We start from the raw sequence: 72,089 nt of genomic DNA, 5'->3' as shown, positions 1-72,089 counted from the left end.
GCTCAGACCTGTAATCTCACTACTCATTCCCTGCTCAGACCTGTAATCTCACTACTCATTCCCTGCTCAGACCTGTAATCTCACTACTCATTCCCTGCTCTGACCTTTAATATCATAACTCATTCCCTGCTCAGACCTGCAATCTCACTACTCATTCCCTCCTCAGACCTGTAATATCGTAATTCAATCCCTGCTCAGACCTGTAATCTCACTACTCATTCCCTGCTCAGACCTGTAATCTCACTACTCATTCCCTGTTCAGACCTGTAATATCATAACTCATTCCCTGCTCAGACCTGTAATCTCACTACTCATTCCTTGCTCAGACCTGTAATATCATAACTCAATCCTTGCTCAGACCTGTAATATCATTAATCATTCCCTGCTCAGACCTGTAATCTCACTACTCATCCCTGCTCAGACCTGTAATCTCACTACTCATTCCCTGCTCAGACCTGTAATCTCACTACTCATTCCCTGCTCAGACCTGTAATCTCATTACTCATTCCCTCCTCAGACCTGTAATATCATAACTCATTCCCTGCTCACACCTGTAATATCATAACTCAATCCCTGCTCAGACTTGTAATCTCACTACTCATTCCCTGCACGGACCTGTAATCTCACTACTCATTCACTGCTCAGACCTGTAATATCACTACTCATTCCCTGCTCAGACCTCTAATCTCACTACTCATTCCCTGCTCAGACCTGTAATCTCACTCCTCATTCCCTGCTCAGACCTGTAATATCATAGCTCATTCCCTGCTCTTACCTGTAATCTCACTACTCATTCGCTGCTCAGACCTGTAATCTCACTACTCATTCCCTGCTCAGACCTTTAATATCATAACTCATTCCCTGCTCAGACCTCTAATCTCACTAATCATTCCCTGCTCAGACCTGTAATATCATAACTCATTCGCTGCTCAGACCTGTAATCTCACTACTCATTCCCTGCTCAGACCTGTAATCTCACTACTCATTCCCTGCTCATACCTGTAATCTCACTACTCATTCCCTGCTCAGACCTGTAATGTCATAACTCATTCCCTGCTCAGACCTGTAATATCATAACTCATTCCCTGCTCAGACCTGTAATCTCACTACTCATTCCCTGCTCAGACCTGTAATCTCACTACTCATTCCCTGCTCAGACCTGTTTTATCATAACTCATTCCCTGCTCAGACCTGTAATCTCACTACTCATTCCCTGCTCAGACCTGTAATCACACTACTCAATCCCTGCTCAGACCAGTAATCTCACGAGTCATTCCCTGCTCAGACCTGTAATCTCACTACTCATTCCCTGCTCAGACCTGTAATCTCACTACTCATTCCCTGCTCAGACCTGTAATCTCACTACTCATTCCCTGCTCTGACCTTTAATATCATAACTCATTCCCTGCTCAGACCTGCAATCTCACTACTCATTCCCTCCTCAGACCTGTAATATCGTAATTCAATCCCTGCTCAGACCTGTAATCTCACTACTCATTCCCTGCTCAGACCTGTAATCTCACTACTCATTCCCTGTTCAGACCTGTAATATCATAACTCATTCCCTGCTCAGACCTGTAATCTCACTACTCATTCCTTGCTCAGACCTGTAATATCATAACTCAATCCTTGCTCAGACCTGTAATATCATTAATCATTCCCTGCTCAGACCTGTAATCTCACTACTCATCCCTGCTCAGACCTGTAATCTCACTACTCATTCCCTGCTCACACCTGTAATCTCACTACTCATTCCCTGCTCAGACCTGTAATCTCATTACTCATTCCCTCCTCAGACCTGTAATATCATAACTCATTCCCTGCTCACACCTGTAATATCATAACTCAATCCCTGCTCAGACTTGTAATCTCACTACTCATTCCCTGCACGGACCTGTAATCTCACTACTCATTCACTGCTCAGACCTGTAATATCACTACTCATTCCCTGCTCAGACCTCTAATCTCACTACTCATTCCCTGCTCAGACCTGTAATCTCACTCCTCATTCCCTGCTCAGACCTGTAATATCATAGCTCATTCCCTGCTCTTACCTGTAATCTCACTACTCATTCGCTGCTCAGACCTGTAATCCCACTACTCATTCCCTGCTCAGACCTTTAATATCATAACTCATTCCCTTCTCAGACCTCTAATCTCACTAATCATTCCCTGCTCAGACCTGTAATATCATAACTCATTCCCTGCTCAGACCTGTAATCTCACTACTCATTCCCTGCTCAGACCTGTAATCTCACTACTCATTCCCTGCTCATACCTGTAATCTCACTACTCATTCCCTGCTCAGACCTGTAATGTCATAACTCATTCCCTGCTCAGACCTGTAATATCATAACTCATTCCCTGCTCAGACCTGTAATCTCACTACTCATTCCCTGCTCAGACCTGTAATCTCACTACTCATTCCCTGCTCAGACCTGTAATATCATAACTCATTCCCTGCTCAGACCTGTAATCTCACTACTCATTCCCTGCTCAGACCTGTAATCACACTACTCATTCCCTGCTCAGACCAGTAATCTCACGAGTCATTCCCTGCTCAGACCTGTAATCTCACTACTCATTCCCTGCTCAGACCTGTAATCTCACTACTCATTCCCTGCTCAGACCTGTAATCTCACTACTCATTCCCTGCTCTGACCTTTAATATCATAACTCATTCCCTGCTCAGACCTGCAATCTCACTACTCATTCCCTCCTCAGACCTGTAATATCGTAACTCAATCCCTGCTCAGACCTGTAATCTCACTACTCATTCCCTGCTCAGACCTGTAATCTCACTACTCATTCCCTGCTCAGACCTGTAATATCATAACTCATTCCCTGCTCAGACCTGTAATCTCACTACTCATTCCTGCTCAGACCTGTACTATCATAACTCAATCCCTGCTCAGACCTGTAATAAAACCAATCATTCCCTGCTCCGACCTGGAATCTCACTAATCATTCCCTGCTCAGACCTGTAATCTCACTACTCATTCCCTGCTCAGACCTGTAATCTCACTACTCATTCCCTGCTCAGACCTGTAATCTCATTACTCATTCCCTCCTCAGACCTGTAATATCATAACTCATTCCCTGCTCACACCTGTAATATCATAACTCAATCCCTGCTCAGACTTGTAATCTCACTACTCATTCCCTGCACGGACCTGTAATCTCACTACTCATTCACTGCTCAGACCTGTAATATCACTACTCATTCCCTGCTCAGACCTCTAATCTCACTACTCATTCCCTGCTCAGACCTGTAATCTCACTCCTCATTCCCTGCTCAGACCTGTAATATCATAGCTCATTCCCTGCTCTTACCTGTAATCTCACTACTCATTCGCTGCTCAGACCTGTAATCCCACTACTCATTCCCTGCTCAGACCTGTAATATCATAACTCATTCCCTGCTCAGACCTCTAATCTCACTAATCATTCCCTGCTCAGACCTGTAATATCATAACTCATTCGCTGCTCAGACCTGTAATCTCACTACTCATTCCCTGCTCAGACCTGTAATCTCACTACTCATTCCCTGCTCATACCTGTAATCTCACTACTCATTCCCTGCTCAGACCTGTAATGTCATAACTCATTCCCTGCTCAGACCTGTAATATCATAACTCATTCCCTGCTCAGACCTGTAATCTCACTACTCATTCCCTGCTCAGACCTGTAATCTCACTACTCATTCCCTGCTCAGACCTGTTTTATCATAACTCATTCCCTGCTCAGACCTGTAATCTCACTACTCATTCCCTGCTCAGACCTGTAATATCATAACTCAATCCCTGCTCAGACCTGTAATCTCACTACTCATTTCCTGCTCAGACCTGTAATCTCACTACTCATTCCCTGCTCAGACCTCTAATATCATAACTAATTCCCTGCTCATACCTGTAATCTCGCTACTCATTCCCTGCTCAGACCTGTAATATCATAACTCATTCCCTGCTCAGACCTGTAATCTCACTACTCATTCCGTGCTCAGACCTGTAATATCATAACTCATTCCCTGCTCAGACCTGTAATCTCACTACTCATTCCCTCCTCAGACCTGTTATCTCACTACTCATTCCCTGCTCAGACCTGTAATATCATAGCTCATTCCCTGCTCAGACCTGTAATCTCACTACTCATTCCCTGCTCAGACCTGTAATCTCACTACTCATTCCCTGCTCAGACCTGTAATCTCACTACTCATTCCCTGCTCAGACCTGTAATCTCACTACTCATTCCCTGCTCAGACCTGTAATATCTTAACTCAATCCCTGCTCAGACCTGTAATCCCACTACTCATTCCCTGCTCAGACCTGTAATCTCACTTCTCATTCCCTGCTCAGACCTGTAATATCTTAATCATTCCCTGCTCAGACCTGTAATCTCACTACTCATTCCCTGCTCAGACCTGTAATATCATAACTCAATCCTTGCTCAGACCTGTAATATCATAACTCATTCCCTGCTCAGACCTGTAATCTCACTACTCATTCCCTGCTCAGACCTGTAATCTCACTACTCATTCCCTCTCAGACCTTTAATCTCCCTACTCATTTCCTGCTCAGACCTGTAATCTCACTACTCATTCCCTGCTCAGACCTGTAATCTCACTGCTCATAAGTCTCCCCTCCTCACATTCTTCCAATTCCTGCATTATATTTTACCATATCGCCTTTTGTTGACACTTATCTGCTACTTTCAACACTATTTCCATCCCTCCCTTCCCCACAATGCTTGCACACTACATAAATACTCTTCAACCATGACATAGACATCCCACAAGACATGTCACAAACACACCCATTCTTGTATGAGAGACATAGTGGTCACCAAACCCCAAAACAGCACCCCCCACCTCAAGGCTAGAGAGACAGACAGTGCTCACCCACCCTTATCCCACAGGCTAAAATTACAGAAAGTGATCCCACCTATATATACTTAAATGACATAAAATATTTACATCTTCGGCAAGATGAGCACAGCTGGAATATTGTGAGTAGTTGTTGGGAGGTAGCACTGGGCTAGGAACAAAGAGGCTTGTATTAATGATCTGGAAACATGGTTGAAATCCCACCATAGCATCTTGGGAATACGAATTCAATTAAATAAATCTGAAAGTTAAAAAAAATCTGTAATGGTGACCATGAAACTACTGGATTTTTGCAAAAACCCTTCTGATTCACTGATATTCTGATTTACTGATGTTCTGATTCACTGGTGTTCTGATTCACTGGTGTTCTGATTCACTGATGTTCTGATTCACTGGTGTTCTGATTCACTGGTGTTCTGATTCACTGATGTTCTTTATGGAAGGAAATCTGGTGTCTTTACCCAGATTGGGTAAAGAATAGATTGGGCATAGATTGGGAAGAAGAATGAAAGTGCAAAAGTGGGGTAAGGAATTTGATGGCAAGGGAAACAGACAGATGTTTGTTCAGCCTCAGGCATGGTTCCAGGATAGTACGTTGCCTCTCTGGTGCCAGGGTCAAGAATGTCAGTGAGCAGCTACAGGACAATGAGGGAGGGAGGAACAGCCAGAGATTGTGGTCCATATCAGCACCAATGACATGGGCAGAAAGAGGGATGAGGTCCTGCAGGGAGTTTAGGGAGATAGGAGAGTATTTGAAAAGCAAGATCTCAAAGATAATAATCTATGAATTACTGTTGGTGCCAAATGCTAGTGTGTATAGAAATAGGAGGATCGAGTTTGGCTGGGCAGATGGTGCAGTATGTAGGGTTTTAGATTCCTCATGCATTGGGACTGCTTCTGGGGACCTGTACAAACTGGACAGGTTAGATCTCAACAAGACTGGGACCAATATCCTTACTAGTGTTATTGGGGAGGGTTTAAATTAGTTTGACTGGGGGATAGAAACCTGAGAATAGATTCAGCAGGGAATGAAAAAAAATTGGAAATGGAAGGCAGAAACTTAGTAAGCATATTCAGAAGGCAGAGGAAGCAAAGGCTAGAAAATGGACAACAAGGGAGCTTGGCATTGCTAAATGGTATATACTTCAATGCAAGAAGTTTAGGGAATAAGACAGATGAGTTGAGAGCATATTGACATATGGGAGTATGATATTATCGCTATTACTCAGACATGGTTGAAAGGAGGGTAGGGATGGCAGCTCAACATTCCTGGTTACAGGATTTTCAGGTGAAATTAACATAGTGAGAGAGGAAGTATTAAGGGGTTGAACATCTTTGAAGTGGATAAATCCACATGCCCAGATGAAAAGCATCCTAGGCTGTTAAGGTAAGCAAGACAAGAAATAGTGGAGGCTCTGACCATCATTTTCCATTCCTCTCTGGCTACCGGTGTGGTGCCGGAGGGCTAGAGGACATCGAATGTTGTACCATTGGTTATAAAGGGATTACAGGAGGTGATGATGGGAAAATCATTGGAAAAAATTCTGAGGGACAAGATTAAATTTCATTTAGAAAGAGGCAGATTAAACAAGGGTGGTTAACATGAATAGTTAAGAGGTGGTTGTGTCTGATTAACATGATTGAGGTTTTTGAAGAGGTAACAAGGAGTGCTGGTGATGGTGGTTTGTTTGATGTAGTCTATATTGATTTTATCAAGACTTTTGGTAAGGTCCCAAATGACCTCAGAGTGTAGGCACTCCTAGGTAGCAGCTACCACTATATGGTTGAATTTTACAACCAGATTGAAGGGGAGAAGAGTGGGTCTAAGATTAGCATTTTAAACTTAAATAAGAGCAACTATGTGGGAATGAAAGCTGAGCTAGCTGAAGTGAACTGGGATACTAGATCAATAGAGAAGCAGTGGCAGTCATTTAAGGGGATATTTCAAAATACTCAGAATAAGTATATTCCTACTATAAAGAGAAATTTTAAAGGGACGACCCACCATCCATGGTTAACTAAGGAAGTTACAGAAAGCATCAAATTTAAGGAAAAAGCATATAACTACGTAAAGATGAATGGCAGGTCAGAATATAAAGAATGGCAGAGAATGACTAAAAGGTTAATCAGGAGTAAGAAATTAGAGTATGAGAGGAAGCTAGCTAGAAATGGAAAAATGGATAGGAGTTTCTGCAGGTATTTAAAAAGGAAACTAGTAAGTAAAGTGAGTTAAAAACAAAAAAACTGCGGATGCTGGAAATCCAAAACAAAAACAAAAACAAAATTACCTGGAAAAACTCAGCAGGTCTGGCAGCATCGGCGGAGAAGAAAAGAGTTGACGTTTCGAGTCCTCATGACCCTTCGACAGAACTTGAGTTCGAGTCCAAGAAAGAGTTGAAATATAAGCTGGTTTAAGGTGTGTGTGTGGGGGGCGGAGAGATAGAGAGAGAGAGAGAGGTGGAGGGGGTTGGTGTGGTTGTAGGGACAAACAAGCAGTGATAGAAGCAGATCATCAAAAGATGTCAACAACAATAGTACAATAGAACACATAGGTGTTAAAGTTAAAGTTGGTGATATTATCTAAACGAATGTGCTAATTAAGAATGGATGGTAGGGCACTCAAGGTATAGCTCTAGTGGGGGTGTTTTTTTAAAAAAATAATGGAAATAGGTGGGAAAAGGAAAATCTTTATAATTTATTGGTTAAAAAAAAGGAAGGGGGAAACAGAAAGGGGGTGGGGATGGGGGAGGGAGCTCACGACCTAAAGTTGTTGAATTCAATATTCAGTCCAGAAGGCTGTAAAGTGCCTAGTTGGAAGATGAGGTGCTGTTCCTCCAATTTGCGTTGGGCTTCACTGGAACAATGCAGCAAGCCAAGGACAGACATGTGGGCAAGAGAGCAGGATGGAGTGTTAAAATGGCAAGCGACAGGGAGGTTTGGGTCATTCTTGCGGACAGACCGCAGGTGTTCTGCAAAGCGGTCGCCCAGTTTACTTTTGGTCTCTCCAATGTAGAGGAGACCACATTGGGAGCAACGAATGCAGTAGACTAAGTTGGGGGAAATGCAAGTGAAATGCTGCTTCACTTGAAAGGAGTGTTTGGATCCTTGGACGGTGAGGAGAGAGGAAGTGAAGGGGCAGGTGTTGCATCTTTTGCGTGGACATGGGGTGGTGCCATAGGAGGGGGTTGAGGAGTAGGGGGTGATGGAGGAGTGGACCAGGGTGTCCCGGAGGGAGCGATCCCTACGGAATACCGACAGCGGGGGGTGAAGGGAAGATGTGTTTGGTGGTGACATCATGCTGGAGTTGGCGGAAATGGTGGAGGATGATCCTTGCAAAGTGAGTGTTCGTCTTCTAGAGAGTTACAATGGGGAGTTAATTGTAGATAATAAGGAAATGGCGGATGAAGTGAACAAATATTTTGCTTCTGTCTTCACTCTAGAGGATACAAAAAACATTCCAGTAATAGCTGTAAATCAGGAGGTGACAGGGAGAGGGGAACTTGGTGAAATTACAATCACTAGGGAAGCAGCACTGAGCAAACTGATGGAGCTGTGGGCTGACAAGTCTCTGAGTCCTGATGGACTTCATCCTAGGGCCTTAAAAGAGGTGGCTGGTGAGGTAGCACATGCGTTGGTGTTAATTTTCCAAAATTCCCTGGATTCTTGAAAGGTTCCATCAGACTGGAAAGTAGCAAATATAACTCTTCTATTCAAGAAGGGAGGGAGGCAGAAAACAGGAAAATACAGGCCAGTTGGCTTGACGTCTGTCATGGGGAATGATGTTAGAATTGGTCATTAAGGAGGTTATAGCTGGGCACTTAGAGAAACTCAAGGTAATCAGGAAGAGTCAGCATGGTTTGTGAAAGGGAAATCATGTTTAACCAATTCATTGGAGTTCTTTGAAGGAGTAACATGAACAGTGGATGAATGGGAACCTGTAGATGTGCTGTACTTGGATTTCTGGAAGGCATTTAATAAGGTGCCACATCAAAGGTTATTGCATAAAATAAAAGTTCATGGTGTAGGGGGTAATGTATTAGCCTGGATAGAAGATTGGCTGGTTGGCAGAAAACAGAGTATGCATGAATGGGTCTTTGTCTGATTGGCAGGATGTGACGAGTAGAGTCCCAGTGGGATCTGTGCTGGGCCTCAACTTTTTACAATTTATATCAATGACTTGGATGAGGAGAGTGAAGACATGGTAGCTCAATTTGCAGATGACACAAAGATAGGTAGGAAAGTATGTTGTGAAGAGGATACAAAAAGGTTGCAGATGGATATAGATGGGTTGAGTGACTGGGCAAAAATCTGTCAAATGGAGTATAATGTGAGAAAATGTGAAGTTGTTCACTTTGGCAGGAAGAATAAAAAAGTAGAGTATTACTTAAATGGAGAACGGCTGCAGAATTCCAAGCTGCAGAGGGATCTAGGTGTTCTAGTGCATGAATCACAAGAAGTTAGTATGCAGGTACAGCAAGTGATGAAGAAGGCTAATGGAATGTTACTGTTTATTATAAGAGGAATTGAACATAAAATTAAGGATGTTATGCTTCAGTTATACAGGGCTTGGTGAGACCACATCTTGAATATTGTGTGCAGTTTTGGGCTCCTTATTTAAGGATGTAAATGCATTGGAGGCGGTTCAGAGGTGGTTTACTAGATTGATACCTGGAATGAGCAGGTTGTCTTATGAACAAAGGTTAGACAGACTGAAATATAGGCTTATTTCCACTGAGTTTAGAAGAGTGAGCGGTGACTTGATTGAAGTATACGATACTGAAGGATATTGACAAGGTGGACATGGAAAGGATGTTTCCTCTTGTGGATGAGTCAATGTCTGGGGGGCAATGTTTCAGAATTAGGGGTCGCTCTTTTAGAACAGATGAGGGGAATTTTTTTCTCTCAGAGGGTTGTGCGACTTTGGAACTTTTCTAGGCAGTAGAGGCGGGGTAACTTGATATTATTAAGGGGGGGGCAGTTAATTCCTTTTAGGCAAGGGAATCAAAGGTTGTTGGGGTTAGATGGGAATGTGTAATTCGAAACACAAATCGGGCAGCCATGATCTTAATGAGTGGCAGAGCAGGCTCGAGGGGCCGAATGGCCTACTTCTGTTCCTATTTTGTGTGTTCGTATGTTCATACGACATACTGGTTATGAAAACAAACTCACATGGGATTCAAGGCAAGGTGGCAATTTGGATCCAAAATTGGCTCAGAGACAGGAAGCAAAGGGTAATGGTCAATGAGTGTTTTTGTGACTGGAAGACTGTTTCCTGTGGGATTCCACAGGGTTCAGTACTGGGTCCCTTGCATTTTGTGGATTTGAATGTAGGGGATATTAAGAAGTTTGCAGATGATGCACAAATTAACCATGTGGTTGATAGTGAAGAAGGAAGTTGTGGACTGCAGGAAGATATCAATGGACTAGTCAGGTGTGTGGAACAATGGCAAATGGAGTTCAGACTAGAGAAATGAGAGGTAGTGCACCCAGGAAAGAAAATACACAATAAATGGTGGGATCCAGAGAAGTGCAGAGGAACAGAAGGACCTTGGAACTCATGTCCATAAATACTTGTCGTTTTGGCCAAGGCAAGGATTTTGAAGAGCAGGGAGGTTATGCTGGAACAATACAAAACACTAGTTAGGCCACAGCTGGAGTACTGGGAACAGTTCTGGTCACCATACTATAAGAAAGATGTGATTGCTCTAGAGAGGGCACAGAGAAGATTTACCAGGATGTTTCCTGGACTGGAGAATTCTAGTTAAGAGGAAAGATTGGATCGGCTGAGATTGTTTTCTTTTGAAGAGGAAGCTGAGGGGAAATCTAATTGAGTATATAAAATGATGAAGGGTCTCAGTAGAGTGGGTTGGAAGGCCCTATTCTCCTTGACAGAGGGGTACATAACCAGGGGGGAATAGATTTGGAGTAGGAGGCGGGAGGTTTAAAGGGGATTTGAGCGGAACTTCTTTCACCCGGAGGGTGGTGGGAATCTGGAACTCATTGCCTAAAAGGATGGTAGAGGCAGAAAGCCTCATTGGATTTTAAAAATACTTGGAAATGCACTTGAAGAGCCGTAACCTAGAAGGCTACAGACAGAGCTAGAAAGTGGGGTGAAGCTGGATGTTCCTTGTCTGCCAACGTGGACATCATGGTCCAGGTGGTCACCTCTTGTGCTCTAAGTATCTATGATACCCGGTCTGGCCTAGGTGTGACTCCAGACCCACAGCAATGTGGTCAACTCTTAACTGCCCTCTGGCCTAGCAAGCCATTCATTTAAAAGCAATTAGGGTTAGGCATTAAATGCTGACCTTGCCAGTGCTGCCCAGGTCCCATGAATGAATTTTTAAAAAAGTTCTGGGTACCTCATTATTGGAGGTTCAGTTTACTTCAGCAAAGAGTCAGTATCCTGACATCACACAAAAAATAATTAGCAATAGAACTAGAAAGAAATAAGGAGAAACTAATTTGAAGATGGGTTGTTAATATTTGGAACATATTTATTTCAAGGGTAAAAACAAAAAACTGTGGATGCTGGAAATCCAAAACAAAAACAGAAACAGAAATACCCAGAAAAACTCAACAGGTCTGGCAGCATCGGCGGAGAAGTTTTCCTCTACATTGGAGAGACCAAACGCAGACTGGTTGACCGCTTTGCGGAACACCTTCGGTCTGTCCGCAAGAATGACCCAGACCTCCCTGTCGCTTGCCATTTCAACACTCCACCCTGCTCTCATGCCCACATGTCCGTCCTTGGCTTGCTGCATTGTTCCAGTGAAGCTCAACGCAAACTGGAGGAACAGCACCTCATCTTCCGACTAGGCACTTTACAGCCTTCCAGACTGAATATTGAGTTCAACAACTTTAGATCCCTCATCCATCCCCACCCCCTTTCTGTTTCTTCCCCCTCCCTTTTGTTTTTTCCAATAATTTATATAGATTTTTCTTTTCCCACCTATTTCCATTATTTTTAAATCTATATCTTTTATGCCCTTTTAGTCTTATTTCACCCCAGCCGCACTAAAGCTATCTGTACCTTGCATGTCTTGCTATCCATTCTTAATTAGCACATTTGTTTAGATAATATCACCACCTTCAACACCTCTTTGTTCTTTTGTCTGTGACATCTTTTGGTTATCCACTCCTATCACTGCTTGCTTGTCCCTAAAACCACCACCCCCCTTCTCTCTGTCTCCACCCCCCCTCCCCAGTTTAAACCAGTTTATATTTCACCCCTCTCCTATTTTTACTCAGTTCTGTTGAAGGGTCATGAGGACTCAAAACGTCAACTCTTTTCTTCTCCGCAGATGCTGCCAGACCTGCTGAGTTTTTCCAGGTATTTCTGATTTTGTTTTTTATTTCAAGGGTCTTGGAATTAGATCTAATAGGAACTTTTAAAAGGCAATTGGAGTTGTTCTTGAAGAGGACGGAGGATGAACTTACAGAGCTATGAGATAAGTTGGGGTATGGGACTTAATTGAACGAAACAGCTGTTTCAAAAAGTCTGTTCAAACATGATGGATCAAATGGTGGCCTTCTGTACTGTACAATTCTGAGATACTACAAGTGGTTCAGGGGATTTTAAGCAGTGAATGGTCAGACGAAGGGTATTGGGAACAAGACAATATAGTTATGGGGGAAAGTTTGGAAAATTGAGATTTTCCATTAAAACAGAGGAATTGAAAGTGCAGGAAATTTAATGAAGGATTTAAGAGTAGATCTGTATAGATTGAGGATTTTCACTAGGGAGGGAAAAATTACAGGAATATTTTCAGAGGGTTGGTTGTTGGAACCTTTGACCAGTAGACTGCTGTGACTAGAAATCATTTAAAGAGGATTTGGAGAAGTGTAGGGAAGAGAAGAATGTCAAATGGTGGAAGGAGGGCGGGGAAATGCGATTAAACTAGACTAATTTAAAGACCTAGTACAGCTATGACCGGCCGAATGGCTTGCCTTGTCACATTAATGATTAGGGATCGGCAGAAGACAACCTCCATTAGCAGAATATTGACAAATATTTAATAATAATTTTTTGATTTGCTAAACATCAAAAATTATTTAATGAAGCCTCAGGAAGTTAGAGTAGGACAGATCTATTTTACATTCCGTACAGTAGAATGATATGGATATTTACCGTAAAATCCTGGAACTCTCTTGCTAACAGCACTGTGGGTGTACCTACACGGCACGGTCTACAACGGTTCAAGGAGGCAGCTCACCACTACCTTCTCAAGGGCAATTTAAAAAATCTCACTCCAGCTGCCAAACTCAATTTTAACATTTTTCCGACAATCAGATTCAACAATTATAACAGACAGTAACACAGTTCACTTTTGATGCTTTAATATTTTAGCACTAAATACAACGAAATTGAACTGATTTCACAGCTAGCAAATGAACTATATGCTCTAACGAGAGATTCAGCACTTCTAACACCGGCTTATGGCGCAGTAAAGGATGGAACTAGCTGGGCTCCACACAACTGGGTGAACAGGATTGATTGCAGCTACACCGGGTTAACCTGGAGCTATATGGTGATATTTGGGACATCTTCTATACTGATTTACATACTAAACGTGAGAGCTAAATTAGAAGCAAACCAACAGACAATTTAATGCCCGGATCCAATTGCTGCCTCACTTCTCGATTGTGGGACTTAATGTGATTTAAATATTTGTGCTGAATCCAGACGCAGTATAAGTTCTAGCCGAGGAACTACGGGCAGTTTGGGCCGAGAGGTTATTTATTTATTAACAGCTCCAATCGAGAACGTTGTTTCCAGTAGAAGCTGCGCCAACATTGAGGAATGGGCTCTAACAGCCACTGTTCCGGCGCATTAGTGCATGTCCTCGGACCGCATATTCCATTTCGACGAAGGTCAGTGATCCCACCGAGACTGCGGACGGCCCCAGCTCCTTAAATCCGCACTTGCTGTAGAAAGAAACCAGGAAATCCTCGCACATCAGTACTGCCCGGTGAACATAGGGCAGGCAGCGGAGGTACTGCAGGTAGCGCCAGAGCAAAATGGGCCCCTTCCCCTGCTGGCGGGAGGTGCGGTGCACGGCCAGCACATGGATATGCACCGTGGAACCGTGAGGGACATGCAACACCAGCGCCTCCTGCAGAGCAAAGAGGAATAGCACGTTAACCGGATTGACACAGCTGCCCACGCACAGGCTGAACATTGGTCACAGGAACTGCTGGATTCGGATGAAAATATAGGAAGACAGGATTAATTAGCTCCCTTTCAAGGAAGTCTCTTTCAGACGCTAATGTTCTGCGTATTTTCAGCATTATTATCCCTGATTTAAAAAAAATCCATCGACACCTTCATGAACGCAATGATCTAGCAACTTCAACAGCTGTTCGTACAATCGCCCCAGGTACAGCTTGGTTTAGCAGCGGTTTATTCAAGGGACGTAGTGGTGTAGATTGGTAATGTCACTAAATACCATGGCAGCTGCTACAATTTAAATTAGGTTTAATTTATTGAATTAATTAATTTGGAACTGAAAGCTAGTCTTGGTAATGGTGATCATGAAACTATAATCGATTGTTGTAGAAACCCATCTGGTTCACTAATGTCCTTTAGGAAAGAAAATCTGCCCTCCTTACCTGGTCTGGTCTACATGTGACTCCAGATCCAAAATAAGACTGGGTGACCACTTTGCAGAACACCTTCGGTCTGTCCGCAAGCTTGACCCAGACCTCCCTGTCGCTTGCCATTTCAACACTTCACCCTGCTCTCATGTCCGTCCTTGGCCTGCTGCATTGTTCCAGTGAAGCTCAATGCAAACTGGAGGAACAGCACCTCATCTTCCGACTAGGCACTTTACAGCCTTCTGGACTGAATATTGAGTTCAACAATTTTAGATCATGAACTCTCTCCTCCATCCCTACCTCCTTTTCGATCCCCCTATTTCCCATAAATTATAATTTTAAAAAATATGATTTTCTTTTCCCACCTATTTTAAAATTTATTTTGATCTATTGTTTTATCTCCAACTTTTAGCCCATTTCGACCCCTTCCCCCCACCCCACCCCCACTAGGGCCATCTGCCACTAGCTTGTCCTGCTTGCTACCCTTAATGTCACCATTAGCACATTCCTTAGATAATATCACCACCATAAACACCCCTTTGTCCTTTTGTTTATGACGTCTTTGGCAATCTCTTCTTTGCCTCTACCTATCAATGGCCCCTTACTCAGCTCTACCTGTCCCATCTCCCTCTACCAGCTTATATTTCACTTAATTTCTCTATCTCCTTAGTTCGGATGAAGAGTCATACGGACTCGAAACGTTAACTGTATTCCTCTCCGCAGATGCTGTCAGACTTGCTGAGTTTTTCCAGGTATTTTTGTTTTTGTTCCAAAATAATGTGGTTGACTCTTAACTGTCCTCTGAAATGGCCTAGCAAGACACTAAATTGCACTATATCACTACAGGAAAAACTGCAGAGCTTTAAGAAGGTGGCTCCGCACCACCTTTTCAAAGACAATTAGGGATGGGTAATAAATGCTGGCCTTACCAGTGATGCACATATTCATAAAATCATAGAGGTCTACAGCACAAAAAAAGGCCCTTTGGCCCATCGAGTCTGTACTATTCAAACAAGTACCTAACTATTCTAATCCCATTTTCCAGCACTAGGCCCATAGCCTTGTTGCCATGGCGTCGCAAGTGCACATCCAAATACTTCTTAAATGTTTCTGCCTCTACCACCCTGTCAGGCAGTGAGTTCCAGATTCCCACCACCCTCTGGGTGAAAACATTCTTCCTCACATCCCCTCTAACCCTCCTGCCCCTTACCTTAAATCTATGCCCTGTAGTTATTGATCCCTCTACCAAGCGGAAAAGTTCCTTCCTGTCTACCCTATCTATGTCCCTCATAATTTTATACACTTCAATCATGTCCCCATTCAATCTCCTCTGCTCCAGGGAAATTAACCCCAGTTTGTCCAATCTCTCCTCATAACTAAAACTCTCCAGCCCAGGCAACATCCTGGGAAATCTCCTCTACACTCTCTCTAGTGCAATCACATCCTTCCTATAATGTGGATTCCAGAGCTGCACACAATACTCTAGCTGTGGCCTAACCAGTGTTTTATACAGTTCCAGCATAACTTCCCTGCTCTTATATTCCATGTCTCGGCTAATAAAGGCAAGTATCCCATATGCCTTCTTAACCACCTTATCTACCTGTCCCACTACCTTAAGGGACCGGTGGACATGCACACCAAGGTCCCTCTGATCCTCGGTACTTCCTAGGGTCCTACCATTCATCGTGTATTCCTGTGCCTTGTTTGTCCTGCCAAAGTGCATCACCTCACACTTATCCGGATTAAATTCCATTTGCCACTGACCAGCCCATCTGACCAACCTGTCTATATCCTCCTGTAATCTAAGGCTATCCTTCTCACTCTTTACCACCCCACCAATTTTTGTGTCATCTGTGAATTTACTGATCAACCCTCCTACATTCAAGTCTAAGTTGTTTATATATATCACAAACAGCAAGGGACCCAACAGCAATCCCTGTAGAACCCCACTGGACACAGGCATCCAGTCACAAAAACACCCCTCGACCATCACCCTCTGCTTCCTGCCACTCAGCCAATTCTGGATCCAAATTGCCCTGGATCCCATGGGCTCTTACCTTTGTTATCGGTCTCCCATTCAGGACCTTATCAAAAGCCTTGCTGAAGTCCAAGTGGACTACATCAAATCCATTGCCCTCATCTACACACCTCCTCACCTCTTCGAAAAATTCAATCAAATTGGTCAGACATGACCTCCCCTTAACAAAACCATGCTGACTGGCCTTGATTAACCCCTGCCTCTCCAAGTGTAGATTAATTCTGTCCCTCAGAATTGCTTCCAATAGTTTCCCAATCACTGAAGTTAAACTGACAATTCAGTGAAAAAATACAAAAATTACACAAAAAAATGAAATTTCCACATAGTGGAATTTCTGAAATGCATAGTTTCACCACATTTTGATTTCTCAGACCTGCCATTTAATTACCTTGAGTTCAATTTATGCTAAATTGAGGGCTGCTTACACCTTTTGGCCAGAGTTCATCCACGGAGGTGAGGGAGTGGTTAGTGTGGGCTTGTGTTAGGCAGGCTCCTTGACTGCTTTCTGCCATTGGTTGATTTTCCCAATAGCAGCCACTGTGGTGAACCATTGGCTGATTGATCAGACACAGGCAGGTACTTTACCAAATAGGCCAGGATCTTCCCTGGTTATTCCAATTTTACCAGTGATAAATGGGAAGTCGGAGGATCAGAGGCTCATGTGCCACAAGGTGAGGAATGAACCTGCAGAGTTGTCTCGATATGTGGTAGGTCTTGGAATCTGCATTCAGTGTGTGTCTTCAACCAAGCTGCTGGGTGTACTGTACATGGATTTCCAGAAGGCATTTGATAAAATGCCTCATTAAAGGTTACTGCAGAAAATAAAAGCTCACTGTGTAGAGGGTAACATATTGGCATGGACAGATTGGCTAGCTAACAGGAAGCAGAGAGTTGACCTAAATGTGTCTTTTTCAGGTTGGCAAGATGTAACAAGTGGTGTGCCACAGGGATCAGTGCTGGGGCCTCAACTTTTTACAATTTATATAAGTGACTTGGATGAAGGGACTGAAGGAATGGTGACTAAATTTGCTGATGACACAAAAATAGGGAGGAAAGTATAAAATAGAGAGGATGTAAAGAGGCTACAAAGTGACTTAGATAGGTTCAGTGAGTGGGCAACGATCTGGCAAATGGGGTATAATGTGGGCAAATGTGAAATTGTCCATTTTGGCAGGAAGAATAAAAAAGAAGCATATTATCTAAATGGTGAGAGATTGCAGAGCTCTGAGATTCAGAGGGATCTGGGTGTCCTAGTGCATGAATCACAAAAGGAACAGGTACAGCAGGTAATTGGGGAAGCTAATAGAATGTTATCATTTATTGTGAGAGGAATTGATTACAAAAGTAGGGAGGTTATGCTTCAGTTGTACAGAGCACTGGTGAGACCACATCTGGAATATTGTGTACAGCACTAGTCTCTTTATTTAAAGAAAGATGTAAATGTGTTTGAAGCAGTTCAGAGAAGGTTTATTAGACTAATCCCAGGAATGGGTGGTGTATCCAGTGGAATTTAGAAGAGTAGGAGACGACTTAATTGAAACCTTTAAGGTCCTAAGGGGTCTTGACAGGGGGGATGTGGAGAGGATGTTTCCTCTTATGGGAGAATCTAGAACTAGGGGTCACTTTAAAAATAAGGGGTCGCTCATTTAGGACAGAATTTTTTTCTCTCAGGGTTGAGAGTCTTTGGAACTCTCTTCCTCAAAAGGTGGTGGAAGCAAAGTCTTTTTAAGGCAGAGCTAGACAGATTCTTGATTAACAAGGGGGTGAAAGGTTATAGGGGGTAGGCAGGAATGTGGGGTTGAGGTTACATTCTGATCAGCCATGTTCTTATTGAATGGTAGAGCAGGCTCGAGGGTCTGAGTGGCCTACTCCTGCTCCTAATTCATATGTTCGTATGTATCACATTTGGTTGCTCTGTAGAGGATGGGGGCAAAAGTGACTTGCTGCTTTTGGAAAGATTACTTAGGAACTGGGAGTTATCACTTAGGGGGCAGGGCAAAGATCCCTCGGAGGCTCTGAAGCAGTGGAGGTTTCGTTTGGTGATGGGGTTAATGTTTTCAGACTCTGGCTCCTCCAGTGAGGAGGAGAGTGGCCCAGAGATTATAATGCAGTCACATAATGTGGTTGTACAGTGGTCAAGTGAGCTTCTGTAGCTGGAGGAAGCCACAAGAGGTGGACAAGAAGGGTGAATGGTTAACCAAGGTAACCTGGTAGCAGAAGGCACAATAGGTATCTCAGGAGATGCTTAGCACCATGGAGATGTCCAAGTCTATGCAGACTGCATCTTTCCAGGGAGGTGTTGGTGAAGCTATGTGGGATAATGGAAGCGGAGTTGAGGCCACAGCAAAGTACGGGTCCCTAGTGCTTGTCATCTTAGAGATGACGTCAGCACTCAACTTTCTGGCCAGTGGGATCATTCTAGGGATCATCTGGAGACCTACAGAGCATCTCTCAATCAGCAACCCATCGCTTCATAAAGAAGGTAACAGATGCCTTGTACTGTCGGACAGGCCAATTTATCAAGTTTACAACTGATCAGGGCCAGTCAGGCTGCGAGGGGCCAAGGCTGGATCTCCTCAGGTCCAGGGAGTCTTTGACTTGCCTCTTGTAGCTATCAAGGCTCCCTCACAGCAGCCTTGGTGAAGAGAATGAGCTGCCACTCACTCAGTGTTCAGGTTGTATGTGACCCTTGTAAGTGCTTCACGCAGATAAGTGCAAGGTTTCTAGGAAGCTGCGATGAGTCCGACATCCTTGGGCAATCTGAATTGCCTCTTCAGACCACCCGTGAGCCTTCATGGCTTGATCTTGGAGAACAAGGGGTGTCCTCTGAAGACATGTCTTCTGACCCTAGTATGCAACCCCAACACACAGGCAGAGGATACATATAACCATGGACACATACATCCACTACCACCATTGAGCAGGACATATGTGGCAGGGAGATGTGTGACTCTTATCAGCAGGCGCTTCACTTGAGTACAAGTGGAGCGGACAATGAGCTAATTTCTTTCCCAAGGGCATGTTGCCAACCTGTCTTCGGAGACCCTCAGCATCTCGAGTGCCCATGATCACCATGTGCAAAGGTCATCATTAAAACAGGAGGGAGAAATCAGGAATGTGGAGGCCACTTAGCCTAACATCAGTGGTTGGGAAAATGTTGGAATCTATTATTGAGGAAGACTTTACAATGCACTTAGAAAAAATATAGTATGATTAGAACAAATCAACATGGCTTTAAAAAGGGGAATTCTCTTTGACAAATTTATTAAAGTTTTGTCAGGATGTAATGAGTAGAGTAGAGTATATGGAGGAACCAATAGCTGGGTATACCTAGATTTCCAAAAGGCAGAAAAGCTTAGGAGCAGGAGTAGGCCATTCAGCCCCTCGAGCCTGTTCCGCCATTCAACCAGATCATGGCTGATCATCTACCTTAATATCATTTTCCCACATTATCCCCATATCCCTTGATGTCATTAGTACCTAGAAATCTATTGATCTCTGTTTGAACATACTCAGTGACTGAGCCTCCACAGCCCTCTGGGATAGAGAATTCCAAAGATTCACCACCCTCTTGAGTGAAGAAATTCCTCATCATCTCAGTCCTAAATAGCCTACCCCTTATTCTGAGACTGTGTCCCCTGGTTCCAGACCCACCAGCCAGAAGAAACATCCTTTCTGCATTTACCCTTCTTACCCCTTAAAAGTTTCAATGAGATCACCTTTCATTCTTATAAACTCTATACAAAACCGGCTCAGTCTTCTCAATCTCTCCTCATAGGTCAGTCCCGCCATCCCAGGAATTAATCTGGTGAGCCTCTGCTGCAGACTGCCATAGTATCGTATAAGGGTCTGGCCTATATAGGGTTAACGTGGGACAGAGTACAGTACCACCCACACGGTCATGTAAAACAAAACATGACCCACACCTAGGGGTCAGTCTAGTGTTGGACAGAGGCAGTGGCATAGTGGTATTGACACTGGGCTGGTAATCCAGAGACTCAGGATAATGCTGGGTAAATCACGGCAGATGGTGGAATTTGAATTCAATAAATATCTGGAATTAAAAGCCTAATGGTGACCATGAAACCATTGTCGATTGTTATAAAAATCCATCTGGTTCACTAATGCCCTCCCTTTAGGGATGGGAATCTGCTGCCCTTACCTGGTCTAGCCCTACATGTGACTCCAGAGAAATGTGGTTGACTCTTAAATGCCCTCTGAACTAGGGAAGGGCAATTAGGGACAGGCAATAAAAGCTGGCCTAGCCAGCGATGCTCCACATCCCAGGAATGAATTTTTTAAAAAAGCCATGTGCATAAGCATGAAGACAGTTCCCAGCTTGAACCTTTACTGTATAAATGTACATAGTTCTTATAGTTAATAAATACAGACAGTTAACCTACACTAGACTAGAAGATCAAGATCTACCAGATGGTATCTAATACCTCACAACTCGGTGGCAGCAAATGGAAAAACCTAAAACTTCACAAAAATGCAGAGAAAACTGAAATGTGATGAGACTAAAGAAAAATTGGAAGAAATATTCTGATCTGAAGAAGCAAACTTGCAGAGGAAAATCACCTGGGAAAATCTCCAAAGAAAGACTTGGAAGCTGAAGACCAAAATTTAAAATCTCTCACTGCAGCAGAAGACTCTATGGAATCTCTTGGAGTTCAGAGTCAGCAGGGGTTGGCTAAAAAAAGTTTACATTCCAGGATACAGCAAGTCGTGAGAAACTTATAGTTCCATGGTCAGAAATTGCCATTTAAAAGCTGTGTCAGAAACTCCAGATTTCCACTCTGCGCCTGAACACGTCGCAGCTGAGCTCACTCCGAAAAGAAAAAAATAATTAATTTGGAAGAATTGCAAGAATCTGCTTTAAAAACCACCAAAGCATAGTGCTGAAATGGAGAAGTCTGCAGTTAGTCCTTTCAGGCTGCCATTGTTGAAAATTTTTTTCAAGGCTGAGTGCGAGTTCCATTGCAGCGGGAGCTCACCAAAACCAGCAAGCACTGGTAAACCCTTTGTCTTCAAATGAACGGTGGCGCCACCTTGAATTTCAGCAACTTCTTAAAGCTGAACCTAAACTTTAACATTTTCTTAACCATGGATCAGAATTCTACTCTTCCAGATCAATTTGGATTTATCCAAAGCCCAGATTAATCACATAATCAGAAACTTTGGAGAAAAAGATTCCTTAGATACATGAATGCTTCAGGTCTGAATAAAAAGCAGAAGCGAGCAAGTTAATACGCTGCTTTATTTGGTAGGCCCAATAGCAGATAATATGATTGCCGCACAAGGAATCAACGAATCTTCTGATAAATTTGAAGTACTAAAATCATTCAATGTTTATCTTAACCTAAGAAGTAATAAAATCCTCAAAAGGTCTAAATTTAATAAGTGTGTCCAGCAGTCAGGAGAACCTGTCGACTTGTTCATTAGTGATCTGTACAGGATGGCTGAAGGCTGTGAATACAGAGACCTAAACTCTGAATTTATCAGGGATAGAATAGTTGTAGGAGTAGTGGACGACACACTCTCAGACATGCTACAAACAAAGGAAGATCTAACCCTTGAGAAAGCTATCCAGATTGTTAGACAGTCTGAACTCCATGTGCAGCACAGGTACACTTTAAGAGCAGAAAGTAAACTGTGGTACAAAGTAAATCCCACAGTCCATTTAGCTAAACAGCACTGAAACAGGGATACTCCAGGCCAAGAGAAGCAATACCCTAACCAGTAAAGTGATCATGCCAGTGCTGTGGAGCAAAGTGCCCCCACAGGCAAGATCAATATCCTGCAACTTCAGCCAATGCTTTCAATGTAACAGGACTGGACACTTGAGCAAACTGCAAGGTCAAAGCATCTAAACGCACCGAAGATCCAAAGATGATTCATGAGTTTGGGGCAGTATACCAATAGGACACGCAGCAATGCTTCTTGGGTGAGGTCAAAGATCCAGGATTTTCCTATTGGAATGTGGACATTTCAGTTAATGGCCATCTCTCAAACTTTAAATTGGACACGGGGGGTCCGTATTACGGTCCTATTGGACAAAGGATATCTTCCATCACAGAGGACATTGTGATGACCCACAAAGGAAGAACAAGCAAACAATGAGATGGAGATGAGTACAATGCTCAAACACCCCACACGGAATGGGTTGGAACAACAACCACCTATCACTACAACTGCTGAATCGACAAAGAGTGGTTCAATACCAAGGAATGGAAAAAGAGCATGAAAAGATACCCAGATTCCAGAACAACCTCCAATCCAAGTTTACCTATAACAACAGAGCCTACAAATCCTCTGACAGACAGTGATTTGAATGGGATATGGAAGGGTTATAAGGCCTCCGGACTGCCTGAACCTATGAACGCTGAGATTTGAAGGGGTAGTTTGGGTAGTGATAATGATGTAAATATAAGGGGTAAGCTAGAATAACTTGAAATCTATTGGATAAAGGTTTGGGGTGAGGTGTAGTACAAAGATCTGGCACATATAGGGTTAACGTGGGACTGAGTACAGTACTGCCCACAAAGTGATGTAAGAGAACACATGACCTGAACCAAGGGATCAGTCTAGTGTTGGTCAGAGCTGTGTGTACAAGCACAATGGAGACAGTTCCTGACTTAAACCCTTTACTATGCATATGTACATTGTTCTTGTTAAATACATAGTTAACCTAATTAAGAGTCCAAAGACGTCATTAAAACCTACCGATCAGTATCCAAAATCCTATAAACAGTAAATATATCCTTCCTTTAGTTAAAGGGATCAAAACTGTACACAATACTCCAGGTGCAGTCAAACCAAGGTTCTAAACATTTGAAGCAAGACATTGTTACTCCTGTACTCCAATCCCCTCTGGATAAGGGGCCGATCATTTAGGACCGAGATGAGGAGAAATTACTTCACTCAAAGGCTTGTGAATCTTTGCAATTCTCAGCCCCAGAGGGTTGTGGATGCTCCATTGTTCAATGCATTTAAAGCTGGGATAGACAGATTTTTAGTCTTGCATGGAATTAAGGGATATGGGGAGTGGGCAGGAAAATGGAGTTGAAGCCCAAGATCAGCCATGATTGTACTGAAGGGCAGAGCAGGCTCAACAGGCCGTATGGTCTACTTCTGCTCCTATTTCTTGTGTTCTGTGTTCTTATGAAGGCCAACATACCATTTACCTTAATTGCTTGCTCGCTGCATGTTAGTTTTCAGTGACTAATAACAAGGACACCCAGGTCCCTTTGGCCATCAACACTTCCTAATCTCTCACCATTTAAGAAATTTTCTGCACCTCCGCTCCTTCTGCCAAACTGGATAACCTCTCACTCATCCACATTATATTCCAGCTGCCATGCTCTTGCCCACTTACTAAGTCTGTCCAAGTCCCCTTGAAGCCACTTTGCATCTCCCTCACAACACACATTCCCACCTAGTTTTTTGTCATCAGCAAAGTTGGAAATATTACATTTGGTCCCCAAATCCAAATCATTGATATAGATTGTGAACATCTGGGGCACAAGTATTATTCCTTGCGATAGCCCACTAGTAACAGCTTGCAAACTTCAGAATGATCTGGTCATTCCTACTCTGGTTAATGAACAGAAAACAATCAGCAATCCATGCCAGTATATTACCCTCTATCCCATATGCATTAATTTTGTTTACTAACCTGTGTGGGACCTTATCAAGACCCTTAGAGCCATAGAAAAGATATGGTACAGAAAGAGGCCACTCAGCTCATCATGTCTGTGCCAGCCAAAAAGAAAAAAAGAAATAAAATCAAAAAGACTCAGCAGGTCCTTCTCTCTTCCCACAGATGTTGCTGGACCTGAGTTTTTCCAGCATTTTTTTTTTGTTTTTATTTCAGATTTCCTGTATCTGTAGCATTTTGCTTCTAAGAGAAAAAACTAGCTGTTCATTTTAATTCCACTTTCCCACCACGGCAAATGGCAGAATTTGATAAAAATCTTGGAAATATATCAGCCATTCCTTCACTGTCACTGGGTCAAAATCCTGGAACTCCCTCCCTAACAACACTGTGGGTGTACCTACACCACATGGACTGCAGCGGTTCAAGAAGGCAGCTCACCACCATCTTCTCAAGGGCAACTAAGGATGGGCAATAAATGCTGGCCCAGCCTGCGAAGCCCACATCCCGAGAATGAATAAAAAAACTATATATTCTATTCTCCTTTCCTTCGTTTTTTGGACCTCTTTTGCTGCATTCTAAAATGCTCCCAACCCTCAGGCTTAATACTTTGGCAATGTTGATCTAATACAATCTTTAACCTCCTTTGTTAGCCACAATTGGCTCACATTTCCTCTTGGGTTAGTATGCCATATATTTGTTGTAAATCATATATTAATTCTTTCTATACTTGCCATTGCCCATTTACCATCATACCTTTTTAATGTATTTTCCCAATCTAGCACAGCCAACTTGTCCCTCATACCTTCATGGTTTCCTTTGTTTAGATTTAAGTCCCTCGTATTGGATTAAGCTACATAGTTTTCAAACCTCAAGCAAAATTCTATCATATTATGGGCACTCTTCCTTAAAGGTTCTTGTATCACAAGATTATTAATTAGTCATTTCTTATTGCACAATACTAGATCCAAAACAGACTGTTCCCTATTTGGTTCCTTAACATACTGCTCTAGAAAACCATCTCATACACATTCCAGACATTCATCATCCACAGCATTGGTGCTCATTAGGTTTACCCAGCCTACATGTAGATTGAAGTCCCCTATGATTACTGTATTACCCTTGTTATGTACACCTCTAATGTCCTGATTTATACCATGCCCTACCACACCACTACTGTTTGGTAGCTGACAATTAGCGATGTTTGCTGCCCCCTGCTGTTTCTTAGCTCCACCCAAAAGGATTCTACATCTTGTTCCTTTGATCCAAGATCTCTCATTAATGTACTGATCTCATCCTTTTATTAACAATGCTACCCCAGCTCCTTTTCCTTGTTGCCTGTCCATCCCACCCGAATACCCTTGAATTTTCAGTTCCTAGCCTTGGTCACCCTGAAGCCAAATCTCCACAATGGCAATTAGATCATACCCATTTACTTCTATTTGTGCCATCAATCCACCTACCCTGTTGTGAATGCTGCAAGAATTCAGATAGAGTGTCTTATGCTGTATTTTGACTCCATTTGATGTTGATGTTTGTTTCTGCTGCCTTCCACTTTTGTTTACTACTTCCCATTATCAGCTTTGTTTCTCTCCTCTCTGAATTCCCTCTCAGATTCCTGCCCCCTGACAAGCTGGTTTAAACTCTCCCCTGCAGCACTAGCAAATCTCCCCACAGAAATTTAGTCCTGGTCCTGCTGAGGTGTAACCTGTCCTCCTTGTACAGGTCCCACCTCCCCCAGAACCACTCCCAATGCACCATAAATCTAAAGCCTTCCCTCCTACACCATTTCTCCAGTCATATGTTCATTCACTCAATCCTCCCAGTTCCTTACTTACTAGCACTTGGGACTGGGAGTAATCTGGAGATTACTGCCTTAGAGATCCTGCTTTTCAATCTCTTTCCTAGCTCCCCAAAATCTGCTTTTAGGACTTCATCTCTCTTTCTACCTATGTCACTGGTACCAATGTTAACCACAACTGCTAGGTGCTCACCCTTCCCCAAAAGAATGTCCTGTAGCCACTCAGTGACCAGGGCTAGGAAGAGAAATCATGGGCCCTGGTATTTCTGTTTCCGAGCCCTCAGGCGTGACTTCAACAGAACTTTTAAGAGGCCAGAGAACAAAGATTGAATGGTTCACAACTGTACCTGTTTCTTGATCAGCCAGTCTGAAGACTCTGCTGATTGTTGCTTTTTCCTGTGGTATATTTTCAATATCTACTATGCAACACAACTTTATCGCAATATTTCAATACCTTAAAAGACTAATAAAAAGCACCAAGATGGAGTGGGATAACAGGTAAGTAGACAAAAGAACAAGATTTAAATGAATGGAAAAGTTTCTAGAGAATCATGTGCAGCATAAAACAGGTTACTGATTCACTATGAGCTCATTACACTCTCCTGTCCTGGCATTCTCCCTCCACAAAACACACTCACAGTAAACTTTCATTAACAACAAAATATACAGAACTCCAGCTATGATTCCACCCTATGTTCACAAGATCATTATAGATGACCAAGGCCACCTAGCCCAGTTCTTCTCCTTCATCCCAGAATGACATACGAACATATGTATTAGGAGCAGGAGTCATTCAACCCTCAAACTTGGTCTGCCAGTTGATAACATTGCCTACATTGTACCAGTGACCACAACTGAATTGGCTGTAAAGCGATTTGGGACATTGTGAACGGCGCCATATAAATGTAGATTTTGTCTTTCTTTCATTCTACCTGCATGCAGTAGGCAGAGTGACGTAGCATTGGTGAAATTGGAGGTCCAATGCTGATTCTCAAAGGGTAACTAGTCACAGAGCAATCGACTGATGTCAGCAAAGTTGCTAAAAAATCACTACATTTACAAGAACAATTCAAATCTACAGTTAATCTCCCCCTAAAGCTACCCCTCTATACCCCCTAACATTTTTATTCATTCACAGGATGTGGGCTTCGCTGGCTGGGCCAGCATTTGTTGCCCATCCCTAACTGCCCTTGAGAAGGTGGTGGTGAGCTGCCTTCTTGAACCGCTGCAGTCCATGTGGTGTAGGTACACCCACAGTGCTGTTAGGAAGGGAATTCCAGGATTTTGACCCAGCGACAGTGAAGGAACGGTGATATATTTCCAAGTCAGGATGATGAGTGACTTGGAGGGGAACTTCTAGGTGTTGGTGTTCCCATGTGTCTGCTGCCCTTGTCCTTCTAGATGGTAGAGGTCGTGGGTTTGGAAGGTGCTGTTGAAGGAGTCTTGGTGAATTCCTGCCGTGTATTTTACACTGTTGCTACTGTGCGTCAGTGGTGGAGACAGCAAATGCTTGTGGATGTGGTGCCAATCAAGTGGGCTGCTCTGTCCTGGACAGCGTCAAACCTCTTGAGTGTTGTGGGAGCTGCAATCATCCAGGCAAGTGTGGAATATTCCATCACACTCTTGACTTGTGCCGTGTAGATAGTGGACAGGCTATGGGGAGTCAGGAAGTGAGTTAGTTACTCATTGCAGGATTCCTAGCCTCTGACCGGCTCTTGTAGCCACAGTATTTATATAGTCCAGTTCAGTTTCTGATCAATGGCAACCCAGGATGTTGATTGTAGAGGATTCAGTGATGATAATGCCATTGAACATCAGGGGGCGATGGATGGATTCTCTCTTGTTGGGGATGGTCAATGCCTGGCACTTGTGTGGTGTGAATGTTACTTGCCACTTGTCGGCCCAAGCCTGGATATTGTCTAGATCTTGCTGCATTTGGACAAGGATTTCTTCAGTATCTGAGTTGTTGCGAATGGTGCTGAACATTGTGCAATCATCAGCGAACATCCCCACTTCTGACCTTATGCTGGAAGGAAGGTCATTGATGAAGCAGCTGAAGATGGTTGGGCTGAGGGTACTGAAGACCTCCTGCAGTGGTGTCCTGGAGTTGAGATGATTGACCTCCAACAACCACAACCATCTTCCTTTGTGCTGCGTATGACTACAACTAGTGGAGAGTTTTCCCCCGATTCCCATTGACTCCAGTTTTGCTAGGGCTCCTTGATGCCACACTCGGTCAAATGCTGCCTTGATGTCAAGGGCAGTCACTCTCACCTCACCTCACGAGTTCAGCTCTTGCATCCATGTTTGACCCAAGGCTGTATTGAGGTCAGGAGCTGAGTGGCCCTGATGGAACCCAAAGTGAGCATCAGTGAGCAGGTTATTGCTCAGCAAGTGTCACTTGATAGCACTGTTCATGACCCCTTTCATTACTTTACTGATGATCAAGAGTAAACTGATGGGGCAGCAATTGGTCGGGTTGGATTTGTCCTGCTTTTTGTGTACAGGACACACCTGGACAATTTTCCACATAGCCGGGTAGATGCCAGTGTTGTAGCTGTACTGGAACAGCTTGGCCAGGGGTCCGGCAAGTTCTGGAGCACAAGTCTTCAGTACTATTGCCGGGATATTGTCAGGGTCCATAGCCTTTGCAGTATCCAGTGCTTTCAGTAGATTCTTGATATCACATGGAGTGAATCGAGTTGGCTGAAGACTGGCATCTGTGATGCTGGGGACCCCCGGATAAGGCAGAGATGGATCATCCACTCGGCACTTCTGGCTGAAGATTGTCGCAAATGCTTCAGCCTTATCTTTTGCACTGATGCACTGGACTCTTCCATCATTGAGGTTGGGGATATCTGTGGAGCCGCCGCCTCCTCCAGTGAGTTGTTTAATTGTCCACCACCATTCATGACTGGATGTGCCAGGACTGCAGAGCTTAGATCTGATCCATTGGTTGCGGGATCACTTAGCCCTGTCTATCAATTGCCGCCACCTCTGCTGGATCTGCCCTGCCAATGGGACAGGGCGTACTTAGGGATGGTGATGGTGGTGTCTGGAACATTATCTGTAAGGTATAATTCCAGAAGTATGATTATAACAGGCTGTTGCTTGACTAGCCTGTGAGACAGCTCTCCCAATGTTGGCACTGGCCCCCAGATGTTAGAAAGGAGGACTTTACAGGGTTGATAGGGCTGCGATTGCCATTGTTGTTTCTGGTGCTTAGGTTGATGCCGGGTGGTCCGTCCAGTTCCATTCCTTTTTTGTGACTTTGTCGCGGTTTGATACAACTGAGAGGCTTAGACAGGCCATTTCAGAGGGCATTTTACACGTTTTGGGAGGGAGGTAGGGGACCTGTGGGCCTGTCACATATAGCCAGGTAAGGATGACAGATGATTTCCCCCCCGGTGAACCAGATGGGTTTTTACAAATATCGACAATGGTTTCATTAGACTTTTAATTCCAGATTTTTATTGAATTCAAATTCCACCATTTACGATGGTGGGATTTGAGCCCTGGTCTCTGGTTTATTAGTCCAATGACCATAGCACAACACCAATGCCTCACCACTCCAACCTTCCTCTCCAACCTCCTCTTCCTCCAACCACCCCCAACCCTCCCTTCAATCTTCCCTCCAACCTTACTTCCTCCAAACCCCCCTCCAACCTTACTCCCTCCAACCCCTCCTCCAACTTTACTACCCCCAACCCCTCCTCCAACCTCTCCCTCCAACCTTCTACCCCCCAACTCCATCTACACCCCCAAACCACCACCTTCCCTCAAGCCCCTCTAACTTTGCCCCCACCTCCCCCCAACTACCCTCCAATCTTTCCCCTGACTCCCCCTGCCCTACCCCCCAACCCCTCCCTCCAACCTTCCTCCCCAGCCTCTCTGTCCTATCCCTGAAGCCCCCATTCCCCCCCCCAATCCTTCAACCTTCCCCTAACCCTTTCCCCCAACCTATTCCTCCAACCATACCCCCTCTAACCTTCAGCCTCCCCCACCCCTCAACCTCCAGCCCCCAATGCACCCCACCGCCCCCCAACCCTGCAGCATCTGATTGGCTGTATAATTACAGGGATGTGACTGACTATTTTTCAAGCCGGAACACATTCACTCAGGCTATTTCTCACCTTCAGGCAGCTTTGTAGTTTCCTGATGAGCTTTTTAAAAAGCAATTGGAATTGGGAAGCTGCCTGAAAGTCGGAAGCAGCAGTGAAATTGACTTGACACTGACAAACCGGCTTAAAGAATAGCAGAACTCTCAGCCTATGGATAGGGAATTGGTTAATGGATAGGAAGTAGGGAGTGGGTATAAATGGGGCATTTTCATGTTGACAGGTAGTGACCAGTGAACTGCTGCAAGGATCAGTGCTGGGGCCTCAGCTATTTGCAATCTATATTCATGACTTTGATGAAGAAACAGAGAGTAAGATATTAAAGTTTGCTGATGATACAAAACTACATGGAAAGGTAAGCTACAAGGAGGACACAGAGACTGCAAAAGGATATAGACAGGTTAGACCGACTAAACAACAAGATACAGATGGAGTATAATGTGGCAAAGTGTGAAGTTATTCACTTTGGCCATAAAAATAGAAAAGCAGATTTTTTTAAAAAAGGTCTGAAATTTATAAATGTTGATGTTCAAAGAGACTTGGGTGAGTTTGTACAAGGAACACAGAGTTAGCGTGTAAGTGCAACAAGCAATTAGGAAGGCAAATGGCGTGTTCACCTTTATTGCAAGGGGATTGGAGTACAGTCGAATTGTACGGGGGTTTTGGTGAGACCACACCTGGAGCATTATGTGCAGTTTTGGTCTCCACATTTAAGGAAGGATATACTTGCATTGGAGGCGATACAGTGAAGGTTCACTAGATTGGTCCCTGGGATAAGGGGTTGTTCTATGATGAGAGGTTGAGTAAATTGGGTCTATATTCTCTGGAGTTTAGAAGATTGAGAGGTGATCTCATTGAAATATTCAAGACTCTGAAGGGGTTTGATAGTGTAGACAGATAAGAGATTGTTTCTGCTGGCTGGAGGATCTAAAACATGGGAGCACAGTCTCAGAATAAGGTACCAATCATTTAGGGCTGAGATGAGGAGAAATTACTTCACTCAAAGGGTTGTGAATTTTTGGAATTTTGTATCAAACACGGTTGTGGATGCTCCATCATTGAAGACATTTAAGGCTTGCTGTCTGGGATAGACAGATTTTTGATCTCTTGGGGAATTAGGGATATGGGGAGCAGGCAGGAAAGTGGAGTGAGGCCTAGGATCAGTCATGATCATAAGGTCTGCTCTTGCTTCTATTTCTTGGTTTCTTGGGGCCGGCACATTCAAAGCAACCTATATCTATGCAGGGCCACACTCAGTCATCAGAGCAGTATCCAGCATGTTTGTCACCATTGAATGGGCTGAGGATGTGTCTTTAGCTGGGTAAGCACCCTGACAGGAACCCTCATTGCCTGAAGCCTCCCTCTCTTTTGCCCCTTGAGGCTTCACAATCGCACCCTGTCACCTGGAATGGCTGTGCTCATGGTGAAAGGGAGATAGGTGGCCCACCCGTCACTCTATTAATCTCAAAGAAGAGGCCATGCTTTGGATATCCACCCATGACCACTGCGTCCCCTCAGTGCTACACTGCATACGTGTCTCCTTTACGCTTACCACAATGAAGGACACCATGTGTTCACATGCCAGAGATATGGAGCCACTCATGTAATGGACTCACTGCTCCATCATTTGCACATGGGACTTCACCGCCTCTGGAAACTTTGGCACATCTTCACTCTATTGACTTGATAGCTTCAGCCTTTGTTGCTTTGATGATTACTGAGACTTGCAACCTAAATGGAGCTGAGCATCACTGGGCCTCTCCTCACTCCTCTGAGGGCAAGGTTCCGCAGCTGTCAAGTCTGTGTCTGTGAAGTGCTCACAGATTCTCATTCTACATACCCAATTGCATTCACCGACATGAGTGTGTCTGTGCTGGTGGAGGGTGTACAGGAATGAAGGGACGCAGTGTCTTCAGACTGCATTACATTCTGTGAGCTTTCAAGTGTGGCTGGCTCCCTGGTCTGTCCCCCATCTGCTGCTGGACCTGGCGGAGATAAATAATCAAAGTGAAACATGTTGCCTTTCAACCAAGGCCTCTTGCCTCCCTTTGGTAAGGAGCTTATAGTGTTGGTGAAGGCTCACACAGGTCCTCATGCCAGACATGGTGTAAGGAATGTTAAGTGCAATCAAATCTTTACACATTCTCCTTTACTCTCCACACCTGACTCTCCATCAGCAACAGGGGGCCCTGCAGATAACAGAAACTCCATCTCCAGTCCATTGGCATTCTTCTCCTGCAAGCATGAACATAGGCGAAGTCAGTGCTGTTTCCTACTGCCTATGTGCTGCTCACTCTCAGACACTGTAAATGTACAGCACTGCACTGCTGCGATGGCATGGTGAAGTGACTATTCAGTTACCCCAATGCAGTATTCACCCCTGCCTGAGCATGGGTCTCGTGTGTATGATAATTGGTGCCCTGGTGCTGACCCCTCCATGGGTCTACCATCCGGCCTCAGATTTCACGGCACCTTTCAGTTAGTGCTGGGCTTCCAGTGGCCGACAGTTTACACCACTCACCTTTCCAGACCACAGCAGGTCACTAAATCTTTTCCTGCACTGGATCCAGGTTCTGGCAATAATCCCTTGGCTACTCATGATATCCGCCACCTCCAGCCATGCCCCCCTGGTGACTCTCCTCCTGTCTTCTGGATAGAGGACCTCCCTCATTTCACAAACTACTTCCAAAAGTGCTTCAAGGGAGTTCTCACTGAAGCTTGGTGTGACCCTTCCTCAATCTGCCATCATTTCTCTGCTCTCGCAGCTGTCCATCCCACCTTCATTCTTGCTTCTGGGTTCTAGCTGGCTGACTGATGGGTACCTTTTAAAATCCTAGTTGGTGCGAGTTAGTTACACTGGAACCCGCCTGCCATCATTAATCGGATGGCTCTCAGAGCAGCCCCTTAATTGGCTGCTGATGGGAAAACACAGGGGGAAGTCCCACTGCCCATCCATGTGTGTCAGCTCCATGCATGTCAGGATCTAAGGGCAAAATCCTGGTCCTTGCTTCTGTGCAGAGTTTAATTGAAAAGCTCCTTCTTCTTTAAGAGCCTTTTTAAAACCCACCTCTTTGATCTTGCTTTGGTTATTTTTCCCAGTAGCACCTTTAAGTCAGTGTCAGCCTCTGCAGTACCTTAGGAAATTTCCTTGAATAAAGTAACTAAATAAAAATAGGTTATGGTCAGGGTTGTAATTGTAATTGCAGTTCAGGGCTAGGTTAAGTACCTCAGAGGATATGATTATGGGAACAGCACTGTTTACTTTGCTCTATACCTGAGAGAGCTTTTCTTTATCCCAGAGAGAACCAATGATGAACGCCACCAGTCTCCCCTGTTCAAACAAGCCTAGGGAAAGCTCTGGGCACAGAGTGAGGAAATGACGAACTTCATCGAGATGTAGAGGGCAGTCTCCAGAGACTGAAATAAATGCTGTAACAAAACAAATGATGTCAATGGCACAGAACTAAAACACTAACCGTAAATAAAGCTTTGAATGTGGAGAGAGCATTTTGGGATCATGGAGAGACAGAAATATTTACGAGACTCAAGGAAGCCATTTGACCCAAGAGCCTAGATTTTCACCAAGACAGAGATCCTCTCCATTGTGGTGAAAATGGTGGACGAACACAGAAATTCTAAGTTTCAGCCCCAAACTGGAGTTGTGCTGGGGTTTGCAGATCCATAGTTTATAGAGGCAGCCGGGCATTTAAATGTCCAGCTGCTTCCACTGAGGTGAGATTTTGATAGGCCAGCAATATGAAACATTCAGATTAGACCAGGTAGGGGCTGATCTGAACTGGAGGGATTTGTTTGGATAGCAAACATGATTATGCACTTTTTATGCACAATCTCATTGGCACTGTCAAATGGTGGGTAAGGGAAAAGGGTGGTGGATATGGGCATGGGTTGGCATGAATTGGCACTAAGTTGGTATAGGTGCTATGAAGAGCCATAGTGATGTGGGGCCATGGGGGATGGATAGGGGGCACTGGTTGGCCTCGGGGGTTTGAGAGGCCATGGGGGTGGGTGGGGGCATGAGGTGGCATAGGCTGGCATGGGTGGGACATGGGGAATGTGTGAGGGTGGGATAAGAGGGGGTGAGGGCTGGAGAGCTTTTTAAAAAATCTTTTTTTAAAAAACTTAATTCAACAAAGTGCCGGAGCACAGTCAGGCCTGTGCCCAGCCTGTCTCTGCAGCTGGCATGCTCTGTACCTGTTCCAGGGGCAGCGGGCCTGATTTCTAATCCAGACCACATCTCAGGAACAAAAATCTGATCTGCAGGCAGCAATTTATAAAATAAAAACAGAAAATGCTGGAAAAACTCAGCAGGTCTGGCAGCATCTGTGGAGACAGAAACAGAGGTAACGTAGAATCCATATGACTCTTCTTGAAATGTTAAGCCTGTTTCTCTCTCCACAGATGCTGCCAGACCTGCTGAGTTTTTCCAGCATTTTCTGTTTTTATTTCAGATTTCCAGTCTCTGCAGTATTTTGCTTCCAGTAATTTATAAAGGTCAGGTTCATAGAGCCTGGAATTCTCCTGTCACTGTGCACCCAACCCAGCAGCAAAAATCTGAGTCTGCACAGGCAGAGAGAAAGCTATCCAGTCGAATCCGAAATTCCAGCTCATAATCGTAATCCAAGCAAAAATACACATCCTTTGGGGAAGCAACTTCAAAGCTCATCATTCATTCTCAATGAAAATAAAACTGGGGACAGAGGTCAAGCTGGCTGGCAACTCAGCATTGTCATTTAACACTGTCACACCAAGGCAACATGACATGCTCTATGTCCAGCGCAACAAGATTCTCTGTTTCATATCATGGGCATTGTGTCCTGGGAGGAGGATCGCTTCTTTCAGGAACACCTGGAGAACCTCAGGTTCTGATCGACTGCCACTTCCAGATCTACAATTTCTGTTACGTTGTCACCAACCTTCCCTGCCCAGAAATTTCCCATTTGGGAGTAAGTAGTTAATGAGATAAATGGATTCCCACTGGGCGATGTGCTAAATGCTGATGAGAATCCGAATCTGGAAACGGAGGATGGGGACAGTGCCTTTTCTCCCCGGAGCCAGTCTTCAAAGGAATTGTGATTAAGCAGCTTCAAGTTCCTGTTCAACGTGTGAAAGTGGAATTGATATCCTTCTATATGGTTAAATGTTGGAGAAGTGGAAGAGTTTAGTACACACATATACAAATCAATCCAGAAGTTTCTCTCAACCCATTAGTACACCCTGAAGAGTGTAACAGTGCAGCACAAAGGGGCCAGACTGAGAGCAGCCACTGCTGCAACAGATGCCTTGAGGGTTAGTCTGAATCCCAGACTTGCACTGAGGGTTATTGTGTCTGTAAAGACATCACTAGGCAGTACTCTGAGAGTGTCCTTAGCACCAGTAAGCTATGAGGAGAGGGCACAGATGCTCCAGGTTGATCCACTTTCTGAAGGCCTGTCAAATGCCTGTACATGAGTGAGTTTAAACCATTGTTCTGCACTCATTGACGCTGCAAGAGAAAAAGCTATCAGAAGCTCGTCCATCTGGAACAGCTGTTTCACCTTAGGCCTCTATGGTTCCAGGGCACCACCCAGCAGGGAGCACCTGGTGGAAACAGCTTTTTGTGGACAGGGTATGTGGAAAATTGCCCAGGCATATCCTATATATGAAAAGTAGACAAATCCAATCTAGCCAATTACTGCTCCTTCATTCTACTCTCAATCATCAGCATCGTTGACAGTGCTATCAAGCGGCACTAACACAGCAATAAACTGCTCACTGTTGCTCAGTTTGGGTTCCGCCAGGGCTACTCACCACAGACCTCAATTACAGTCTTGGTCCAAACATGGACAAAAGAGCAGAACTCAAGACTGGTGAGGTGAGAGTGACTGCCCTTGACATCAAGCAGCATTTGACTGAGTGTAGTATTAAAGAAGCCTTAGCAAAACTGGAGTCAAAGGGAATCAGAGGAGAAAACTCTCCCCTAGCTGGAGTCATGCCTAGCACAAAGCAAAATGGTTGTGGTTGTTGGAGGTCAATCATCTCAGTTCCAGGACATCAATGCAGGAGTTCCTCCGGGTAGTGTCCTACAGACCAACATCTTCAGCTGCTTCATCAATTAACTTCCCTCCATCAAGGTTAGAAGTGGGGTTGTTTGCTGATGATTGCACAGTGCTCTATACCATTCGCGACTGCTCAGATACATATGCAGCAAGACCTTGGGCGAAAATTTATACCGGCAGGATTTGATGGTCTCACCAAAGTCAATGGAGTTTTGAACAGCTCCCCGCATTTTACTGTCCTGCCCCCCACCACGATGGAGCTGTAAAATTCTGCCCTGGATAACATTCAGGCTTGGGCTGATAATTGGCAAATAACATATGTGCCACACAAGTGCCAGGCAATGGTTATCTCCAACAAGATAGAATCTAACCATCGCCCCTTGATATTCAGTGGCATTACCATTGCTGAATCCCTCACTATCAACATCCTGAGGGTTGCCATTGACCAGAAACTGAACTGGACTAGCCATATAAATACTGTGGCTACAAGAGCAGGTCAGAGGCTGGAAATTCTACAGACAGTAATTCACCCCCTGACTCCCCAAAGTCTGTCCAGCATCTACAAGGCACAAATCAGGAGTGTGATGGAATACTCTCCACTTGCCTGGATGAGTAGAACTGGAACAACTCTCAAAAAGCTTTGCACCATTCAGGACTAAGTAGCCCAGTTGATTAGCACCCCATCCACCACCTTAATCATTCATTCCCTCCCCCACAGATGCAGGATACACTGCAGTAACTCACCAAGGCTCCTTCAGCAGCATCTTCCAAGGCAGTGACCTCTACCACCCAGAAGGACAAGGGCAGCAGACACAGAGGAACACCACCACCTACAAGTTCCACTCCAAGCCATGGAAAAAGACAAGAAACAATCCACTGCAAAAATACTTAATTGGAGGGGGACCAATTTCAGTGGGATGAGAAAGTCCCAGGTAAATTGGAATCAACGGCTGTAACAGAACAATGAGCTGTGTCTTTCAAGAGGGGATAGGTACAGTCGAGTTACATTGCCATGAGGGAAAAAAGTAGAACATCCAAAGCCAAAGCTTTGACAGTAAAACAAAGCAGAAAAGTTGTCTGTGTGACAGATATTGCACTGATAATACAAGTGAGAACCAAGCTGAATATAGAAAGTTCAGAGAGAAAGTGAAAGAGGAAATATGAGAAGCAAAGAGCGAGTTTGAGAAGATACTGCAGTTAAAATAAAAGGGAATCCAAGACTTCAATAGGCACATAAATATTGGTTGGTAAAAGGAGGGGTTGGGCAGAACAAGGACCAAAGGGGAATCTGTGGATGGAGGCAGGGCAAGGCTGAGGTACTAAATACGTATGTTGCATCTGTCTTTACCACTGAAGAAGTTGCTGTCAATGTCATCATGAAAGAAGAAATAGGTGCGATACTGCATGGGCTAAAAAATGATGAAGAGGAGATATCAGAAACCCAGGTTAGATGCATCCAAGGATGCTAAGGGATGTAAGGGTGGAAATTGTGGAGGTACCGAACATAATCTTCTAATCAACCTTAGCTACAGGGATGGTGTCAGAGGACTGGGGAATTGTAAATATTACACCCTTATACAAAAGGTGTAAGGTTAAACCCAGCAACCACAGGTTTTTCTGTGGTGGGAAAGCTTTTAGAAACAATAATCCTGGAGAAAGTTAACAATCACTTGGATAACTGTGGGTTAATTAAGGAAAGCCAGTGTGGATTGTTCAGGGAAAATCATGTTAAACTAACTTGATTGAGTTTTTGATAAGGTAACAGAGAGGATTGATATGGTATACAAGGATTTCTAAAAGGTACTTGTGTAATACAATAGGCTTACCAGCAAAGTTGAAGTCCATAGAATAAATAAGACAATGGTAGAATGATACAAAGTTGGCTGAATGACTGGAAATAGTGAGTAGTGGTGGACGGTGGTCTTTTGGACTGGAGGAATGTATACAGTGAGATTTCCCAAGGGTTTGTACCAGAGCCATTGCTTTTCTTGATATATATCAATGCTGTAGACTTGGGTTACAAGGCACAATACAAAATTTGCAGATGACACAGAGCTTGGAAGTTCCTCATCCCTGGAACCATTCGCGTGAATATTTTCTGCAATCTTTCTCATACCTTCACATCCTTCCTAAAGTGTGGTGCCCAGAAGTGGATACAATACTCAAGTTGAGGCCAAACCAGTGTTTTATACAGGTTTATCATAACTCCCTTGCTTTTGCATTCTATGCTCCTATTCGTAAAGCCCAGGATCTTGTATGTTTTATGAACCGCTTTCTCAATCTGCCCTGCCACTTTAATTATTTATACACATACATGTCCAGGTCTCTCTGCTCCTGCAACCTCTTTGGAATTATATCCTTTATTTTATATTCCCACTCCTTGTTCTTCCTATCAAAATGAATCACTTTACACTTCTCTGCATTAAATTTCATCTGTCACTTGTCGGTTCATTCCACCAGCCTGTCTTATAGCCTCTTAAAATTTATCACTAACCTCCTCACAGTTCAAAAACTTCCAGATACTAGAGGTGTTCTTTCATAAAGCTATTAATGTATATAACGTTATTGGATTTTTTTTTTTAAATAGAGGGTCTGTGGGTGTGTCTTAATTAGAGTAAAGCCAGCTAGTCTGGGTGCTTTGATGTATACTAGTTTTGAGATGTAAGAGAGGTAAAGTGCATTCAAGAAGGGCAGTGAAATCTGGCACCTAGTTGGCAGAGACAAAGTAATGTTTATATTACTAATAAAATTGGTACTATGAAAGGGGTTTTATTGTGAGAAGAGGGGAGTGACACAATGAGAATTTACATTCAATGAGATGTGCTAGGTATAACAGATAGCAGTTTTGTGTGTGCAGAGCAGAGGCAATGTAAGATCACAGCCTGTAAGCCTACCACCGTGTCTGCAAAGAAACCAAAGTGAAAGGAACCTTATTTTGAATCTGTAAGGTGAAAAAGCTTTGCCTGGTGTCTGCTTAAAGTCTATGGGTTGCTGTTGCAATAATGGAGATTAGTTGGGAATTTGTTAAAAGTTATGATAGTAATTTGTAGCCACATATATATATTTAACTTGTGTAAATTAATAAATATCCCATGTATTTTGATATAAAACATCTCAAGAACTGATGGTTTGATTCCTGAATTTAGAGCTGCATCTCAAACATATCACTTAAAAATATAGGTTATGACAGTTGTTTAAAGTTTCCCTCTGGGATTTTTAAATAGCTTTACCAACTGCTGTGTTGTAACAACTGGGGGCCAGGATAAAAATATTTCTAATTCCTTGATTGGTTTGAAATTGGTGACTCTTAAGGTTATGAGTATGAGAAGCATTTTGAATGCAGGAGTTGGTGAGGTATTTTAGAAGTGGTGAGACTGCAAGATGGCTTTGGCAATTGCTAAGACTTGTCTGGGAGTAGAAGAGTTAACTCTGATTGGGTTGGAAAAAATAACCAAAAGTAAGTTAACAGAGTTGACAGATAAGGTAAAATTGGGGTTACCTGAGGGTGCTAGGATAGCAGATATAATTGAGAGTATAGCATAGCATCTACAGTTGGAAGTGAAACCTGACACTAGACTTCAGTTACAAATGAAGACGCTTGAATTTGAACAAGCAAAGGAACTGAAAAAAATTGAATTAGAAGCAAAGGACAGAGAAATGGCTTTTAAAAGGGAATTAGAAATTATGAAGATTGAGAAGGAGGAAAGAGAAAAAGAGAGAGAAAGAATTCCAACTGAAAATGTTGGCAGTTGAAAAAGAGACACCAGTAGGTGAGGAAGGACTTATCTCCAGAGTAGAACCCAATGGGGAGATGTTTAAATTTGTACAAGCTCTTCCAAAGTTTGAGGAAAAAGATATTGAAGCGTTCTTTATTTCATTTGAGAAGCTAGCTAAAAAGATGAAATGGCCACAGGAAAACTGGACATTATTATTACAGTCTAAGTTGTTAGGTAGGGCGCATGAGAGAAATGTTGGTGAATTATGATGTGGTGTAAAAGGCTATTTTGAGTGCATATGAGTTGGTTCCTGAAGCATACAGACAGAAATTTAGGAATGTGAGAGAACAGCCTGGGCAAACTTACACTGAGTTTGAAAGAGTAAAACAAAGTAAATTTGACTGGTGGATCTGGGTGTTAAAAATAGAGACAACCTATGCAGCTCTTAGGGCAGTAATTCTTTTGGAAGAAGTTAAAGATTCAATCCCTTCGGTAGTGAGAACTCGTGGAGGAACAGAGGGTTGATTCTGTAAGACAAGCAGATAGCTGATGATTAGGGGTTAGTTCACAGAGCTAAACCTTTTTGTCATCACCCTTTCAAATTGGAAAAGAATAAAAAGTGGGAAGGTGAAAGGAAGGCAGGTAGCCAGGGAAGAGGAGGAGCAGCTGGAAGTTTCCAGAAAGTTGTTTTTCTCAATAAAAAGGAAGGTGCTGAAGGTAGAAGTGACATTCAAAAACTGAGGTGTTTTCATTGTAATAAAGTGGGGCACACAAAGTCAGTGTGATGGAGATTGCAGGAAAAATCCGTTGGAATTGTTGAGGTACAGAAAAGCTCTGGAAGTTAAAGCACTGTGGGTTCTGAGGTTCAGGCACAGGAGAAACCAGTGGTTTGTGTACAGGTGAAACAGGGAGAATCAGTTACAGGTGAAGAAGTGGGAATGTGTTCACAGTTTACTCGAGAATTCTGAGGAGCAGGTGGCAGAAATGTGTAAAGACTTTGTGTGTGAAGGGAAGTCTTTCCATGTGTACAGAATGGAGTAGGTAAAGATCTTAAAATTTTAAGAGACATGGGCTAGTTAATGTTGTGGAATTGTGATATTTGTTGTTCAAAGGGAGTATTGCAGGAGCAGGTAATAATAAGTAGGGTTCAGGAGATGCTAAATCTATTCTGTTGTGGAAGGTAAATTTAAAGACCAAATGGAAGACACGTGAAGTTAAAGCTGAAATGCTGGAAAAATTGCCTATTGCAGCAGTTCAATTTATTCTGGATAACGATATAGCTGGACCACAAATGTGGGTGATGTCTATGGTAGTTGAGCAGCCTGTAGAAGTGTTTTCAACAGAGGTGTTACAGAAAGAACATCCCAGATTGTTTCCTGATTGTGTTGTAACGAGATCAAAGGCTCATGGGACGAACAAGAAAAACGAGATAAGCAGGTAGTTCAAAGGCAAGAAGAAGGTGTCAAAGTCCAATTAGCTGGCACTGTGTTTGATAACATTATTCAGGAGGAAGGAATGCAGGAAAATTCAACTGAAATGTTTAACTCAGAGGTTAGTGGAGTTACAGAAAAATGATTTGAAATTAAAACAGTTATACCAGAAAGCTTATTCGGAAACAAGCAAAATGTATTCCAGTATGCTATTACCTTTGAGGAGATATTTTAATGAGAAAATGGTGGTCGGATTATGTCTCAGTAAATTAAAGCTGCAGGGAGGTGCATCAGATTGTTCTCCTATTAGGATATAGAAATGAGATTGAGGATTGCTCATGAAATTCCAGTGGGGGGGACATTTAGGAATTAGGAAAAGATAGAGGTTATTTTTGGCCAGGATTGCATAGGGATGTAGTCCAATTCTGTAGAACCTGTTATACATGTCAAATAACAGGAAAATCACAAGCAGTGATTAAGCCGGTGCCTTTAATCTCAATAGCAGCATTTGAAGAATCTTTTACCAGGGTCATGATCGATTATGTAGGAGCCCTCCCTAAGACTAAAAGTGGAAATCAGTATTTATTGACAATAATGGATGTGTCTACCAGGTTTTCTGAAGCGATACCTTTAAGAAATATTACAACAAAGAAGATTGTGGAGGAGTTAATTACATTATTTACAAGATATGGTTTACCTAAAGAAATAAAATCAGATCAGGGGTCAAATTTCATGTCACAACTGTTTAAGGAAGTAATGAACAGTTTGGGGATAAAACAGTTTAAGCCAACAGCTTATCATCCGGAGTCACAAGGAGCTTTGGAAAGACGGTATCAAACTTTAAAACCTATGATAAGAGCGTACCGTCAGGGTTATGCACAGGATTGGGATACAGGAATTCCATTTTTGTTATTTGCTATTAGAGACGCTCCTAATGCATCGACTGGATTTAGCCCTTTTGAACTAATTTATGGTCATGAGGTAAGGGGACCACTGAAATTGATTCATGAGAAATTGGTGAGTCAAAATTCAGAAACTATTCTCCCGGATTATGTATCAAATTTCAGGGAAAGATTGAACAGAGCACGTGACTTGGCTAGGGAACATTTAAAGATATCACAGCAAATGATGAAAGTGAAAGCAGATAAGAAAGCTAAAACTCACAGTTTTGTTTCTGGAGAGAAAGTACTAGTTTTGTTACCAGTACTAGGTGATTCATTAAATGCAAGATTTAGTGGGCCTTAGAGGATTGAAAAGAAATTGAGTGAAGTAAATTATTTAATAAATACTCCAGATAGAAGAAAGAAGCAGAGGGTGTGTCGTGTAAATATGCTTAAAAAGTACTTTGACATGGAAGAGGAACACAAGAGGTCTTAGTGATGGTGGATGATGAGAAAGAGATAGAAGTGTAGGACTCTGAAATTGATTTTTCTCTAATCAAATTGGATAATGAGGGGGTGCTTGAAAATTTAAATGAAATATTGAGTTACCTTCCAAGCAAGTGTCAAATTGATTTGGAAAAGCTATTGCATTTACAAAAACCTATTTGTGGAGATAAGTTGGGAAAGGCGCATTTAGTGATGTACGTACAGAAATTTGATCTTCAATAATGCAACATCCTTACAGATTAAATCCGGCAAAGTTATCACAAGTACAAAAAGAAATTGATTTCATGCTTTGAAATGATATTATTAAGTCCAGTTGCAGTAACTGGAGTTTGCCTGTCGTACTGATACTGAAACCGGATGGATCATAAAGACTGTGTGTGGACTATTGAAAGATGAATGCGGTGACAAAAGTGCATTCATATCCCATACCACAGTTCAAAGATTGCATTGTGAAAGTGAGACAATCAAAATTTATCACAAAGGTCGACTTGCTAAAAGGATATTGGCAGGTAGAGTTGTCGGAAAGAGCAAAGGAGATATCGGCTTTTGTAACATCAAGTGAAATATATCAGTTTAAAGTCATGCCATTTTGCATGAAGAATGCACCTGTGACCTTTCAAAGACTGACAAAGTAATTGCAGGTCTAAGCAATTGTGCTGCTTATATTGATGATCTAATCATTTTCAGCCAGATGTGGGAGGAGCATTTACAGAATTATTTACTTGGCTACAAGGAGCTAATTTGGTGGTGAACTTGGCTAAGTGAATTTGCAAAAGTGCAAGTTACGTATCTGGGCGATACCATTGGAAGTGGTAAGGTGGTTCCGAGAGATGCAGAAGTCAAGACTATAACAAAATGAGAGTGTTGAGATTTCTGGGCACGAGTGGGTTTTACCGGAAATTTGTACCAAATTTTAGCTGAGTGGTCACTCCACTGACTGAACTATTAAAAAAGAACAAGTAGTTTCAATGGACACAGGAGTGTCTGAAGTCATTTGATACTTTGAAAACAATTAACTACTACACCAGTTTTGGCAGTACCCAATTATGCCAAGCAATTCAAGTTGGCCATTGATGCAAGCGATATAGGCATTGGGGCTGTACTGTTACAAGATGATGACACTGGAATTGAAAAACCAGTAGGGTATTTTTCATGGAAACTGAATGTACATCAGAGAAGATATTCAATGATCAAAAAAGAGTCTTGAAGTTTGGTGTTAGCATTGCAGCAGTTTGAAATTTATGTTGCAAACAATTCACCAGAAACAATTGTTTATACAGACCATAATCCTTTGAAGTTTTTGGACAGATTTCAAGACAAAAGTGCAAGGCTTTTCAGATGGAGACTATTGTTACAACCATTTAATCTACGGATTATACATGTTGCTGGAAGAGAAAATCTGTTGGCAGATCAAGAGTTTGAAGCTTAAAGGAAAATTGGACATTTTTAAAACCTAGACACTGAACTGGAGTGATTTCTGTTGATACCAAGGACTTGTGTATATATATTGTTATGTTAATGTATGCATCTGGTGATGTAATAGTGTGAGATGGGTTATTAAAATGAAGCTGTCTTTTCGAATTATGACAGTTCAATTTTCGATAGGGAGGGGGATGTCATGAAGAGTGGGTCTAGACAGAGAAGATAGAGAGACAAGATGCTCTCATTCATGAAGAGTCAAGAACCAAGAACACCAATTTAAGTTAATGGCAAAAGAACCAAACGCAACAAGAAAGCTTTTTTATGCAATATATGGTTCGAATCTGGAACACACTGCCTGAGAGTGTGGTGGAAGCAGATTCAACTGGTGCTTTCAAAAGGGAATTGAATTAGCACCTGAAAATAAAATATTTGCAGGACTATGGGTAAAGAGTGGGGCATAGGACTAGCTGAGTTGCTCCACAGAGAGCTGGCAAGAGCACAGTGGCCTGAATGGCTTCCTTCTGTGCTGTAACCATTCAATGATCCTATGAGTACAAGCCTACTTTATTGTAAACAGTCCTCATAATTTAATCTCCTTAGCCCTGGTATAATTGTATTGAACCTACACTGTGTCCCTTGAGTACCAATATATCCTTCCACTGAAAGCAGTATTCTAGATGGGTTCTAACCAGAGCTTTATAAAACTGTAACATAACTCTCTTCTCTTTCTATTCCATCCTCCAAGATAAAGGCCAACATTCCATTTGTGCTTTTGATTCCCAGAAGAGTGGTGATGGCTTCAATGGAGAAGCAACTGTTGTCCTGATCACTCACTTCACCTGTGCCCTTGTTGGTGCCACACAGCCAGCTGTCTCATCCTAAGCTGGGAGGCTGCCATCCAGCTGGAGCACCCACAACCAGAGCTACTCGGTCACCCACCATCTGCAATATCCCCTATTGGAACCTGATTGCTAAATTCATGGAAGTAGAGAAATTACAACATGCACCACACATTGTACCTGACCCAGTCTTCAACTGGACCACTTGGCTCTAAGTCCGTTTTGCTGCTCATCCCCATATCCTTTCAAATTATGATGCAACTCTTAAACTATAGCCCCTGGGAACACACTGCTCTGAGGCAAGGTGAAATAGGTAATCATCCTCGATCTGTGCTCCTAGATTTTGGCTTATTGAGGATGATTCTGGTCAATCTGTACTTGTTGGCTCACTGATCAAGGATTTTTTTGTGGGATACTTATTAATGAGAGGGCTGGTTAATAAGCTGTAATTATTGAGTTTTGTGGATAACTAAATTTAATGGGAGAAACCCGAATAAGTTTCAAGAAGGAACTAATCGGATTCTCTTCAACAAATGGAATTCAGATTGAGCCTCTACCCACTTGTTGAAACATATAAGATCCTGAGGGGACTGGATAGGGTAGATACTGGGAGAATGTTTCCACTTGGGGAGACCAGAATTTGAGGACATAGTTTAAGAATCAAAGGTCTCCCTTTTAAGACAGAAAAGAGGAGGTTTTTTTTCTGAGCATCATTAGAGTGCAGAATTCTCTTCCCCAGAAGATAGTGGAGGCTGGGGCAGGTCGATTTTTGCTAGAAAAGGGAGTCAAGAGTTATGGGGACAGACAGGAAATTGGAGCTGAGCCCAAAGCCAGATCAGCCATGATATTGAATGGTGAAGCAGCTTTAAGGCCTACGCCTGCTCCTAAATCCTATGTTCCTGTTATTAAAAATGCATCAAGAGAACATTGGGGATAGGTTGGCTAGATGGCCTGAAGGGGCTGAGATTCCTGAGCAAAACCACAGACTCTTACCTTCTCTCTCTATCTCGAAAACACTGATAGCATCCTCGGGGCTGAGGCAGCGGAGCTCATTAGCTGGCAGTGTGTGGCGCCTCTGTCTCCCTGGGCTGGTAGCTGGGGGCCGTGAGTACAGGGGCATCAGGCAGGGCACTGCTGTTAACACAGACATCTCTGTGTCCACTCCACTGGCCAGTGATCTGTGAAACACAGCACAACGTTACTGCCCCTTCGGTACAAGGGTGATTCCTGAATATGTCACCAATGCAAGAGGAGGAGGCTATTCAGCCCCTCTAGCCTGTCCTGCTATTGAATTAGATTGTAGTTGACTTGCCATGGAGCGCAGGGAAAGAGCAGATGGTTGGACAGGGACAGAGGAATGGGTGGATTGCTTTGCCCTATATGGGCACTGCCCCTGGGCTGGCCCTTGTCCCACCCCCTCAATCCGGGAAAAGCATCAATCTCCCGTTACACCGGCATCTAAAGAAAAAGACTATCCCGCTTTACCTGAGATGGTGCTGAGAGGTGACGGCTCCGGGACTGAAGGCGGCTCCTGACCTCCGGGATTTTATCAGATTGGCCGGATTAACGGGCAGTAAATCGGACACGAAGTGCGTCAGCGAGGGCTAGTGAGCCAGGGCCAGACAAGGATTATAGCAGCTCCAGGCTGACACCAATAATGCTTCATACATACAACACATAATACATTCTATAAATATAAGAGACGGCAGATGATAACTAATAAATAAGGTAATATGTCGGATCAGTGAAAGTGGCCACCTAACTGTCAGATCGTGTTGAGAAACGCAGCTGGATCACCACTGGCCTTTGGCAGAGGAAATCTGCCGTCCTCGCTGGCCTGGACTGCAGGGACACTGCAATGTGCTTGACTCTCCCTCGGAAATGCCTGAGGAAGCTAGTCAGTTGCATCAAAGCCACTGCCAGAGAGAGAGAACAATCCCACTGTCTCATAAATCAAAAGGCAAATACATAAAAAATGAAGAGATTTGGTATAAAAATCAAGAGTTGTTATTATTTCCTTGATAATATAGATTGACAATTGGGTTATATCGTCCTTCGTGGTTTCTTTATTCTTTACTAAAACTGTATTACTGAGAATGCTTTATATAAACCTTTAAAGTGATATCTATTATTTCTGCATGAGTTCCGCCACATTGGTTGAACCAGCCGCTTTAGAATGAAACCTAATCCAGGTGTCCCAGCATAATGTATTAATATATTTAAAATAATTTATCGACAGGAACTATTTTCAACTCCAAACTTGAGTTATTCAAGATATGACAGTGGCAGTGAAGTTAGTACAAATACATGAGCAATAACTGACTGGTGAAGAACCCCTGCTCCAACTAGCTTGTCCCACAAAATGGCCATACTTTGTGTATCAGTTTTTTAATTCTTTCAAGGGATGTGGGTGTCACTGGCAGGACCAGCATTTGTTGTTCATCCCTAATGCCCTTGAACTGAGTGGTTTGCTAGGTCATTTCAGAGGGCAGTTAAGAGTCAGCCACATTGCTGTGGGTCTGGAGTCACATGTAGACCAGACCTGGTAAGGACAGCAGATTACCTCCCCTAAAGTGCATTGATGAACCAGATGGGTTATTACTACAATCAATGATAGTTGTCATGGTCACCATTACTGAGACTAGCTTTATATTCCAGATTTATTAATTGAATTTAAATTACATCAGCTGCCGTGATGGGATTGAAACCCATGTCCCCAGAGCAATTGCCTGGGCCTCTGGATTACTAGTCCAGTGACATTACCACCACGCCATGTCTCTCCCATATACTGTATATACACATTGTGATGACCTTTGACCAGGAAGCAGTACAGTAAGGAAAACTTGAAATGTCTTTAAAATGTCTGTGGAATTTGTAATTGTTTTAAATTCAGAATGTTTGAAAAGAACTTTTAAAAGTTTGCATCAATTTTAATGGGATCAATTGTAATTTTCTTGGATAATAAGAAACACTGGTTCATGTGACCTGGCAACCCTTAAGCTGGAAGCAGTACCAGCAGAAAGGGGGTTAAGACCAGAAGCCATTTGGCTGGCAGACACAAAGGAGAGCAACAAGTAGAGGACCTGGAGGGTGAAGGCAATCAGTGCACAGATGCAGACACAAAGAGATGGTAGACAGAGACAGAAAGAGGAGCACAAAGAATTCCTGTGAGGAGAAGAAGCAAATCTCTTTCAGAAAGAGGTCAGTTTTTCTGTTTGACAGAAAAGTAGACAGGAATCTTGGAGGTACTGTGCGAGCTGGCTAAAGCCTGGAACTCTGTATGACTAGCTTGGAAACCCTAAAGAGCTGCGTGTTTTACCAGAAGTTGCTAAAACCATGAACTGAATGTCATTGGTTGGTTGGTTGGTTGGAAAGGAACACTGGAAAGCTACACTGACTGCACAATCTTGACCCAAGGGAGAGAAGCTCATAGAAGTTTGCCTTGCAGATGTTAAGCATGTCTGTGAAACTCTTAAGGTGAAAGTTGTTGCTGGATAGGATTCCTGACCTATCCCACATGAATAAAGAATGACATATTGTGGATCTGTATAGCTATGTAGTGGCACATATCTGCGAGGAATGATGCAGGTGCTTGTGGTTGTGTAAAATGTATCTATGTTGTATTGACTATTTAAAATGTAATTTACTCTTTTATTCGAAGTATCATTTGCCTGTTCATTTCTGTTGGTTCTTATTCGTGTTCAAGCAAAAGTTACAAAAATTGAAATCTTGTTGGTTATTTCTTCATCTGGGGGTTGTTTGGTAAATTTGGTTATTTTGATTATGGTTCCCTCAAGTGGATTGCAACAAAACACTCCCACCCATAAAATGTAAAGATTTCAATCATTAGTTACAACGATCAGTTTTAATCATTATTTTCATGCGCAATATCTTGAAATAATTGGTATAGCAAATGGATGTGTCATAGCACAAAGGAAGATGGTTGTGGCTGTTGAAGGCCAATTATCTCAGTCCTAGGACATCACTGCAGGAGTTCCTCAGGGTAGTGTCCTAGGCCCAAACATCTTCAGCTGCTTCATCAATGACCTTCCTTCAGAAGTGGGGATGTTCACTGATGATTGCACAATGTTCAGTACCATTTTCAACTCCTCAGATACTGAAGCAGTCTGTGTCCATATGCAGCAAGACCTGGACAATATTCAGCCTTGGGCTGATAAGTGACAAGACCACACAAGTGCCAGGCAATGACCATCTCCAACAAGAGAGAATCTAACCTTATCTTCTTGACATTCAATAGCAATACTGTCACCGAGTCCCCCACCAACAACATCCTGGGGGTTACCATTGGCTAGAAATTGAACAGGATCAACCATATAAATACTGTGGCTACAATAACTAGTCAAAGGCTGGGAATTCTGCAGCAAGTAACTTGCCTCCTGACTCCCCAGAGCCCATCCACCATCTACAAGGTACAAGTCAGGCGTGCGACGGAATATTCTCCACTTGCCTGGATGAGTTCAGCTCCAACAACACTTAAGGAGCTTGACACCATCCAGGATAAAGATGGCTATTTGATTGGCAACTCATTTACCACCTTGAACATTCACTCCTTCCATCACTAATGCACAGTGCAGCAGTCAGTACCATCTATTAGATGCACTACCACAACTCACCAAGGCTTCTTCAACAGTACCTTTCAAAGCTGTGACCTCTACCACCTAGAAGGATAATGCATCAGATGCATGGGAACACCACCAACTGCAAATTCAGCTTCAAGCCCCACACCATCCTGACTTGGAAATGTATCACTATTTCTTCACTGTCGCTGGGTCAAAATCCTGGAATCCCCTCCCTAACAGCACTGTGGTTGTATCTAGACCACATGGGCTGCAGTGGTTCAAGAAGGCAGCTCACCACCAACTTCTCAAGGGCAATTAGAGATGGGCAATAAATGCTGGTCTAGCTAATGACACCCACATCCTGTGAACACATTTTTAAAAAGTGGAATAACAATAGAGTTGACTTCTTTCAACGCTAAGAAACAAAACCTGCATTCCATGACACTCCAAATGCAGGCTCACACTTCAAAGTGCTTTAATTGAAGAGTGTAAAAGAGTGGAAGAAAAGCAGGAGGGGATAGTTTAAAATCAAAGAATAGATTGGGAAATGAATGGCACAATAGAAGAAAGGTTTTTTTAAAAGAAAACAAAAGAGAATGGAAAGCTGAATAGAATGTAGTGTCTCAGTAAAGGGTCACAAACAGTGAAGAAGTGAAAAACGGCCAGAGTGGAGGAAGCAGGCAGGAATTTGAAAATTAGACCAAGAATTTAACGCAATTCCCCAGAGATTGCACCATATCGGAGCTGAGAGTAAGAGAGAAAGGTGGCACCTAAACTCTGGCCTTCTTGCTCACCATCTTCAGCCTTTCCTCCACAGAATACTTTTACTCACCTCATTAATAGACAAGCCAGTGGCAGCCTTGGGACCTTGCAGAGCTTCACTCCGTAACTAAGTTGTTGATTAGCAGACGGAAAGTCATCAGCCCTGTCTTAACTTGGCTCCCCAAGCAAATGTTGTAGTAGAAAAATCCTGAGATTTCACATCCTTCTCATGAAATTGTAAATGAAGCTGAATTTGACTGAGAAATAGCATCTCTTGTGATCAATTCATAAGATTGGTGTGTCTGAGCAGTTCAAGATGAAGGTTACCATAAACATATGTATGAAGGGCAGCCCCTTATTTTTAAACAGTGACCCCTAGTTCTAGATTCTTGCACAAGAGGAAACATCCTCTCCACCTCCACCCTGTCAAGACCCCTCAGGATATTATGTTTCAATCAAGTCACCTCTTACTCTTCTAAACTCCAGTCTAGTCTGTCTAAGCTTTCCTTGTAAGACAGCCCACCCATTCCTGGTATTGATATAGTAAACCTTCTCTGAACTGCTTCCAATGCATTTACATCTTTCCTTAAATAAGGAGACCAGTACTATACACAGTATTCCAGATGTAGTCTCACTAGTGTCCTGTACAACTGAAGCATAACCTCCCTACTCATTTATTCAATTCCCCTTGCAATAATATTCTATTAGCTTTCCTTATTACTTGAATTACTGGGATTCCCAGCCTTTGACCTACTCTTGTATTTATATGGTTGTCCAGTTCAGTTTCTGGTCAATGGTAACCCTCAGGATGTTGATAGTGGGGGATTTAGCAATGATAATGCCATTGAATGTCAAGGGGAGATGGTTAGATTCTCTCTTGCTGGAGATGGTCATTGCTTGGCATTTGTGTGGTGTGAATGTTACTTGCCACTTGTCAGCCCAAGCCTGGATATTGTCTAAGTCTTGCTGCATTTGGACATAGACTGCATCAGTATCTGAGGAGTTGTGAATGTTGTTGAACATTGTGCAATCATCAGTGAACATCCTCACTTCTAACCTTATGATGGAAGGAAGGTCATTGATGAAGCAGCTGAAGGTGGGCCTAGGCCACTACCCTGAGGAACTCCTGCAGTGATGGACTGGAGCTGAGATGATTGACCTCCTACAACCACAACCTTTTGCGGAAGTGGGTTGAGTGGAAGTGCCAAAATCTTCCAATATTCCCTAAATATTGGGGAGCTGACAGAGGATTGGAGAGTGGTAAATGTGATACCCGTATTCAAGGGTGTACTGACATTCCTAGTATCTACAGGCCGGTCACTGTGACATTTGTGATGGATAAGGTTTTAGAAACAATGATCATGGAAAGAGCCAATGGGCACTTGGAGAAGTTTGAATTAATTAAGGAGAGCCAGCATAGATTTGAGAAAAGACAGATCATGCTTGACTAATCTAATTGAATTTTTTGATGAAGTAACAGAAAGTTCATGGAGGGAAGGGAATGCATGTTGTCGAAATGGATTTTAAGAAAGGATTTGACAAAATATCACATAAAGGTTGGTCAACAATTGAGGTTCATGGAATAGCAGTCAGCTTGAATACAAAATTGGCTTAAGAACCAAAAACAGCAAGTCATAGTAAAAGTTGCTTTTCATACTGGAGTATAAGAACCTAGGTAGCAGCAATCATACTATGATCGAATTTTACATTCACTTTGATGGAGAGAAGAGTGGTTCCAGGACTAGCATTTTAAACTTAAATAAGGGTCATTGTGAGAGCGTGAAAGCAGAACTAGCTAAAGTGAACTGGCAAATGAGGTTAAGAGGTAGGTCAATAGAGACGCAGTAGCGGGCATTTAAAGGAATATTTCAAAATACTCAGAATAGATACATTTCAAAGAGAAAGAAAAATTCCAAGGGGTGGATCCACCATCCATAATTTAACTAAGAAAGTTAACGATAGATCAAACTTAAAGAAAAAGCATATAGTTGCACAAGGATGGGTGGCAAGTCAGAAGACTGGACAGAATATAAAGAACTGCAAGGGAAGATAAAAGATTAATGAAGGAAAATTAGAGTACGAGAGGAAGCCAACTAGAAATATAAAAACAGATATAAGAGTTTTTATATATATTTAAAGAAGAAAAGAATTAACAAAGTGAGCATTGATCCTAATGAAAGTGAGTCTGGGGAATTAATAATGGAAAATCAGAAAGTGGCAGATGAATTGAACAGGTATTTTGCATTGGTCTCTATCATGTGATAGGTGGGAAAATGGAATTATAGCCCAAGATCAGCCATGATTGTACTGAATGGCAAAGCAGGCTTGATGAGCCATTTGGTCTACTCCTGCTCTGATTTCTTCTGTTGCTATGAGTACAAAAGCAGGGAAGTAATACTGAACCCTTATAACATTCTGGTTTGGCTACAATTAGAGTATTGCATCTAGTTCTTGTCACTACATTTTAGGAAGGATGTGAGGGTCCTTGAGAGGGTGGAATGGTTCCTGGGATGGAGGATTTTCACTTCAAGGTTAGGTTGGGGAAGCTGGGTTGTTCTCCTTAAAGCAAAGGAAATTGAGTGGAGATTTGATAGAGATGTATAAGATTATGACAAGTTTAGATAAGATAAACAAATAAGCATTGTTTCCATTAGCTGATGGTAAGAAGAGCCAAGGGATACAGATATAAGAGTTTGGGCAAGAGATTCAGGGGGAATGTGAGGAAGAACCTTTTTATGCAGTGCGTGGTAACAATCTGGAACTCCTTGCCTGAGAGGGCGGTGGACATGGAGATGATGAATGCTTTCAAAAGGAAATTGGTGGGTGCTTGGTGTATATAAACTTATAGGACTACAGGGATCAAGAGGGGGAATGCAACTGACTGGATTGCTGCACAGGGAGTCAGCTTGGATTTGATGGGCCAAATGGCCCCCTTCTGTTCTGTTATGACTCTCTGATGCTATGTTTGACAACATTGAGGACAGAGTCACCTGCTTGATTGGTACCATAATCACCACCTTAAACATTCACTCCCTGCACCACTGGTTCATAGTGGCAGCAGTGGTACCATTTCCAAGATACAGTTCAACAACTCACCAGGGCTCCTTTGACAGCACCTTCTGAATTACCATCTAGAAGGACAAGGGCAGCAGGCACAAGGGAACACTACCCCTGCAAATTTCCCTTTAAGCTACACACTATCATTGTCAGCAGGTCCCTTGAAATGAGCATGACATCTGCCAGTCTTCATGATTTGTATGTCCTAAGGTGTGAAGGCAGGGCCAATCCTGGAGCCACAATTCTTTGGCAGAGAAAACAAGGATTGCTCCGAGGACTGTTGTTCTCGAGCCAGGGTTCTGATCACTTTCCTTTTGCTTTTGTCACTTCTCTGCAGCAGTGTTTATGTGGTTAGTTTTTGACTGCATTGTGACTTGTTAGGTGAGGCACTGCCACATGGCATGGTTAGTACAAAGTTCCTCCCAAGCGCTGATGTCAATTTGTCTTCTATTCAATGAGTGTCCTTAAAATGTTTTCTGTGTCTTCCTTGAGAGGGCCACCCTTATGCTGTGAAAAGTGGATCTGCTTCAGAAGCGGATTATTTGGCATATGGATGCAGTGCCCAGACCAGCGGAGATGATTTTGCATGATCATGACTGCGATATTGGAAGGATTGACTCAGTGAGGATGGTGGACTTTGTTCAACTTGGAAATCTATTACCTTTGCTATTGCTGGATCAAAATCCTGAAACTCCCTCCCTAACCAAGCTGTTCCAGTACAGTTTCAGCACTGGCATCTTCCTGGCAATGCGGAAAATTGCCCAAGTATGTTGTGTCTACAAAAAGCAGGACAAATCCAACTTGGCCAATTACTGCCCCATCAGTCTACTCTCAATCATCAGTAAAGCATTGGAAGGGGTCTTCAACAGTGCTATCAAGTGACACTTGCTTAGCAATAATCTGCTCACTGACGCCCAGTTTGGGTTCCGCCAGGGCCACTCAGCTCCTGACCTCAATACAGCCTTGGTTCAAACACGGACAAAAGAGCTGAACTCCTGAGGTGAGGTGACTGCCCTTGACAGCAAGGCAGCATTTGACGGAGTGTGGCATCAGGGAGCCCCAGCAAAACTAGAGTCAGTGGGAATCGGGGGAATACTCTCCACTGGTTGGAGTCATACCTAGCACAAAAGAAGATAGTTGTGGTTGTTGGAGGTCAGTCATGTCAGTTCCAGGACATCACTGCAGGAGTTCCTCAGGTTAGTGTCCTTGGCCCAACCATCTTCAGCTGCTTCATCAATGACCTTCCTTCCATCATAAGGTCAGAAGTGGAGATGTTTACTGATGATTGCACAATGTTCAGCACCATTTCTGACGACTCAGATACTGAAGCAGTCCATGCCCAAATTCAGTAAGAAATGGACAATATCCAGGCTTGGGCTGACAAGTAGCAAGTAACATTTGTGCCACATAAGTGCCAGGCAGTGACTATCTGCAACAAGAGAGAATCTAACCATCGCCCCCTTGATATTCAATGGCTTTGCCATCACTGAATCCCCCACGGTCAACATCCTGGATGTTGTGCCTTGTTCGGTGAGGCACTGCCACATGGCATGTTTAGCAGAAAGTTCCTCTCAAGCACTGATGTCAACTTGTCTTCTTTGAGACAAATATCTTCTTCAACATCTGAAGAAGAGTCATCTGGACTCAAACGTTATCTCTTTCTCTCCACAGATGCTGTCAGAGCTGCTTAGTTTTTCCAGCAAGTTTTGTTTTTGTTTCAGATTTCCAGCATCTGCAGTATTTTGATTTTATCCTGGGGGTTACCATGGACCAGAAACTGAACTGGACTAGCAATATAAATACTGTGGTTACAAGGGCAGGTCAGAGGCTGGGAATCGTGCGATGAGTAACTCACCTCCTGACTCCCCAAAGCCTGTCCACCATCTACAAGGCACAAGTCAGGAGTGGGATGGAATACTCCCCACTTGCCTGGATGAGTGCAGCTCCAACAACACTCAAGAAGCTTGACACCATCCAGGACAAAGCAGCCCCGCTTGATCGGCACCCCATCCACAAACATTCACTCCCTCCACCACCGACACAGTGTGTGTACCAACTACAAGGTGCACTGCAGCAACTCACCAAGGCTCCTTAGACAGCACCTTCCAAACCCATGACCGCCACCATCTAGAAGGACAAGGGGCAGCAGACACATGGGGAGCACCGCCGCCTGGAAGTTGCCCTCCGAGCCCCTCGCCATCCTGACTGGGAAATATATCGATAAAAACAAAAATTACCTGGGAAGACTCGGCAGGTCCGGCAGCATCGGCGGAGAAGAGTTCTGTCGAAGGGTCGCGATGACTTGAAACGTTAACTTTATTCTTCTCCGCCGATGCTGCCGGACCTGCCGAGTCTTCCCAGGTAATTCTGTGTTTGTTTTGGGGAATATATCGGCCGTCCCTTCACTGTCGCTGGGTCACAATCCTGGAACTCCCTCCCTAACAGCGCTGTGGGTGGACCTACACCACATGGACAAAATCCTGGAACTCCCTCCCTAACAGCGCTGAGGGTGGACCTACACCACACAGGACAAAATCCTGGAACTCCCTCCCTAACAGCGCTGAGGGTGGACCTACACCACACAGGACAAAATCCTGGAACTCCCTCCCTAACAGCGCTGAGGGTGGACCTACACCACATGGACAAAACCCTGGAACTCCCGCCCTAACAGCGCTGTGGGTGTACCTACACCACAGGGACAAAATCCTGCAACTCTCTCTCTAACAGCACTGAGGGTGGACCTACACCACAGGGACAAAATCCTGCAACTCCCTCCCTAACAGCGCTGTGGGTGTACCTACACCACAGGGACAAAATCCTGGAACTCCCTCCCTAACAGCGCCGTGGGTGTACCTACACCACATGGACAAAATCCTGCAACTCTCTCCCTAACAGCACTGAGGGTGGACCTACACCACAGGGACAAAATCCTGCAACTCTCTCCCTAACAGCACTGAGGGTGGACCTACACCACATGGACAAAATCCTGGAACTCTCTCTCTAACAGCGCTGAGGGTGGACCTACACCACACGGACAAAATCCTGCAACTCTCTCTCTAACAGCGCTGTGGGTGTACCTACACCACACGGATAAAATCCTGGAACTCCCTCGCTAACAGCGCTGTGGGTGTACCTACACCACACGGACAAAATCCTGCAACTCTCTCTCTAACAGCGCTGAGGGTGGACCTACACCACATGGGACAAAATCCTGGAACACCCTCCCTAACAGCACTGAGGGTGGACCTACACCACATGGACAAAATCCTGCAACTCCCTCCCTAACAGCACTGAGGGTGGACCTACACCACACGGACAAAATCCTGGAACTCTCTCTCTAACAGCGCTGAGGGTGTACCTACACCACATGGACAAAATCCTGGAACTCTCTCTCTAACAGCGCTGAGGGTGTACCTACACCACACGGACAAAATCCTGGAACTCTCTCTCTAACAGCGCTGAGGGTGTACCTACACCACATGGACAAAATCCTGGAACTCTCTCTCTAACATCACTGAGGGTGTACCTACACCACACGGACAAAATCCTGGAACTCCCTCCCTAACAGCGCTGTGGGTGTACCTACACCACACGGACAAAATCCTGCAACTCTCTCTAACAGCGCTGTGGGTGTACCTACACCACACGGACAAAATCCTGCAACTCTCTCTCTAACAGCGCTGTGAGTGTACCTACACCACACGGACAAAATCCTGCAACTCCCTCCCTAACAGCGCCGTGGGTGTACCTACACCACAGGGACAAAATCCTGGAACTCCATCCCTAACAGCGCTGAGGGTGTACCTACACCACACGGACAAAATCCTGCAACTCTCTCTCTAACAGCGCTGAGGGTGTACCTACACCACATGGACAAAATCCTGGAACTCTCTCTCTAACAGCACTGAGGGTGTACCTACACCACACGGACAAAATCCTGGAACTCCCTCCCTAACAGCGCTGTGGGTGTACCTACACCACACGGACAAAATCCTGCAACTCTCTCTCTAACAGCGCTGTGGGTGTACCTACACCACACGGACAAAATCCTGCAACTCTCTCTCTAACAGCGCTGTGAGTGTACCTACACCACACGGACAAAATCCTGCAACTCCCTCCCTAACAGCGCCGTGGGTGTACCTACACCACAGGGACAAAATCCTGGAATTCCCTCCCTAACAGCACTGAGGGTGTACCTACACCACACGGACAAAATCCTGCAACTCTCTCTCTAACAGCGCCGTGGGTGTACCTACACCACATGGACAAAATCCTGGAACTCCCTCCCTAACAGCGCTGTGGGTGTACCTACACCACACGGACAAAATCCCGCAACTCTCTCTCTAACAGCACTGTGGGTGTACCTACACCACACGGACGAAATCCTGGAACTCCCTCCCTAACAGCGCTGTGGGTGTACCTACACCACACGGACAAAATCCCGCAACTCTCTCTCTAACAGCACTGTGGGTGTACCTACACCACACGGACAAAATCCTGCAACTCCCTCTCTAACAGCGCTGTGGGTGTACCTACACCACATGGACAAAATCCTGCAACTCTCTCTCTAACAGCGCTGTGGGTGTACCTACACCACACGGACAAAATCCTGCAACTCCCTCTCTAACAGCGCTGTGGGTGTACCTACACCACATGGACAAAATCCTGCAACTCCCTCTCTAACAGCGCTGTGGGTGTACCTACACCACATGGACAAAATCCTGCAACTCCCTCTCTAACAGCGCTGTGGGTGTACCTACACCACAGGGACAAAATCCTGGAACTCCCTCCCTAACAGCACTGTGAGTGTACCTACACCACAGGGACAAAATCCTGCAACTCGCTCCCTAATAGCGCTGTGAGTGTACCTACACCACATGGACAAAATCCTGGAACTCCCTCCCTAACAGCGCTGTGGGTGGACCTACACCACAGGGACAAAATCCTGCAACTCTCTCTCTAACAGCACTGTGGGTGTACCTACACCACACGGACAATATCCTGGAATTCCCTCCCTAACAGCGCCATGGGTGTACCTACACCACATGGACAAAATCCTGCAACTCCCTCCCTAACAGCGCTGAGGGTGTACCTACACCACACGGACAAAATCCTGCAACTCTCTCTCTAACAGCGCTGAGGGTGGACCTACACCACACGGACAAAATCCTGGAACTCCCTCCCTAACAGCACTGTGGGTGTACCTACACCACACGGACAAAATCCTGGAACTCTCTCTCTAACAGCGCTGAGGGTGTACCTACACCACACGGAGAAAATCCTGGAACTCCCTCCCTAACAGCACTGTGGGTGTACCTACACCACACGGACAAAATCCTGGAACTCTCTCTCTAACAGCGCTGAGGGTGGACCTACACCACAGGGACAAAATCCTGGAACTCTCTCTCTAACAGCGCTGTGGGTGTACCTACACCACAGGGACAAAATCCTGCAACTCCCTCTCTAACAGCGCTGTGGGTGTACCTACACCACATGGACAAAATCCTGCAACTCTCTCTCTAACAGCGCTGTGGGTGTACCTACACCACACGGACAAAATCCTGCAACTCCCTCTCTAACAGCGCTGTGGGTGTACCTACACCACATGGACAAAATCCTGCAACTCCCTCTCTAACAGCGCTGTGGGTGTACCTACACCACATGGACAAAATCCTGCAACTCCCTCTCTAACAGCGCTGTGGGTGTACCTACACCACAGGGACAAAATCCTGGAACTCCCTCCCTAACAGCGCTGAGGGTGGACCTACACCACAGGGACAAAATCCTGCAACTCCCTCCCTAACAGCGCTGTGAGTGTACCTACACCACATGGACAAAATCCTGGAACTCCCTCCCTAACAGCGCTGTGGGTGGACCTACACCACAGGGACAAAATCCTGCAACTCTCTCTCTAACAGCACTGTGGGTGTACCTACACCACACGGACAATATCCTGGAACTCCCTCCCTAACAGCGCTGTGGGTGGACCTACACCACAGGGACAAAATCCTGCAACTCTCTCTCTAACAGCGCTGTGGGTGTACCTACACCACACGGACAAAATCCTGCAACTCTCTCTCTAACAGCGCTGAGGGTGGACCTACACCACACGGACAAAATCCTGGAACTCCCTCCCTAACAGCACTGTGGGTGTACCTACACCACACGGACAAAATCCTGGAACTCTCTCTCTAACAGCGCTGAGGGTGTACCTACACCACACGGACAAAATCCTGGAACTCTCTCTCTAACAGCACTGTGGGTGTACCTACACCACATGGACAAAATCCTGCAACTCTCTCCCTAACAGCACTGAGGGTGTACCTACACCACATGGACAAAATCCTGGAACTCTCTCTCTAACAGCGCTGAGGGTGTACCTACACCACACGGACAAAATCCTGGAACTCTCTCTCTAACAGCGCTGAGGGTGTACCTACACCACACGGAGAAAATCCTGGAACTCCCTCTCTAACAGCGCTGTGGGTGTACCTACACCACATGGACAAAATCCTGGAACTCCCTCTCTAACAGCACTGAGGGTGTACCTACACCACACGGACAAAATCCTGCAACTCCCTCCCTAACAGCGCTGTGGGTGTACCTACACCACATGGACAAAATCCTGGAACTCTCTCTCTAACAGCACTGAGGGTGGACCTACACCACATGGACAAAATCCTGGAACTCTCTCTCTAACAGCGCTGAGGGTGTACCTACACCACACGGACAAAATCCTGGAACTCCCTCTCTAACAGCACTGAGGGTGTACCTACACCACACGGACAAAATCCTGGAACTCCCTCTCTAACAGCGCTGTGGGTGTACCTACACCATACGGACAAAATCCTGCAACTCTCTCTCTAACAGCACTGTGGGTGTACCTACACCACACGGACAAAATCCTGGTACTCCCTCTCTAACAGCACTGAGGGTGTACCTACACCACACGGACAAAATCCTGGTACTCCCTCTCTAACAGCACTGAGGGTGTACCTACACCACATGGACAAAATCCTGGAACTCCCTCTCTAACAGCACTGAGGGTGTACCTACACCACACGGACAAAATCCTGGAACTCCCTCTCTAACAGCGCTGTGGGTGTACCTACACCATACGGACAAAATCCTGCAACTCTCTCTCTAACAGCGCTGTGGGTGTACCTACACCACACGGACAAAATCCTGCAACTCTCTCCCTAACAGCGCTGAGGGTGTACCTACACCACACGGACAAAATCCTGCAACTCCCTCCCTAACAGCGCCGTGGGTGTACCTACACCACAGGGACAAAATCCTGCAACTCTCTCTCTAACAGCGCCGTGGGTGTACCTACACCACAGGGACAAAATCCTGCAACTCTCTCTCTAACAGCGCTGTGGGTGGACCTACACCACACGGACAAAATCCTGCAACTCTCTCTCTAACAGCGCTGAGGGTGTACCTACACCACATGGACAAAATCCTGGAACTCTCTCTCTAACAGCCCTGAGGGTGTACCTACACCACATGGACAAAATCCTGGAACTCTCTCTCTAACAGCACTGAGGGTGTACCTACACCACATGGACAAAATCCTGCAACTCTCTCTCTAACAGCACTGAGGGTGTACCTACACCACACGGAGAAAATCCTGGAACTCTCTCTCTAACAGCACTGAGGGTGTACCTACACCACATGGACAAAATCCTGGAACTCTCTCTCTAACAGCGCTGAGGGTGGACCTACACCACAGGGACAAAATCCTGCAACTCTCTCTCTAACAGCGCTGTGGGTGGACCTACACCAGATGGACAAAATCCTGCAACTCTCTCTCTAACAGCGCTGAGGGTGGACCTACACCACACGGACAAAATCCTGGAACTCCCTCCCTAACAGCACTGTGGGTGTACCTACACCACACGGACAAAATCCTGGAACTCTCTCTCTAACAGCGCTGAGGGTGTACCTACACCACACGGACAAAATCCTGGAACTCTCTCTCTAACAGCACTGTGGGTGTACCTACACCACACGGACAAAATCCTGGAACTCTCTCTCTAACAGCGCTGAGGGTGTACCTACACCACACGGAGAAAATCCTGGAACTCCCTCTCTAACAGCGCTGTGGGTGTACCTACACCACATGGACAAAATCCTGGAACTCCCTCTCTAACAGCTCTGAGGGTGTACCTACACCACACGGACAAAATCCTGCAACTCCCTCCCTAACAGCACTGAGGGTGTACCTACACCACAGGGACAAAATCCTGGAACTCCCTCCCTAACAGCGCTGTGGGTGTACCTACACCACATGGACAAAATCCTGGAACTCTCTCTCTAACAGCACTGAGGGTGGACCTACACCACATGGACAAAATCCTGGAACTCTCTCTCTAACAGCGCTGAGGGTGTACCTACACCACACGGAGAAAATCCTGGAACTCCCTCTCTAACAGCACTGAGGGTGTACCTACACCACACGGACAAAATCCTGGAACTCCCTCTCTAACAGCGCTGTGGGTGTACCTACACCATACGGACAAAATCCTGCAACTCTCTCTCTAACAGCGCTGTGGGTGTACCTACACCACGCGGACAAAATCCTGGTACTCCCTCTCTAACAGCACTGAGGGTGTACCTACACCACACGGACAAAATCCTGGAACTCCATCCCTAACAGCGCTGAGGGTGTACCTACACCACACGGACAAAATCCTGCAACTCTCTCTCTAACAGCGCTGAGGGTGTACCTACACCACATGGACAAAATCCTGGAACTCTCTCTCTAACAGCACTGAGGGTGTACCTACACCACACGGACAAAATCCTGGAACTCCCTCCCTAACAGCGCTGTGGGTGTACCTACACCACACGGACAAAATCCTGCAACTCTCTCTCTAACAGCGCTGTGGGTGTACCTACACCACACGGACAAAATCCTGCAACTCTCTCTCTAACAGCGCTGTGAGTGTACCTACACCACACGGACAAAATCCTGCAACTCCCTCCCTAACAGCGCCGTGGGTGTACCTACACCACAGGGACAAAATCCTGGAACTCCCTCCCTAACAGCACTGATGGTGTACCTACACCACACGGACAAAATCCTGCAACTCTCTCTCTAACAGCGCCGTGGGTGTACCTACACCACATGGACAAAATCCTGGAACTCCCTCCCTAACAGCGCTGTGGGTGTACCTACACCACACGGACAAAATCCCGCAACTCTCTCTCTAACAGCACTGTGGGTGTACCTACACCACACGGACAAAATCCTGGAACTCCCTCCCTAACAGCGCTGTGGGTGTACCTACACCACACGGACAAAATCCCGCAACTCTCTCTCTAACAGCACTGTGGGTGTACCTACACCACACGGACATAATCCTGCAACTCCCTCTCTAACAGCGCTGTGGGTGTACCTACACCACATGGACAAAATCCTGCAACTCTCTCTCTAACAGCACTGTGGGTGTACCTACACCACACGGACATAATCCTGCAACTCCCTCTCTAACAGCGCTGTGGGTGTACCTACACCACATGGACAAAATCCTGCAACTCTCTCTCTAACAGCGCTGTGGGTGTACCTACACCACACGGACAAAATCCTGCAACTCCCTCTCTAACAGCGCTGTGGGTGTACCTACACCACATGGACAAAATCCTGCAACTCCCTCCCTAACAGCACTGTGAGTGTACCTACACCACACGGACAAAATCCTGGAACTCCCTCCCTAACAGCGCTGTGGGTGTACCTACACCACATGGACAAAATCCTGGAACTCCCTCCCTAACAGCGCTGTGGGTGGACCTACACCACAGGGACAAAATCCTGCAACTCTCTCTCTAACAGCACTGTGGGTGTACCTACACCACACGGACAATATCCTGGAATTCCCTCCCTAACAGCGCCATGGGTGTACCTACACCACATGGACAAAATCCTGCAACTCCCTCCCTAACAGCGCTGAGGGTGTACCTACACCACACGGACAAAATCCTGCAACTCTCTCTCTAACAGCGCTGAGGGTGGACCTACACCACACGGACAAAATCCTGGAACTCCCTCCCTAACAGCACTGTGGGTGTACCTACACCACACGGACAAAATCCTGGAACTCTCTCTCTAACAGCGCTGAGGGTGTACCTACACCACACGGAGAAAATCCTGGAACTCCCTCCCTAACAGCACTGTGGGTGTACCTACACCACACGGACAAAATCCTGGAACTCTCTCTCTAACAGCGCTGAGGGTGGACCTACACCACAGGGACAAAATCCTGGAACTCTCTCTCTAACAGCGCTGTGGGTGTACCTACACCACAGGGACAAAATCCTGCAACTCCCTCTCTAACAGTGCTGTGGGTGTACCTACACCACATGGACAAAATCCTGCAACTCTCTCTCTAACAGCGCTGTGGGTGTACCTACACCACACGGACAAAATCCTGCAACTCCCTCTCTAACAGCGCTGTGGGTGTACCTACACCACATGGACAAAATCCTGCAACTCCCTCTCTAACAGCGCTGTGGGTGTACCTACACCACATGGACAAAATCCTGCAACTCCCTCTCTAACAGCGCTGTGGGTGTACCTACACCACAGGGACAAAATCCTGGAACTCCCTCCCTAACAGCACTGTGAGTGTACCTACACCACAGGGACAAAATCCTGCAACTCCCTCCCTAACAGCGCTGTGAGTGTACCTACACCACATGGACAAAATCCTGGAACTCCCTCCCTAACAGCGCTGTGGGTGGACCTACACCACAGGGACAAAATCCTGCAACTCTCTGTCTAACAGCACTGTGGGTGTACCTACACCACACGGACAATATCCTGGAACTCCCTCCCTAACAGCGCTGAGGGTGTACCTACACCACACGGACAAAATCCTGCAACTCTCTCTCTAACAGCGCTGTGGGTGTACCTACACCACACGGACAAAATCCTGGAACTCCCTCCCTAACAGCACTGTGGGTGTACCTACACCACACGGACAAAATCCTGGAACTCTCTCTCTAACAGCGCTGAGGGTGTACCTACACCACACGGACAAAATCCTGGAACTCTCTCTCTAACAGCACTGTGGGTATACCTACACCACATGGACAAAATCCTGCAACTCTCTCCCTAACAGCACTGAGGGTGTACCTACACCACATGGACAAAATCCTGGAACTCTCTCTCTAACAGCGCTGAGGGTGTACCTACACCACACGGACAAAATCCTGGAACTCTCTCTCTAACAGCGCTGAGGGTGTACCTACACCACACGGAGAAAATCCTGGAACTCCCTCTCTAACAGCGCTGTGGGTGTACCTACACCACATGGACAAAATCCTGGAACTCCCTCTCTAACAGCACTGAGGGTGTACCTACACCACACGGACAAAATCCTGCAACTCCCTCCCTAACAGCACTGAGGGTGTACCTACACCACAGGGACAAAATCCTGGAACTCCCTCCCTAACAGCGCTGTGGGTGTACCTACACCACATGGACAAAATCCTGGAACTCTCTCTCTAACAGCACTGAGGGTGGACCTACACCACATGGACAAAATCCTGGAACTCTCTCTCTAACAGCGCTGAGGGTGTACCTACACCACACGGAGAAAATCCTGGAACTCCCTCTCTAACAGCACTGAGGGTGTACCTACACCACACGGACAAAATCCTGGAACTCCCTCTCTAACAGCGCTGTGGGTGTACCTACACCATACGGACAAAATCCTGCAACTCTCTCTCTAACAGCGCTGTGGGTGTACCTACACCACACGGACAAAATCCTGGTACTCCCTCTCTAACAGCACTGAGGGTGTACCTACACCACACGGACAAAATCCTGGAACTCCATCCCTAACAGCGCTGAGGGTGTACCTACACCACACGGACAAAATCCTGCAACTCTCTCTCTAACAGCGCTGAGGGTGTACCTACACCATACGGACAAAATCCTGCAACTCTCTCTCTAACAGCGCTGTGGGTGTACCTACACCACACGGACAAAATCCTGCAACTCTCTCCCTAACAGCGCTGAGGGTGTACCTACACCACACGGACAAAATCCTGCAACTCCCTCCCTAACAGCGCCGTGGGTGTACCTACACCACAGGGACAAAATCCTGCAACTCTCTCTCTAACAGCGCCGTGGGTGTACCTACACCACAGGGACAAAATCCTGCAACTCTCTCTCTAACAGCGCTGTGGGTGGACCTACACCACACGGACAAAATCCTGCAACTCTCTCTCTAACAGCGCTGAGGGTGTACCTACACCACATGGACAAAATCCTGGAACTCTCTCTCTAACAGCCCTGAGGGTGTACCTACACCACATGGACAAAATCCTGGAACTCTCTCTCTAACAGCACTGAGGGTGTACCTACACCACATGGACAAAATCCTGCAACTCTCTCTCTAACAGCACTGAGGGTGTACCTACACCACACGGAGAAAATCCTGGAACTCTCTCTCTAACAGCACTGAGGGTGTACCTACACCACATGGACAAAATCCTGGAACTCTCTCTCTAACAGCGCTGAGGGTGGACCTACACCACACGGACAAAATCCTGGAACTCCCTCCCTAACAGCACTGTGGGTGTACCTACACCACACGGACAAAATCCTGGAACTCTCTCTCTAACAGCGCTGAGGGTGTACCTACACCACACGGACAAAATCCTGGAACTCTCTCTCTAACAGCACTGTGGGTGTACCTACACCACACGGACAAAATCCTGGAACTCTCTCTCTAACAGCGCTGAGGGTGTACCTACACCACACGGAGAAAATCCTGGAACTCCCTCTCTAACAGCGCTGTGGGTGTACCTACACCACATGGACAAAATCCTGGAACTCCCTCTCTAACAGCACTGAGGGTGTACCTACACCACACGGACAAAATCCTGCAACTCCCTCCCTAACAGCACTGAGGGTGTACCTACACCACAGGGACAAAATCCTGGAACTCCCTCCCTAACAGCGCTGTGGGTGTACCTACACCACATGGACAAAATCCTGGAACTCTCTCTCTAACAGCACTGAGGGTGGACCTACACCACATGGACAAAATCCTGGAACTCTCTCTCTAACAGCGCTGAGGGTGTACCTACACCACACGGAGAAAATCCTGGAACTCCCTCTCTAACAGCACTGAGGGTGTACCTACACCACACGGAAAAAATCCTGGAACTCCCTCTCTAACAGCGCTGTGGGTGTACCTACACCATACGGACAAAATCCTGCAACTCTCTCTCTAACAGCGCTGTGGGTGTACCTACACCACACGGACAAAATCCTGGTACTCCCTCTCTAACAGCACTGAGGGTGTACCTACACCACACGGACAAAATCCTGGTACTCCCTCTCTAACAGCACTGTGGGTGTACCTACACCACATGGACAAAATCCTGGAACTCCCTCTCTAACAGCACTGAGGGTGTACCTACACCACACGGACAAAATCCTGGAACTCCCTCTCTAACAGCGCTGTGGGTGTACCTACACCATACGGACAAAATCCTGCAACTCTCTCTCTAACAGCGCTGTGGGTGTACCTACACCACACGGACAAAATCCTGCAACTCTCTCCCTAACAGCGCTGAGGGTGTACCTACACCACACGGACAAAATCCTGCAACTCCCTCCCTAACAGCGCCGTGGGTGTACCTACACCACAGGGACAAAATCCTGCAACTCTCTCTCTAACAGCGCCGTGGGTGTACCTACACCACAGGGACAAAATCCTGCAACTCTCTCTCTAACAGCGCTGTGGGTGGACCTACACCACACGGACAAAATCCTGCAACTCTCTCTCTAACAGCGCTGAGGGTGTACCTACACCACATGGACAAAATCCTGGAACTCCCTCCCTAACAGCACTGTGGGTGTACCTACACCACAGGGTCAAAATCCTGGAACTCCCTCCCTAACAGCACTGTGGGTGGACCTACACCACACGGAGAAAATCCTGGAACTCTCTCTCTAACAGCACTGAGGGTGTACCTACACCACACGGACAAAATCCTGGAACTCCCTCCCTAACAGCGCCGTGGGTGTACCTACACCACACGGACAAAATCCTGCAACTCCCTCCCTAACAGCACTGTGGGTGTACCTACACCACACGGACAATTTCCTGGAACTCCCTCCCTAACAGCGCTGTGGGTGTACCTACACCACATGGACAAAATCCTGGAACTCTCTCTCTAACAGCACTGTGGGTGTACCTACACCACAGGGACAAAATCCTGCAACTCCCTCCCTAACAGCGCTGTGGGTGTACCTACACCGCACGGACAAAATCCTGGAACTCCCTCCCTAACAGCACGGTGGGTGTACCTACACCACACGGACAAAATCCTGGAACTCTCTCTCTAACAGCACTGAGGGTGGACCTACACCACACGGACAAAATCCTGGAACTCTCTCCCTAACAGCGCTGTGGGTGGACCTACACCACACGGACAAAATCCTGGAACTCTCTCCCTAACAGCGCTGTGGGTGGACCTACACCACATGGACAAAATCCTGGAACTCCCTCCCCAACAGCACCGTGGGTGTACCTACACCACACGGACAAAATCCTGGAACTCCCTCTCTAACAGCACTGTGGGTGTACCTACACCACAGGGACAAAATCCTGGAACTCCCTCCCTAACAGCACTGTGGGTGTACCTACACCACACACGGGGACAAAATCCTGCAACTCCCTCCCTAACAGCGCTGTGGGTGTACCTACACCACACGGACAAAATCCTGGAACTCTCTCTCTAACAGCACTGTGGGTGTACCTACACCACACGGACAAAATCCTGGAACTCCCTCCCTAACAGCGCTGAGGGTGGACCTACACCACACGGACAAAATCCTGGAACTCCCTCCCTAACAGCGCTGTGGGTGTACCTACACCACACGGGACAAAATCCTGGAACTCCCTCCCTAACAGCGCTGAGGGTGGACCTACACCACATGGACAAAATCCTGGAACTCCCTCCCTAACAGCGCTGAGGGTGTACCTACACCACAGGGACAAAATCCTGGAACTCCCTCCCTAACAGCGCCGTGGGTGTACCTACACCACATGGACAAAATCCTGCAACTCTCTCCCTAACAGCGCTGTGGGTGTACCTACACCACACGGACAAAATCCTGGAACTCCCTCCCTAACAGCGCCGTGGGTGTACCTACACCACATGGACAAAATCCTGGAACTCCCTCCCTAACAGCGCTGTGGGTGGACCTACACCACACGGACAAAATCCTGGAACTCTCTCTCTAACAGCACTGTGGGTGTACCTACACCACAGGGACAAAATCCTGGAACTCCCTCCCTAACAGCGCTGAGGGTGTACCTACACCACACGGACAAAATCCTGGAACTCCCTCCCTAACAGCGCCGTGGGTGTACCTACACCACACGGACAAAATCCTGCAACTCCCTCTCTAACAGCACTGAGGGTGTACCTACACCACATGGACAAAATCCTGGAACTCCCTCCCTAACAGCGCCGTGGGTGTACCTACACCACACGGACAAAATCCTGCAACTCCCTCTCTAACAGCACTGAGGGTGTACCTACACCACATGGACAAAATCCTGGAACTCCCTCCCTAACAGCACTGTGGGTGTACCTACACCACACGGACAAAATCCTGCAACTCCCTCTCTAACAGCACTGTGGGTGTACCTACACCACATGGACAAAATCCTGGAACTCCCTCTCTAACAGCGCTGTGGGTGGACCTACACCACACAGGACAAAATCCTGCAACTCCCTCTCTAACAGCACTGTGGGTGTACCTACACCACACGGACAAAATCCTGCAACTCCCTCCCTAACAGCGCTGTGGGTGTACCTACACCACACAGGACAAAATCCTGGAACTCCCTCCCTAACAGCGCCGTGGGTGTACCTACACCACATGGACAAAATCCTGGAACTCCCTCCCTAACAGCACGGTGTGTGTACCTACACCACATGGACAAAATCCTGGAACTCCCTCCCTAACAGCGCCGTGGGTGTACCTACACCACAGGGTCAAAATCCTGCAACTCTCTCTCTAACAGCGCTGAGGGTGGACCTACACCACACGGACAAAATCCTGCAACTCTCTCTCTAACAGCACTGAGGGTGTACCTACACCACAGGGATAAAATCCTGGAACTCCCTCCCTAACAGCGCTGTGAGTGTACCTACACCACACGGACAAAATCCTGCAACTCTCTCTCTAACAGCACTGAGGGTGTACCTACACCACAGGGATAAAATCCTGGAACTCCCTCCCTAACAGCGCTGTGAGTGTACCTACACCACACGGACAAAATCCTGCAACTCTCTCTCTAACAGCACTGAGGGTGTACCTACACCACAGGGATAAAATCCTGGAACTCCCTCCCTAACAGCGCTGTGAGTGTACCTACACCACACGGACAAAATCCTGCAACTCTCTCTCTAACAGCACTGAGGGTGTACCTACACCACAGGGATAAAATCCTGGAACTCCCTCCCTAACAGCGCTGTGAGTGTACCTACACCACACGGACAAAATCCTGCAACTCTCTCTCTAACAGCACTGAGGGTGTACCTACACCACAGGGATAAAATCCTGGAACTCCCTCCCTAACAGCGCTGTGGGTGGACCTACACCACACACGGGGACAAAATCCTGCAACTCTCTCTCTAACAGCGCTGTGGGTGTACCTACACCACACGGACAACTTCCTGGAACTCCCTCCCTAACAGCGCTGTGGGTGGACCTACACCACACGGACAAAATCCTGCAACTCTCTCTCTAACAGCACTGTGGGTGTACCTACACCACACGGACAAAATCCTGCAACTCTCTCTCTAACAGCACTGAGGGTGTACCTACACCACAGGGATAAAATCCTGGAACTCCCTCCCTAACAGCGCTGTGAGTGTACCTACACCACATGGACAAAATCCTGCAACTCTCTCTCTAACAGCGCTGTGGGTGTACCTACACCACAGGGATAAAATCCTGGAACTCCCTCCCTAACAGCGCGGTGGGTGGACCTACACCACATGGACAAAATCCTGCAACTCCCTCCCTAACAGCACTGTGGGTGTACCTACACCACACGGACAAAATCCTGCAACTCTCTCTCTAACAGCACTGAGGGTGTACCTACACCACAGGGATAAAATCCTGGAACTCCCTCCCTAACAGCGCTGTGGGTGGACCTACACCACACACGGGGACAAAATCCTGCAACTCTCTCTCTAACAGCACTGAGGGTGTACCTACACCACAGGGATAAAATCCTGGAACTCCCTCCCTAACAGCGCTGTGGGTGTACCTACACCACACGGACAACTTCCTGGAACTCCCTCCCTAACAGCGCTGAGGGTGGACCTACACCACACGGACAAAATCCTGGAACTCTCTCTCTAACAGCACTGAGGGTGGACCTACACCACATGGACAAAATCCTGGAACTCCCTCCCTAACAGCGCTGAGGGTGTACCTACACCACACGGACAAAATCCTGCAACTCTCTCTCTAACAGCAGCATGGGTGTACCTACACCACACGGACAAAATCCTGCAACTCTCTCTCTAACAGCACTGTGGGTGTACCTACACCACACGGACAAAATCCTGGAACTCTCTCCCTAACAGCACTGTGGGTGTACGTACACCACACGGACAAAATCCTGGAACTCCCTCCCTAACAGCGCTGTGGGTGTACCTACTCCACAGGGACAAAATCCTGCAACTCTCTCTCTAACAGCAGTGTGGGTGTACCTACACCACATGGACAAAATCCTGGAACTCTCTCTCTAACAGCACTGAGGGTGGACCTACACCACATGGACAAAATCCTGGAACTCCCTTCCTAACAGCACTGTGGGTGTACCTACACCACACGGACAAAATCCTGCAACTCTCTCTCTAACAGCACTGAGGGTGTACCTACACCACAGGGATAAAATCCTGGAACTCCCTCCCTAACAGCGCTGAGGGTGTACCTACACCACATGGACAAAATCCTGGAACTCCCTCCCTAACAGCGCTGTGGGTGTACCTACACCATACGGACAAAATCCTGGAACTCCCTCCCTAACAGCGCCGTGGGTGTACCTACATCTCACGGACAAAATCCTGGAACTCCCTCCCTAACAGCGCTGTGGGTGTACCTACACCACACGGACAAAATCCCGCAACTCTCTCTCTAACAGCGCTGTGGGTGTACCTACACCACACGGACAAAATCCTGGAACTCCCTCCCTAACAGCGCTGTGGGTGTACCTACACCATACGGACAAAATCCTGCAACTCCCTCCCTAACAGCACTGTGGGTGTACCTACATCTCACGGACAAAATCCTGGAACTCTCTCCCTAACAGCGCTGAGGGTGTACCTACACCACACGGACAAAATCCTGGAACTCCCTCCCTAACAGCACTGTGGGTGTACCTACACCACACGGACAAAATCCTGGAACTCCCTCCCTAACAGCACTGAGGGTGGACCTACACCACATGGACAAAATCCTGGAACTCCCTCCCTAACAGCACTGTGAGTGTACCTACACCACACGGACAAAATCCTGGAACTCCCTCCCTAACAGCGCCGTGGGTGTACCTACACCTCAGGGATAAAATCCTGGAACTCCCTCCCTAACAGCGCCGTGGGTGTACCTACACCACATGGACAAAATCCTGCAACTCTCTCCCTTACAGCACTGTGGGTGTACCTACACCACATGGACAAAATCCTGGAACTCC

The 72,089-nt window shown here is 45.4% G+C and overlaps 1 protein-coding gene across 1 annotated transcript; it reads right to left on the bottom strand.

Annotated features, from left to right (window-relative positions):
• Positions 1-13,614: 13,614 nt before the first annotated feature.
• On the bottom strand, positions 13,615-46,094 carry LOC121293814 (serotonin N-acetyltransferase-like). The gene is made up of 3 exons (XM_041217158.1): positions 45,938-46,094; positions 33,368-33,522; positions 13,615-13,998 (listed from the first exon to the last, which is right to left on the bottom strand). Exons 1-3 carry the CDS (start codon positions 46,092-46,094, stop codon positions 13,693-13,695), a joined length of 618 nt encoding a protein of 205 aa, XP_041073092.1. The 3' UTR covers positions 13,615-13,692.
• Between the last annotated feature and the right edge of the window lie 25,995 nt (positions 46,095-72,089).

This window comes from Carcharodon carcharias, chromosome 22, assembly GCF_017639515.1.
Source record: "Carcharodon carcharias isolate sCarCar2 chromosome 22, sCarCar2.pri, whole genome shotgun sequence".
Classification (NCBI taxonomy): domain Eukaryota; kingdom Metazoa; phylum Chordata; class Chondrichthyes; order Lamniformes; family Lamnidae; genus Carcharodon; species Carcharodon carcharias.
The sequence above is the reverse complement of the archived record's forward strand: the minus strand, read 5'-3'. Positions and strand labels throughout refer to the sequence as shown.

Excerpts from the sequence above, each read along its gene's own strand:
- LOC121293814 (XM_041217158.1), bottom strand. The coding sequence starts at position 46,094 with ATGTCTGTGTTAACAGCAGTGCCCTGCCTGATGCCCCTGTACTCACGG. Across the intron at positions 33,523-45,937 it reads TTTCGAGATAGAGAGAGAAG|CATTTATTTCAGTCTCTGGA; the intron begins GTAAGAGTCTGT and ends GTTTTGTTACAG. Across the intron at positions 13,999-33,367 it reads ATAAAGAAAAGCTCTCTCAG|GAGGCGCTGGTGTTGCATGT; the intron begins GTATAGAGCAAA and ends TTTGCTCTGCAG.